The 59,484-nt window shown below is 44.6% G+C and overlaps 1 protein-coding gene and 1 long non-coding RNA gene across 2 annotated transcripts; one reads left to right on the top strand and one right to left on the bottom strand.

The window, feature by feature from the left end:
• Positions 1-261: 261 nt before the first annotated feature.
• On the bottom strand, positions 262-7,811 carry LOC120840289. Its single transcript, XR_005715511.1, has 3 exons — positions 7,384-7,811; positions 768-944; positions 262-403 (listed from the first exon to the last, which is right to left on the bottom strand). It is a non-coding gene; the product is annotated as an uncharacterized LOC120840289 (long non-coding RNA).
• A 2,666-nt stretch (positions 7,812-10,477) lies between these two features.
• Positions 10,478-58,260, top strand: LOC115308985. Its single transcript, XM_042286675.1, has 8 exons — positions 10,478-10,595; positions 48,984-49,136; positions 50,365-50,499; positions 50,610-50,750; positions 52,062-52,196; positions 53,031-53,098; positions 55,154-55,273; positions 58,128-58,260. The coding sequence occupies exons 1-8, from the start codon at positions 10,497-10,499 to the stop codon at positions 58,258-58,260; spliced, it is 984 nt and encodes a 327-aa protein (XP_042142609.1). The 5' UTR covers positions 10,478-10,496.
• The last annotated feature ends 1,224 nt before the right edge of the window (positions 58,261-59,484 follow it).

Below are 59,484 nucleotides of genomic sequence, written 5' to 3' on the forward strand. Positions count from 1 at the left end.
CGGGGAACACGATTCTGGGGAAACTAGCCCTTAACAACTCCGCTTGAAAAGAAACAAAAAAAAAACTATTATATAAGACATTGCGATTTGTTACAATTATTAGTGCTCACAGTGTGAGAGGCGTTTCGGCGCAACCCATTGCCTCCCGTTATCCCTTCTTCCGCCTCTGCCCCTGTCCGCGCCACCTGACGCCACGTGACCAACTTCCCAAGAAGGGTCGACCTCTTTCCCAGGTGTGACACAAAGGGAAGGTCTACTTGGCCCAGAAGGGCGCTGCAAATAAAGGAACCGTTAAGGGACCGAGGTAACAAAGGTGACCAATGGCCGGTGCTGGCTCTCTCTAGACAGGACTCTTAAGCGAGAAGAACCAGGCCGCTGGCCCGCATCCACTGAGATGGCCCACCTAAAATCGAGAGAAAGTTGGGTGTAAATAAGGAGTGGGCTAACTTTCGGTGTGCAGTCGAGAGAAGTCTTAAAAAATGTTATTTTAATATCAAGTCTCCCTGCCAAACTTGGTATTGAGGCGGGGCAATAAAGGAAACATGGATGCACTACTTACCAATCGGCAATGCTCGCTTATATCCGGCCATAGTTAACTGAACGCATTTACGCCGAGGTCATCATAGATCCCAATACTGCGGTTACTAAGAGCGGGCTATCCTTCGGTGTTTAAAAGAAACTAGCGAATCAAGCCAACAACAGGGGTGGGTTACCTTTAGGGGGTGGGGCTTGTGTTGGGATTTTACGGTGAGCCTTTAAAAGCTTACTTTTCATTAGGAGACCCCAAGGGCACAGGATGTGTCGGGCACCTGTGGGCACTTTTTCGGCCTTCGAAGGTCGATTCTTCTCACTCAAGAAGTTGGAGAGATGAAAGCGGGCTTTGCTGATCAGGTCGTCATCGGGCACCGTGGTCTTGCGCTTCTTCATATAGTGAGATAAGCCAACTGCGAAAATAAAAGAGACAATCTCATCAAACACAGGAAATGCTAAATCTTTTTGGAATTATACTTTTGAACAACTGTCTCAAGAGGGCAGAATGTTTTTTCACTGAATAAAATAAGGGCAACAAAAAACAAACATCATATCTAAAGATAGCAGGGTATCTAAGGAGGTTTGTCAAAATTATAGAGAGCTTCATTATTAGCCTAGTGATTATTTTCTGGACACAGTATTGTAGATTCTAAGCGACATGAAAAATCTGCATTATATTGAACGCGTTATGGGCAGGCCTTCATTTTCAGATACGCCCCGATATTTCCCAATTTTCGAAACTTGAATGGGTTTTATGGAACTCAGGTTAATCCCAACTTTTTTCTGTAAGCCCGCCTAGCTGGGAGGTGAAAACCACTTAAAGGAATGAAATTTATGGTACATTCCGGATCCATTTCAGAAGTGCCTTACGGTCCCCCGAAAAAAAGAAAAAAAAAAGAAGAAACAAGGAACCTAGTTATGGTCCTATTTGACTATTTTTTGAGCATCTGCTTTGCTTGCGTCAAGATTTGAGAGCAATAAAGTAAACAAACTGAGGTGTGAAAACTGGAAACAACGAGATCTGCACCTAGTTGACGCGCCCTTCGAGGAGTGGCACTACCGTCCCACCATTGGAGGGGCCGTATTATGTATAGAAAAATCCTTATTTTTGCTTTAATTTGTCATTTTATTTCGCTCATAACTTCTGAAACAATGTGAATTTTGCGGGAAAAAAATGGTTTCTTCGTGTTACCATTTTGCCCGAGGGAAGCCTCGGCGCAAGTTTCAGACCAATCAAAAAATCGTTGGGGACGCCGCGAAGGGATACTGAACCGAAATGTTAATTTTCCAAAAAGGCCGTAGGACCGTTCACTGGGAAGCTGCAAACCCCAAGACATCACTTTTGCAACAATATCCTGAAAGAATGGCTGTATTTTTGGAAAAGAAAGATGCAATTGAGCGAGGCTGGCAGGCTGTCTGATGTCACGTCACAGAGCTCCTCCGAAGCTTGCCTGGGGACAGAGGAAAAGGCCGAGGAGCCCAATAACGTGATGTCAGCTTCGCTTAAGTGCGTTTTTCTTTTTGCCAAGAATACAGCCATCCGTTCGACATATCGATCTATATTGTTATAAAAGTGGCGTCTTAGGGTTTGTAGCTTCCCACTGTCTTCTTAGCTGAAATTCAGATTTTGGTTCAGTATTCCTTTCAGCACACTATATAATGTGCTCTTTCATTATTGGGCACACAGTGCTATCCTCTTTTCCTCAATCACTCTCTTGGTGGCTCCAAGAAAGTAAACATGTCAGCAAATAGACAGAGCTGAAAGAGTTCAAAATCAGCTGAGATTGCGAGAATTCAAAAAAGGGTAATTTCTTTGGCAGCCCTGCTGCAAAGAATGAGGTATACTCTTCTGTAAACGACTTAACTTTCGCGAGGACCCAATTTTCGCGAATCACCTATAATTCGCGAAAAATAGGTCCCGCGAACAATTCCGGCCAAATGTAAACACATTGAAATCTATATTGAGATCCCACCGCGTCGCAAGAATGAGAACACGCGAATTATTCCAAAACTTCAGCTTTAACCTAGATCATAAAATATTGAGCCCGCGAAAAATAAGCCGTTTGCAGTATACCCTCAGACAGGACGACTGAAAATAATATTTGAATATTTTATTAGCGTTTCAATCACTGAAAACAAAACTTCTTAAATGAAGAAAATAGAGGCTGGAAAGTGTTTCTTTTTTTCATGCGAAAGCATTAACAGTCCCATGAAGCGGAGCCGGCGTTGTTTGTAACCGCGAGAAATGCCCAAGAAATTCGCTTTGCAGCCCTAACAATAGCACGTGATCCCCCATTGCAAGTGGAAGCTAGGACGAAGCCCCAAGCAGGTTACGCTACCCTATCTATATGAAAGAGAAAGCTGCAATGTCACCATTGCAACATTGTCTCTCATTTTTCACATTTCCTTGCAGTCATCTTTTGTCTCTTCATAACATGAAACTAATGAGCCAACTCAAATAGTAAAGCAATCCCTTCTCCCGATACCGCTAAAAACCAGACAGATACAGACCATACTTTGTGTCACCTTAGCCTGGACTATTGTTGGTCGTGCCTGCTAAAAAGCGCGAGCTAAATGCTTGGGATCACGTGTCGGCGGCTCTACAAGTGCTCGTGCAGCGGCTGCTGCACGAGCACTTGTAGAGCCGCAGGGAAGTTCAACACATATTCGAATGTGTCTGCGGCTGCGCCCGTAATATTGCACGACTCAATGGTACGTCGTCAGCCGACGTGAAAGTGACCCGCTCTTCCACCAATCGGAAACCCAGGACGGAGGTCAGACGTGGCCTTAATGTGCCGACCCAGACTTCGTACACCTGCGACTCGTTTCGAGCGCGCTGTTCCTCGGAGAGCTCGCACCTGTGCCGAGGCCGGTAATATCAGGTCGCAATCCACGAGGTTTCTATCTGGAGTATGCAAGACGGAACTTGAGGACTACAATCCATGCGTCGGTGGCGGAGGTTCGGTAGAAAGGACCTTCATAACAGGGATGCCACCATATCGTTTTATCAACCGTAACAGAAGACATGTGTTCCAGGATGCTTCAGGCGGTCCACTATTCTCGAAAATTCCAAATGACACTGCTTGCATGATCTTCAACGAGGTAACCTACAACGAAAGCACGTATTGTCCTTTCATACAAACGCGCGGTAAAGTTTCATGTTCAAGGCCACCACCTACAGACAAAAAATACCAGTTCATTACACCGTGACGTCATGTGATAAATGTTGACAGTGGCATCCTTATTGGACAGGCATATGGTGACAGTTTGATGGAATTTAGGATGACATAGCATTTATATAGAGGTCGAAGTATTTTCGCATCCCTCGTCAGACAGACAGGATGTCAGGGAAGGGACAGCGGTCAGTCTTTGATGGAACGTTTTTCTTGAGTATACTAAGTACTAGTCGTCGTTCGAAATCACTACCTTCAAGGCAAAGTGCCAAGCCTACACGAAAGTAATTTCAGAATAAAAAAACTTCCACTTCCAACTTCAAGCTTCATCTCATTTGGCGTCTCAAACAAATTTGAAAAATGTATTGCATGATCAGAATTTCTGTATTTGTATTTCTGCACTCTCTAAAAGATATCCTTGTATTTGTATTTGTAAATACATTTTTTCTCTATTTAAAATGTATTTCCAATACGTACCGCGATACACTTTTACAGATATATTTCAGTGTCAGTATTTTAGCTACTATTTTAGTGTATCCCGGTATTTGTATTTCCAGATACATTTTTGAGTACTTCTGCCCAACCCTGTTTTAGGCTATGAATTTTTGAGAGACCAGATGACTGGTCCACTTCTTACTTAGTGCAAAACACGTGTAAATTTAAGTGCACTAAAAAATTCTCAACATCCCTCTGAGTATGCTAGTATATATGCTAAATATTAATTACTTCTGCCTTGCTAGGCGTACAGAGGACTAACTCCTTCTGCAGTGGAATATTGAGCATGCCACCATGGTTTTCGATAGCGTCGAAGATGATCCGCTAAGAAACATATGAAATTTCTGCCAAGTTTTCAACAGCAATCTGCTTGTTGACACTTCTTAACACTAAAACCCCTTTCGACGAAAGCATGGCCATGACTGAGCAGAAGGAGCAGCTTTAGTGCGTCCCACAGTGTGGAAAAAGAAGTGTCATACTTCGTCAGGCGCACAAAAACTTATCAATGCGCTCTTGCCTTCTTTCGTAGCCTTGCAGTTCATGTCTAAACTCGGGACAAAAATTGACATACTGCCCCCGAACCAGGTTCCTCTTGTGCTCAGAAAGAAGGTTTGCATTGATAAGTCAATTGAAACAACTTTGAGCTTCCCAAGGCCTCTTTCTGTTTTCTACATTTCCCTGGGATCAAAACAGGACAGCCCTCGGACAATCAGGTACTTGAGAGTACTTTTTTCAAGAAGCTTCAATGTCATTTCAACTAGAAACTTGCGACACTCAAATGTAAACTCAAGAATGCATTTAGGGCTCGCCTTGCGTTTTTAATTATTTGCTCTGCTGTACATCTTCGACAGGGAGCTGCAGGAGTAGTGAGACGACACAGCCTTCAATGTCCACAGAATCTCGGCTTCAACAACCATTTTGTGCTTCCGACAATCCGTTTCAAGGGTCGCGGCCCGTGAGGTACTTGCACCTGCACGCTGGTGTTTGAGCGTATCCGGCGCCAAGTCCGATGCTAGTAGATAAGAGGTGATAGACGAGCTGGAAGCAGCTGACTCGGTTTCAGTTCGATGCTTTGCGCTATTCAAATGACTCTTAAAAGTGCTTTCACCCATTGTGGCGACATCAATCGACTTTCGACAAAATACACACTTCGCTCGGAGGGAGTCATTTGTATCTGGTCTCACCCACTGACGATAGTCTTTGTGTTCCAGCCAAAAAGGCTGGAACTTACACTTTCCACCCGGTATTTGGTTTGTTTGTTTATTTCTATTTTTGACTTTCAATCTCGATTGAAAGTGTCTCACGCTCACCAACACGATCCTCAAAACACTCAACAAAAAGCAAAAATGGTGATCAGGCGGGACGCCTTGGATTGGATTGGCTTTATGCTTGAGAACTGACGAAACGCCCCAGATGACGGGCCCCATTCACGCATTTGTTGTAGGAATTTCAAGGAACACAAGGATCGCTCCAATTTTCAAGGGTATTTAAGGGCCCTTAAAACGCTTTTAACAAAATCCATGGTCGCCCCTCTGGATGGCGGACTAACATTGTGCTGTATAAATATTCGAACAACCAATTTAATCAAATAAATGTAAGGGCGCAAACGAGCTGGTGTACATTAAAAGTGATTTTAAAAATCCCGAGACTGCAGGTAACGACACACACACAAAAGTCTGTAACACAGCCGAAATTTTATTTTCCAAAACCTGGTTAAAGGGCAACTCCGGTCTATACATTCGAATTTGGGTTTATGACTGTTTTTAGCGCGGCCAGAGTCCCTGAATTGCAAGGTGTAATTTCTTTTTCTCGTTATTGTGCGTAGTTTTAAAGATATTGACGCCTCAAAGTTGTGTTTGGGGCGCGGCAAACAAAACAGAAACTAGCCGCTAGAGGCCCCGGCAACACTGGAAATGAGCCGTTATGTGAACGTGACGTCAGGAACGTTCTCGTTCAACGAGTACGCAGGCCGAGCGGCACCTACCTCTGTTGCGCTAGGCGTCTAAAGATTGGAGGTAGGCTGATTTTGTTTTAATCCTGTATACATGGTAGATATCCAGCATACGTAACAAGAGTTAGTGCGTATACCCAATAGCTATCGACTGGAAAACCGGTGAACTCATTCGGTGCCGTACTTGGCGGCCGCCGCCGTGCGTGGGCTATGCCGTGCTCGTCGCTTGTATACCCCAAAGCTAGCGACTGGAAAACGAGTGAACTCGTTTGGTGCCGTACTCGGCGGCTGTCGCCGTGCGTGCGGTCTTCCGTACTCGTCGCTAGGCCTAAATTGTCATCGGGGCGTTGCTCTACGCCGCGCTGCCAGTGACGTGCAGTACTGGGGGCCCTCTCGCTTTCGCGCTGCGGGTCAGTCCCAGACACGAAGCTTTGAGGCTATCCGACGTGGGCCGCGGCGCCCGAACCCACGTGTTGTGGGCTGTACACGTCTGTTTTTTTTTTCTTGTTTTTTTTTTTCTTTTTTCCTCGGTCGCGTAAAAGCCGAAGTCTAAAGTTCACTCGTCGAACAGCGTTTGCCCACACCTTCTCCAATTTTCGGTTTGTTGGAAACTCGTGAAACAGCACCTCCAGGTTGCGGAGCGGGTTGTTTGAGCAGCCCACAGCGCTACAGGTTGTACTCGGCACCTTTCGAGGAACAGCTGGGCAGTTTTGGGCGCACCGAGTTGCTCGCTAAAACGAGTCTTGTAGTCCTCACAAGCAAATAAACGAAAGACCATACCGAAGCTACACGGGCTACAGATAAAAGCAACGGCGAAACACGCCAATCACAAGCCGAAGTAGCTGTGTTAGTGGCTCAGAGGAGCACACTCCGCGCAACGCCCGGGACCGGAAAAAAAAAAAGAGAACGATACTGACGTCACGGCCCTATGTTGCTTTAGTGATGAGCAACTTGCTGGCGGCCCGCTAAGGAGCAGCGGCTCGCGGCGGGTCGAATTTTTATTATCGGCATTAGTTGAGAATGCGGCGTCCCACGGACGTAATTTTTGGCGGGGGTAGTATTTTGTGTCACTACAGCGATATCAGTAATTTATTTCATTTTGATTTTTGGCCGAAAAAGGCCAAACGAAAAAGGGAAACTTGAGACTTGAGTGTTTGTGTCGTTACCTGTAGTCTCAGAGTTTTTTTAATCATGATAACCAATTTACTTTATAACGAACAGAAAGATGCTTACGATTTCACCATCCTGCATAAAGATGACAGGCACAGGCATCCGTTTCTTGGACACATACCGGCATATATCAGATTCTGTTTCTGCAAACTAGAACAGCATAAAATAAGCATACATAGAAGAAAAAATTCAGTCGCATCCAAAGAGTACTAAATTGGATCAGGGGTGTTAAAAGGTTGGTCAGCCATTCAAAGGATGTCACGAGTTTCTATGCAGTAGAGAAGAAATTATGTCAGTACAGTACCGCTAGCATGAAGTCCTTACCAACATACATTGCAAATTAATGATTACACCAGTGTTTACCAAACTTTGGATAGTGACACCCTAAACGAGGAAGGCGCTATGGTGCGGCACGGAAAGTTTGAAAGTCAACGAACGATATCCTTGAGTGTCTTTGAGTTAGTAATTCCTCGGCTCTGAAAGATACTGTCACGGGGCGTGACCAAAAGAACAATAAATAAGCAGGAAGAAATAAACGTTTAATGTGGCGAACTTGTGCCAAATATGAAAGGGTACAAAAGATAATAACGGAGCGTCGCGGGCGTCGAAGTCGGCGTAACCGCAGAGTCGAACGCTGGGGCGAGACTGACTCCGGTTCGCCACGCGGAGCGCCTTATGTACATGCTTAAGCTTGTGGAATAATCGGCGTAGAATGTTCGACGCGTAGAACATTCGGACCTCGACCACGCAACAGGATTCTCAAATTTACCAGAAAACTAAATTGCAGGAATAACAAAAGGTGCGTCGTTCGCAGGAATCGAACCCTGGCTTTTCACGTGGGCGGCAGACACGATAACCGTTAGACCACGCGCGCGCTGCCTCCTTGGCCAGCTGCGCGCGCGGCAATATTCCGCCAAAGCCAAGGCAGCAGATGTGACTGGACAAAAGACCCATTTAGCCAACAACTCCTAGATACGAAATACGTAGCATTGACAATTTTCCGGTCGAGGTGCACGACGTAATCATAGCTTTACTCAATTCGGAAAGTGGCGGATCCCTGACTTTGCAGCGCGAGCTAGGCCATTCCACAAGGGAGAACCTGCATGTCCCCTCTACATTTTTATTTGTTCTGGTATTTTTTTTATATGCAATGTGCACAAATGAATCGCACGAAACTGAACTTCGTTTCTCGAAAAGAAGTTTTCACTACGAGAAAAAAAGGCTTTAATATCAGGGGTTTCCCCAGGAACCAAAATATTTCATTTATTTCGGCTCAGGAGGGACGGGGGTGCGGCAGATAGGCGGAAGGCCCATACCAGAGAGCCTGCAACACTCAAACCTAAAGAAAAAAAAAAGAAAAAAAGAAACGTGGGAAGGGGGAAGGAAGGGCGGTAGATAAATAAAGTCTCGTCTAACCCATTTTTTTTTGGGGGGGGGGGGGGAGGGGGCGGGCGGTATTGAGAATAGTCGTTGCGAATTAAAAGGGGTCCCTTGAGAAAAAACAAGGGCAGGGGGGGGGGGTGCACACCCTCCCCCCTAGGGGATGTGTAGGCAAATCACTGTTTGATTGCGCGACGGCCCCGCTCCCACCGCAGACTGCAATGGTTGCTAACTTTGCGGTCCTTCACTTGAACCCACGCGGTACGAGCGCTCGTGCAGCCGCTGAGACGTGATCCAATGCAGTTAGCTCAAGCTTTTAGCATACATGCGCGGCTAACAATAGTCAACGCAATGGTGAGCCAAATTGAAAGCAATGCGCATTATGTGAACTTAAAAAAAAAGTTGTCTCAACTTACTTCCAAGATGCAGGAGATGGGCATCATAGAAGCCTTCTTCATCGCCGTCCGGTTTCACCCAGTACGCCTTAAACGTTTCAGGCGGGAGGTCATCGACGAGGACGTGGGGCTGCCCGCTTCATACAGCCTATCCAGAACATGCTTCGGTGGCGCCCTCTCGAGCTGTCGACACGGATTGCGACAGCTGTGACCGCTCGCTGAGCTCACTACCCCTCGTCTAGCTCACGGCCACTCAAGCAACCAAGGACGTCATGGAGGAGATTATTTTTTGCTTGCTTTTGTAATTTTAATTCGCCTATAAGTTCTAAAGTAAAGCGAAATTCGAGAGAAGAAAGGTTTCACTAAGTTACTACTTTCTGTGTGCTCAAATTCGGTGCAAATTACAAACCAGTAAAAAAGTCCTTGCAGGGCCCCTTTAACAGCGCCCCCCCCCCTCCCCCCCCCCCCCCCCCCGAAATAAAATCGTGGCTACGTCACTGCTCTAGGTGGTGTTGCTTTGGGTCGCGGCGGCATCGCAGTTGTGCCAAATACAGAGCAACCAAAACAGAAACAAAACTACCGCATTTACTCAAGTAATAGCGGCACTACTTATGAACAAGGCCCTTCCGTCTACTTTCCCGCAAAGCACATATACAGCCAATCATCGCGTTGCGCAAAAATAACATAGCGAATAACTAGATCGAGAACATGATTCTCCATACAAGTGCAATCTTCACAGATGGTATATCTTTGCACGAAGACGTTATCTCTGTCCTGTTATCAGTTGGAATCATGCTGTCGATCGCAGTGATTGGCAATCTGCGTGCTCCGCAAAAAAGCGAACCCTCAGGCTTTCTTTATAAACAGTGCAGCTATTACTCGAGTGAATACGATACTATAGTCTTCAAACTACCCACCAAAAGGCGCTGTGCGTCTGGAAGCACCGCGGAAGCTTTGAAATTAGTCTTCGTGCCCATTGATTACAGGTCACCGACGCTCTGTGGAAGCGGTCAGGAAAGTGTTAAACTCAAACATTGCTGCGGCAACTTTGTCACTAGAAAATATGCTTCAATTCTCTTACGCGAACCATGGAACAGGCAAATTGCAGTTAGTCATGATACGGAGATGAAGAAAGGTATTTGTCGCAAGCTATTAATTTTGCTGTCTCTGGAAAATGGCAACTGTATGGGAATGGCAACCCAGTCCTTTGTATTCACTTGATCATTATTAATCTTAATTTAAGTTTTGTTCGAATGCAAGTTCAGTGTCAATTATTTATTGTTATTTTAGTTTTATTTTCTTTGTTTGCGGTTAAAACTAGTTTTGAATCTTTTTCTACTTGTAGAAAAGCTGTTGAAGAACTTCGTGGCTGGAACGCAGCGGCTGTATGGGGGCACTGCAATGAGCTTCAACATCCACCAGTTATTGCACCTGCCGAGGTGGCTCGTCACTTCGGTCCACTCTGGGGCCACTCGTCATTTGTCTTCGAGGGAGGCCACGGTAGGCTTGTTAAGCTTGTGACTGGCGCCATTGGTGTCCCTCTGCAGATTTTCGGGACGGTCGTCATGCAACAGCAGTTAGAGTCTTTTCTTGCGTCTCCACTGGTGTCTGACAGCGTCACACGGCTCTGTCGAGACATGCTAGGATACGCAAAGCTTGAGAATGCTCTTCATGTGGACGATGTTTGCCTGCTTGGGTATCCATACCAGATAGCAACTCCTCATGAGGTGAAGTCTGCTCTTGTGGGACAGGTCTTCCCTGACATGTCAATGGAGTATAACAGACTAACCTACAAGGGGCACATTTTGCACACCACGTCGTACAAGAGAGCCACTAGGTCTGACTCCTCTGTTGTAGAGTGGGAGGACGGCAGGTACTTTGTCATTACAAAAATTATTTCGGGGAGCAACAGGGCGTTTTTACTCTCCAAGAAAGTTGTGCTTGCGAAAAGTGGTGACTTTCCTGTGCAAATCAAAAAGTGCTTTGTTTCGATGGTCCCGACAATTCATGTTGTGGAGCCATGCAAGGTGAAGGCACCGTGTCTTTTTATGAGGTTTGAAAATCCATCTGCCAGCTACATGTGTATGCTGCTAAATAAAATTGAGCGCCACTGAACTGAAGGGCAGCTCCCCCATCTATTTGGGCATCCCATATTTACTCAAATTTAATGCTTCGCTTTAAAGATGATCATAGTTTTATAGTATACTGATTAAAAATTGTTGGTAAATACATATACCGAATTCCAGATTACAAGTGCCTATTCATCTCGGGCAATAGGGTAGCATACTTAGAGAAGCACTGTTCTACGCAGTGTTTGATGATTTGCACTACAATCGCATGTCCACGCCAGCGAATGAGGTATTGCCTTGGAACATATATATTGCTTAAAAAAATGGTGTACTTAAAAATGCAGTTTTCTCAAGTTATTTGTAATTACAAAAATGTTTCCCTCTGGATTTTGCGTTAAAGTCACAAACAGCAAAGCGGCGAGACAGCACGTCTTTAACGCATGATTGTTTGTTTACAGGTTGCAGTGTTTGCAAAAATTTGCGGTGTGTTGTGGTAAATAACAAATCTGAAATGTTTATAATTTTTCCTGTGCAGTAGGACGTATATATTAATTGTTTCTAGAATAGTATCTTAGAATGAACCACATGTTTTGTATGCACTGTAATTCTTGCCGGTATGTGTGACTTGCTCCAGTTGAGAAAATTGTCTGAGAGTATCACCACATGATGTGTAAAGCAGAAAAAGTATAATCATAAAGTTCACATCCTGCGCTTTTACCTGAACACGCCATGTAAGCAGATGGTGTTTCAGTTGATGCTACTTCTGTGTATAAAACTTGCGCTAATTGATTCTTGAATTTGTGTACCATGACGAAGAATGCTAAGCTAGCTGTATATATGTTAATGCATGTTGATAATTTTTTGATTTTACCATTAAATATATCTATACCAAACAGAAATTTGTTTGGTTTTCCCCTTGAATCTGCTCTTTTTATAGTTGTATGCACAATATTTTTTTATTCAAGGTACAAAATAAAGCGTATGCAGATGTACCAACCACTTTTTCCAGATGGCTGGGACATTCCTTTTATATGCCATACTCGATAATAAATAAGTGTTATTTCCGGACATAAAACAGAAGAATTTGTGAATGAAATGGTTATACATTAAAGGTTGTAACCATTCTATTTTTGCAAGCAAATAATTTGCAAAGATTACAAATTTTGAAGTATGTATATTTTTGCTGCTAAATCTCGCCTGAGTTTTTAATTAAATTTTGTGAATGTCGTATAGTACCCAGTTTGGTAAATGTTCCTCTGGCATCCTTCTGTCCGCACAAACTGAAATTTTCATTCCTGGTACAGCTTCGAGATTCAGCCTGACTTACTCAAATTGTATAGAGTGTTTGTTTCACAGTTTGATCCGTGTTTGCATGCAATCTGGGTATTATACTCCGAGTAAGATTTCGAGTAAAAATGCAGCTTGTGCAGACATTTTCTTTTCTGTCCTGGTACATTTCCTGGTATAGACCCAGACTGTGAAACGTTTTTTGCAAGATCAGTATGTTTACTGGTTTATGCAAACCATATTTGTTTCTCTCCTAGTATATTTCCCGGTATAGACTCAAACTCCTCAACCGTTTTTTTTTTTAAATACGGTACGTTTTCTGGCATGATGAACAGAACAGCGCACACAAAGACAAGGACAGAGAAAAGGAACATGCACGACACACTAGCGCTTGGTGTGCGTGTCGTGCATGTTCCTTTTCTCTGTTCTCGTCTTTGTGTGCTCTGTTCTGTTCCTCATGTCATCATACCAATTCGCCCAACTTACAACACGTTTCCTGGTTTTTGCGAACCGTTTCTTTTCTGACCTGGTACATTTCCCGGTATAGGCCCAGTTTGTTAAGCCGTTTTTTTTAAATACTGTACGTCTACTGCTTTATGCCAAACCGTTTCTTTTCTCTCCTGGTATATTTCCAGGTATAGAGCCCGATTGTTAAATCGATTTCTTTTTTTTTTTTAAATACGGTACGTGTCCTGGTTTCAGCAAATCGTTTGTTTTCTTTCCCGGTATATTTCTCGGTATAGACACAGATTGTTAAATCGTTTTTCTTAAAAAAACGGTATGCTTCCTGTTTTCGGCAAATCGTTTCTTTTTTTTCCCACGGTATGTTTCCCGGTGTAGACCCAGAATGTTAAATCGTTTTTTTTTTGTTTTTTTTTTAAATATGGTGTGCTTCCTGGTATATTCAAACCGTTTTTCAGATTCCCGTTTTTTTTTTTCATACTCTAATCATACTGTTTTTTTTCGGTAGGACACCTTTTGTGACATTTAAAAACAAAAATTTAGAATCAAAATAGAAGAAAAAAACTCAAGTTGCGCGAGGAATCCAGGAAAATGTAATATACAGCCGAGTCCGTGCAACTGGCAGTCCCAAAATTCAGGGTTTTCAGGTCAATTAGAGTCCCCAAAGTCATTACTGGAGCGTGTTTTGCGGAGTTTATAGGATTTATCCAAAAACACTACAAGCAAAGGCAAAATGCGAATTAACCCAGAATGTGTTACAGGGTTAGCTCATGCAAAAAATTTTCAACGGTTGCTTGCAATGCTGGACCGTTAAACCTTGAACTGGGATGCAGTCTTCTCTCTCTTTCTCTCTCCCCCTCCCTCCCTCCCTTCCCACAATCTTTTGTGTCATCGTCGGGGCCATAACTCGCTCCTCTCCCCTCCTCCCCCTCCGCTCTCCTTTCCCAGGATCTTTCCTGTCGTTGTAAGCTGGCTTACATAATAAAGTGCAACCCACTCAGGACGATGATGAGAAAACCGAAAATTTCAATCGTCACACCTGAATATCGTATCTAAACGAGAAACTGATAATTCACAGCCTAGGAAATATAGGAACTGATAGTTATGAGTGGTAGATCGTTATATATGGTACAATTGTAGGTAGGTGGTACTGTAATAATAAACTGGCTTACATCTGAAATCTGTAGCCCCAACGCAATCTTAGCGCGCAAACATTGTGGACTTCAGCTTTGTCAGCATGATAAATACTTAGCCCCTTTTTTGGGGTTTTTTGAAATCATATCTAAAAACCCAAGGCAACTAACTAATCGAGTAATTAATAATTAAAGGGTGATGATTAAACATGTTGGAAGGTTCAATATATGTCCGACCCTAACATATATAATTTTTAGGACTACCAGAATACAATCCTAAATTTTATGTAATTCTAAGCAGTGAGCAATACATATACTTCAAGCTAGTAACTACTGACCTAATTTTCTTTCTGACGCCATGAGGTACTATGTCCACCAGCATCCTAATCCCCATGCTGCCAACCTGCAAGAGGACCACGCTGTTATCGTGCGGCAAATGAACAACACCATGACAAACGTCCCCTTGGATCTGGGCCGCAACGAACTGTGAATGTGTTTTTTTTTTCTTTTATTCACTTTTAGTGGAATTTTTTTTACCTTTACTGTTTTATGCTGTGCGAAACACTTCATGTTTGTTGCTGTCTAGTCCAACGTTTTTAATCTTTACAATGTAATGCTTCGGGCATATTTGACCAACAGGCGTTGCGCCACATTATGAATTTTTTTTTTTTTACTTTTTTTTCTACTTGGTTTGATGTTCCGTCCAAGTGCAGTGGACTCTAAAAGCCATCCCAGCCAATCCAGTTTTAAAGGGGGCCTGCAACAACAACTTTTTCACTGGTTTTTATTTTTGCACCGAACCTGAGCGCACTGAACGTAGTAACTTAAAGAAACTTTTTTTTCTCAAATTTCGCTTTATTTTAAAAGTTATAGGCAACCTAGACTTACAAAAACAAGCAAAAAATAACCTCCTTCATGACGTCGTAGGTCCTGGCTTGAGCGGCCGTGAACTAGAGGAGGAGTAGTGAGCTCATCGAGCGCTCACGACTGCCGCACTCCGTGTCGACGGCTCGAGAGGGCGCCACTAAAGCACGTGTTGGATAGTCTGTATGAAGCGGGCGGTCAGGGCGGCTCGCATTGCATTTTCTGCGCGATTAAAGACTAATTCGGCATAACACTTCATTGGCTACAAACGACAGCAGACATGGGGTAATGATCAGTTCAGAACGGGAGCCACTTGGCGCTGCCATACCGTAAATGGCCGAATCGCCAGCCAAGCCCACACCGAAAGCCTTCGGAACGCTCGGAACCGGTCGGATCTTCGAGCCGGTATACGACCGCAGCGCCGCCGCGTACACCCGGCACCTTTCTACGCTCGCCGTTCGTCGTAGCCTCATTTCACTAGCCCTTTTCTAGTATACGCGGTTTTTTCCGCCGCTTAGCGGCGGGTTTTTTGACGGGTTTTTTCTTGTTTCCGTACTTTATGAACTGCATTTGTGTCTTTTCTGATCTAAAATACTGAACGAAAACTACTTTCATACATAATTGAAATGGTTCGTCACACTTATATTTTGTATCTCGACTATAAAAAAAAAAAGCTTTAAGCGGCTGTGACCAGTAGTAAGCCCAGGACCAAAGACGTCACATATTGCGTGGTTTCGGCAACGCGGGTCGCCCACGTAGGTGGAGGAGGTTTCCGCGCCGTCCGGCTAAAATATGATTCACTGATATTTACCGTATTTACTCGCATATTGGTCGATACGTCGAATAGGTCGACCCCCTAACTTCGGGACCCCCGAAAAAAAAAAAAAAGTTGAAAAATATAATACCGGGATTCGCGTATTGGTCGACCCCCCAGTTTTGATGAGGCGATTTTTGAAAAACAGGTCGACCTATACGCGAGTAAATACTCTCTCCGTGCCTGCTGGCTTGCCCGAACCCCAAGGGACGTAGAAACCGCAAAAAAGGTAGACGCTTAAATACGATTGCAGGGCCCCTTTAAGAGAGTGTCACGTTTCCTTCAACTCTGCCCAACCGGAACACCACGAGTAGGGGTGTCACGAACTTTCGTCGAACCGTATTTTTATGTCGAACTTTCGGGGTTCAACTGGGTCGAACCGGTTCGACGAACCTTCGACCTTTTTACCAGATTCCACAAGTTCGACTTTGTGGACACTGTGGCCAGACCTTGATACAAGCATGTCTGGGTTTGGAGATTTTTTTTTGTATGCATTGGGTTATTTTATTTTATGAACAGTTGCAATTAAAAGAAATGAATTCTTATCACTGAAGAAGTTAATAACTTAATTTTTTTGTACTGAATTAACTGAAAGCACCAATTAGCGCTGCCCTTGATTCATCACTTAGCCATCACCATCCAATCCGAAGCCAACTGGTCAGCCTGTCGCGCATGCGCACACGAGTCGAACCTCAATGCAAGGTTCGCCGAACTTTCACTAAAAGTTCGAAAAAGTCTAACCTGGTCGAACTCGAACCGCGGCCGGTTCGCGACACCCCGAGTCACGAGATTCCCTCCCGGCATGGATTGGCTGAGGCGGCTCGTAACCTCAGCTGCGCTCGGACGGAATGTGAAAGGATGTGTTATCTTTAAAATTTTACGTTGCGCCAAATACAAAATGTTTGAATTGTCTAGTCAAACTTTCTTCTATCGTGGTTAGTATTTTAGGTATATTTTTAAGACACCACACAATGATCTTTTTTTTAGTTCTTGTCTAGTCGCCTGGCGGTCGCCTTGCCGGTCGCGTGAATGGATGGATGAATAGATTAATATTAGCTGTTCTCTTTATAACGGGTGGTAGTTCGCGCCTCTAGCCTTGAAACAATTATCATTTTTTTTCTTTTTTTTTTCTTCTTCTTTCTATCCCATGCTTTAAATTATTCTCCCCTTATCTCCCTGCAACTGTCACCGGACGGGTAGAGTATTTTACAAAAAGACCTTTGGGTGATCGGGAAAAAAATAAATAAATAAACACCGCCCCCGCCTCTTCTCCCGAGTAAAGGAGCCGCCATTTTTTTTTTTTTTTTTGAATGAAGCTTGTTGGTGTTTTTTCTTGAACCAGACCCACTGGAGGACAGGTGTGAGACTGGTTGAGTTGTATATTCATCATCATGACACAGGACGATGTTAAAAAAAAAAAGTAATCTTTAAGTCAAATGAAAGGTCAGAACATAATTTTCGTTTATAAATAACCTATAATTTTTATACGTGTCATAATCAGCTCTTCGCGAGCTCGCCATATGAAATCAACGAAAGGTTAGATGAAACCGAAACATACAAACCGTCATATATACGTAGTCAATCTAAGTCTCATTAACAATGGTTTCGATTATCGTCTCGACGGGTGGCACCGAGTTCTTTGTCTGTTACTAATAGCCTCGTCCCACTAGAGCGACAAACACCGATTTTTGTCCGACGACACCACAAAGTTCCGTGTCGCCGATGCTGTCCCACTACAACGACCAACGCCCGCGACAATCGCCGACACGCGCCGACAAACGATCGACGACGGACGAGTTCTTGTCTGTCGTTGGACTTGAAACGCAGCAAGCAGTCCCACTGAGGAACATGTCTCGGACACAAACGTATCCTCCTCGCCCGGTTGTGCCTTCTGTTGCCTCCCTTCCCACCCTTCTACCCTTCCTCCCGTTCCTCCCGTGGCTCGCTTCGCCGCTCGACCTTCAGAGAAGCCTTTGGCGGCCACTCCTCGTTCCCGCAGTTCCGGTCCCTCGACTGCTCGTAGTGGTCGCGGGCGCGGCTTGCTTGCTTGCGCCGGGCGGTCGGGTTGCGAAAGGGAATTTGCTGTGGTTGGTTTTGCTCGCGAAAACTTGGTGCGTGAGGTGGTGCTTCAAGACACCGAGGTCTACGGCGCTGCATCAGGATGGATACCACTCATGTTCGAGGACTAACCAAAGTAAGACCTCTGAACACGAAGTAGGACACCACGTTCCGTGGCAAGCCATTCCGGCAGACGAGAGACTTGTCATTACGTTCTGTCATAATCGGGATGCCTTATTGTCCTCCAAAAAAAAACGCCTGCCCTTGATCATTCGGATACAAGGTTATAAACATCCTCGAAATCGGTGTGAAGTTCCTTGGCGCTCACCTAGAATTCCTCGAACGACTCAAAAAAGGAACGATTCGGGTATTCGAGCTCGGAAAAAGCTTGGTGTCGATTGTCACGACTGTTTGCGGAAGGTCGCCAACGGCAAATGAAGACAAGTGAATGCTTTAATCAAGAAATAAAGTAATCGTCTCCTCTTACACCGTGTTTGTCGGCGCGTTTTATGCCCAAAGAGCAAAACACGAAAACCGCGTCGCCAGGCTCAGTTTGTCTGTGTATTTCGAAGTGTTTTGTTGACAACTCCAGTCCTACTAGGAAACAAATTTTCTTGTCCCTGTATTCTGCGTCGTGTCCGCCAAGTGGGACGGCCGACTGCGACAAGCAGGCTGTCTGTCGGTGTCGTCTGTCGCTCGCTGTCGTGTGTGGCTGTCGTTTGTCGCTGTCTGTCGCTCTAGTGGGACGCGGCTATTAAGATTCAGCTGCAGTGGAGAACTCCCCGGTTGTCAAGCGTCTAGCATGATGAACGAGTAGTTCCAACATATGAAATTACAGTTAGAAATACTTTATAATTTTGTCATGCTGCAGCTGAGCTCTGTTTAGTTACTCTCAGGACAAAAAGTGCAGGTTTTTTAGGTTATTTCACACGGTGGCAGGTTTGATCAGCCTGCCACCTTGTGGGTCTTTTAAAGTTCAAAGACTCCGTGTGAGCGTCGACTATGGGGAGGGGGCGAGCAGACGGCGTCGCCCCCGTCGCCTATTGTTTGCTGCCACATACGGTACCAATCGGCGCGGAATCGTCGCTGCTTCGCTGCGGCCAGAGCGCCTTAGCCGTTATCGCGCAACCTAATGCTGTTAAAAAGTTTTGAGCCTTTTTTTATGTCGCACAGTTGTCGAAAGACAAGCTGCATGCTCTACGACTACTTTGGAAAGCGGTTTTATTTCGATGAACGGGCGTAGATAACTATGCGGCCTTCTCCGCAGCGCCCACGCGCGGGTGCCACGAGTGGAACTTCAGACGCGGTTAATCCGCCGTTTACGCGAAAGTGTATAAAGAGCTCAGGTTTGTTTGTATCATTAGAATAACCTGTGATACAGTGAGTTTGTCTTGCGCACTAAATTACACGGACAGCGCAATACGATTGGTTCCGCCAAATGTGTAGCTAAATCAAAGTGCGCGGTGACATCCGCGTCTTTGCACGGTGCAACTGCATTAAGTGCCGATCGCTTCGAACTTCAAGTAAACGGATCAATCGCTTAGTTCAGGCTTGAAGAAAAAAAGGAATAACCTATTATTGTATGAACTCGCTTCGATTGTAGACGTTACTGCTTGACGGTCGGCGAGGATATAGTAATTTTGCATTGACAGGACGTGCATTATTGAGCCCTAAGATAAACTTGTTGTTAGTAATATAGACACTAACAATCCTAAATAGCGTCGTTTCAAAATCAATTACTTGTATTCTGCTTGTGATTTGGCATTCTATCATATGAATTAAAACCAGCAAAACAAATGCCCCCCAAAAATATTTTCAGAGCAAAAAACAAATGCTCTAGAATATTTTCAGAGCAAAAAAAAAAAAAAAAAAAAGGTACGCTCTTACATAAAAGCTATTCATTTCGGGTAGCTCAAAGGAAAGTAATTGTGAAATAAAATATATTACTTTTTAAAGGTAATCTCAATAGCTATGAATTGCCTTTTCTCCAGTAGTAGTTCTAATTGTAATTACCTTATTTCGGAGAAAGGTAGTTTGTTTGTTTGTTCCTTTATTTAAAACACAGGTCTGGGAGTCTAGAGCAAAAGGCGGCACACGTTGTAAATATAATTAAATTACATTTACGAAGCAATTGACCCAAGTTTACTGCTAGGAAGATTATATAACCCGTAGCCTTTATTCGGTATTTATACACCATTTTGAACACTACAACAGCCTGTTAGAGGAGTTCAATTATCAATTGGAACAGCTCGACCACTAGTTTGAGCAGTTTACTACCAGTTTGAATAGCTCCACCACAATTCGAAGCCCTGCTACAAGTTTGAAGAACAGTTTGAATGCCAGTAGGACCAGTTCTGCCCACTTTTACCTGTCTAGCACTCAGTTTAGCCTGCTTGGCAAGTTCAGCTGTCTGTTTCCCAAGTTCGGCTGCCTGCTTGGCAAGTTGTGCTGCCGATTTGGCAAGTTCGGGTGCTAGTATTTTTAAGTTTTGTTGCCTGTATGGCAAGTTCGGCTGCCTGTTTTACAGGTTTGGCTGCCTGTTTAGCAAGTTCAGTTGCCTGTATGGCAAGTTTAGCGACCTGTTTGGCAAGTTCGGCTGCCATTTTGGCAGGTGAAGGCGGCAGTTTCGCACGTTAATTTTCAAATTCGGCCAGTTCGTTTTCCTATATCGCCAGTTTATACCGTTCGATTTCGAATTTTGCGCAGTTCGAATTCGGGTATGCCGGGTTCAGAATCATACTGTATTTTTATTAGGAAATTATGAGGAGGTGTTGCGGCAAGCACAAAAGGACTTGAAGTTGTTCCAAGTTGAACTCTCGACCTTCTCCATTCAACGACTTTTGGCGTTATAGTGTCGGTAGGAAGTTTGTAAGCACAAAAAAGCGCAAAAGGTGTGACCTTTTAGACGAACTTGATTTTTTAGGTAACCATTCCATATCTTAGCCACGAAGATGACCTTGGAGAATCGGAAAGCGAGCAGGGCCTGAAGGAGGTTCGCGCCGAGTGAAGGACCCTTCTATAAAACGTCGTCGTTTTTCGGGTGCGTGAGAAGAGGCATCGAATAACTCGCGGAGTTTCGTAGTGATATTATCTTGGTGTATCACGGCATGATGACGCGAGTGGTACATCTTCTGTCCTCGCTGGTGTGACGACTCAATTATTTTTGCCTGAACTTCTTCAGAACAGGCGCTAAATCTGGTTATATTCCTCAAGCAATGCTGGATCGCCCTTCATTCATCAAAGTTGCGAAAAGATAGGTTTTTCTGCGATGCTGTGGTTGCTGCAGTCAGGTTCGAGACCTAAAGCGCATGTCATGAAAGGCTCTTTATACCGTTGACCTACCTTTTCTTAAAGCGTTCAAGTGCCGGGTGGTCAATGCGGTGAATGTTGGCACTATCCAAAATATTGATAGCATCTAGACGCCATATTTCAGAAAGGTCACAGAGATGGCTTCTATCATTGAATGACGCATATTATAGGAAGACGGAATTGATTGCGTTTTGGGAAGCACCAAGGTAACGTGTATAGCTGCCTTGAATCATCCACCCGAAAGTCATCTCAACTGCTATCGGTGGGCCGCTGAAATGTTTGATTTTTCTTGTGGCAATTTTCTATAAACATCTAACGGATGAGAATTTTCTTCTTTTTTTTTGGAAAAGGCAGGTTTTTTTTACTTAAGATCGGCTGACAGCATATACTCGTGGCGGAGTTGAGCCCGGACGTGGTCATCTATTGTGTTGCTGGTTACAGTGCATATTTCGGGGATTTCTAACGACTCCAGTGTGATGGCAGTTTTGTTTAACTGGCTTCGTAACTCGAGCCTAACTCGTCGACACATATAGCGCTATGGTTGTCGAGCATTCCTAATTGTTACCACAGTAAGCTGGGGGAGGTCATGAGGCACGAAGGTTCTATGGCTTCCGCTGTCAAGTACACTCTTAGAAAAAAGGGTATGGATAGTCCTCCCTTAGGGGAGGAACGGTCTTGTAACCTATGTTCCTTTAGAAAGAGCGAAACGTTCGTCCCTGAAGCAGGGGAGCAAAGTTCCTCCGTCGCCTGCATCTCATTATGGCGGCCCTGAATCGAGAAAATCGAGCCCAGTAAGGCTTAACGAGGACGCTACGTCTTGTCTACGGGACGAGAGGAGCAGCAAATAAAAGCGTAACACGAGCTTTCCGCGAACTGTGTTAATTTCCGAAGCCAGATTCCCCCCACAGGTACAGAAACTTGCGTTTCGAAAGCAGTTGCTCGGTCTTCTCGTCGACAGCACTGCGATGTCAAACGGAGACAACCGATACGCAGTTACTGCGCGCACTTTGCGTCTTACCTTTGGTGTTCCTCGAGTCACAATCTTTAGCCAACCGCACATCACGGAGAAATGGCAAACCAATCCGCGAAACCAAAAGCCGCTCTCAAAATAACACACTCGAAGCCGCTGTATATCGCGTAGCGTGAAAGGAGGTTAAATCGCTTGCCACCAGATGGCAGGGTCAAGCAGAGTAATTTCCAGTTGCTAGGCTAGGTGGCGCTAGGTACCGCCCAATTCATGTTTTACAAAAAAGTAATTTCATTTTCTCACGCCACTATTGCGCCATGGGGATCCTCTCCTATACACACACTAGGCATAGTACAAGCATCAGGTGAACATACGGTGAGCACATACACATACATGGCACATACAAACATCGATCAACGGCACACCACTAGCTTGAACACTACACCCGGTCAGCCAGTCAGAGTTTTGGGAGCAAAGAAATCAAAGGAGGTGTTGCTGAGCCCACTACACCTGGCTCTGCGTTTCCGTCTTTTATACGTTTTGAATGCACAGAATTTTTCGGTGACTGAATAAGCAATAAGAATACTACCAGCATGTTGATTTTTTTCCAGCAATGTCATACCTCTGAGAGTATTTGGAATGCCTCAGGGGATGAATCTCTTATTAAAAAGCAAACGCTCGATCACGCCGTAATTATTTGAAAGCAATAAATCAAGCCGCTCCAATGCGGTTCGAAGCCATGAGTTTGTTTCCCCGCACGGCACGCGGTAGCCTGTATTTCTATTGTAGGGTGATTCCACGTCAGTTCATGCAATGGTGGTCCGGGTCATAATTTTGATATTTTTGTTAAAAATATATATGAAAGCCATATTCTTGGGAGGAACATTCCGCTATATATGAACGCCGTAACGTTTTTTTTCGCTGAGATATAAAATAGAGAAGCTCGAGGCGTGGAAATTGAGAAGATTTCACCATGCTACTTTGCACAGTGGTCATTTTCTCATCGAAGCTTTCACGTTACCATAACTTTTTTAATAAATCTCACAAGAGATATACAACACATACCCCAAGAATTAAAAATATCAATAACATATTTATATGCAAACAAAAAAGTCAAACATGGCATAAAAGCACGTTTTAGAGACATATTCATAATTTTTTTACAAATAAACTATCTTCTATAATACTTTACAAAACATATCAAAATGCGCGCCTTTGAATGATCTTTACGAATGTATAAAGATAATATGCCCACCCTTAATTGCCTTCTTGTTATTAACGCGGAAATGCGGCTGATTTCACAAAATGTGTCAAGATTGGGCGTCGATATTTAAAAAACTCCATCTTTTATTTTCTTTAAATTCCCTTTGGCAGTTTGCAGTGACATGAACTAACCTGTGATGGCAAAACATTGAGTAACATATGACCCCCGAACGGGAAAAGCTGCGAAAAACCTTCACTCGGAGCGAGCCGACGTCTCGTTATAGCGGCTTTGCCGCATAACGTCCCCTTCATGGAAGCGTCAAAAGCTGGAAAGCGGAACTCTGTCGTAGAGAGCGGAAAGTCGTGCTGTTCCAAGCATTGCATTATCGTTGTGTGACTATACGCCCCCCCCCCCCCCCTTCCCCTGCCCTGCCCTCTTCTTCCCGCCCCTTAACACGAGCAAGAAACGCCTGCGAACGTCACTGCTTGTGGTAGTTAGTAATCGTAAGCACATCACATTGCCTTGAAACCCAAAGCTGTGAAGAGTCAGTTACGGCAAAATAAGGCGAGAGTAGTAGTAAGGAAAAATATGCATGTCAGTTGGTCAGGAAACATTTCAATCTAAACCCAGAGACGAGGAAAAACAAAAATAACGGACAGCGCGAAACGAACTTTCAAACGCAGCTGAACTTATTCACAAGAACGACAATAAATGCATGTCCACGCGGAAAGAAATAAAATAGGGAAGATCAAGACATGCGACCGCAAAGACTTGACCGAGCCTAACCAGACGAACTAAATCACTCCAAGGTTAAGGACAGCAACGGGAACGGGCACCTCTCCCAAGGACCTGAACAGATGTGTTGCACCACGCTATGCGAACCGACCGAGACCGAACCCCTAACCCCCTCTTCTATTTTACTGCCGTAACCCCCTTCCCCAACACACACACACACACAAACTACACTCCAACACCGAAAACCCCAAAAACATTACAATATAAAAAAGTTTGAGAAGGTAAAAAAAAAGAAAAAAAGACGGCTGACTATCGCTATGCTTACAGGAGACTCGGTGTCTTTGGTGCTCAATAACTGCTACTACAAAAAACAACACCCGCTTAACCATGTGCGACGCACCCATTATATCTACAATGGAAGACAGAAGTTGATAACCACAAGGACATTTTCTTTCCGAACTCTGACCGGATATTCGGAGCCGGGAGAGAGGAATTCAGAACCTCTCAAATAGGCGTTTGCGAGGACGTTTGAAGTTCTGTCATTTACGAAGCGAGTAAGAGTCTAGTGTCAAATCGAACAGCCATGGCCCAACGATTCAGCACCGTGCGATTGTTCTGTGTGGACTATCTACGGAGACACAAGAAGAAAGTGTATAGCGATAAGCACCTCGTATCGGTAGGGAGACTCAACAACGTGCGGTTGGAAAAGCTACTGGTACCAAGGACAGTGAACGAATCTGACCTTTTATGCCAACATTGCTACAAATACCTACAGAATGAGATTGCTTCTCCTCACAACGTGAGTACATTAGACTCTTCTTTCCGGGATTCTGATGAAGCTCTGGCTGAAGTGAGTCAAGAATTGTGTGCTGCTAGTCCGTCGGTAACTCCATTGAAACCACGTAAAACCATTAAAAAAAAAAAAAAAAAGGCGCGAAGCATATTTGAAGGAAAAACAAGCTCAAGTGAGTTCTTCGATTAGATGAAAGCTGTCAGGCGTTTATGGCATGAAAACCGGCGAAGACAGTTGTGAGCACTGCGCAGAGTGGTTTGACGCGTTCCGGGAAGCGCTGAAGGCATGCAGTTTCCACCAGGAACGCGAGCGTTTGTACACGCTTCTGCCACCAAGCATCTCGAAAAAAGAAATATTGCGTCTGGTGCCAGAAGCGACTGCCTACATGATTGATCAAACAAGAAAACTGAAGCGTAAAGGTGTTGTATCGGCAACCCCTGATCCCTACATGGGGAAAAAGGCGAATGCCGAAGACGTGAGAGTTGCACTTGAGTACTACACACGAGACGACCTCGCATGCTCTATTCAAAGCCCCAACAAAAAGGACGTCGTCAAAGCCATGATCAACGACAACAAGACCAAAGTCGTAAAAAGGTTTATGACCCGCTCTATTAAGGCAGCTTACCAGCTGTTTAGGAAGGACCATCCCCATCGAGAACTAGGCATCTCTAAGTTCTATTCCCTACGACCAAAATGGGTAAAAAAGACTCCCGAGCATGAGGTGTGCGCTTGCATATATTGCGTCAATTTTGAGTTGCTTTTAACGGCAATAACAAATGCCTCACAGGAGACATTTACTGAAGACGACTTCAAGCGCACCTACCTCTGCAGCGCTCCACAAAACGATTGCTTCCTGCGCCGTTGCGAAAAGTCCCCAAAAAATGCAGAGCATCTCGCTGCAGTCGCTCCATCTCGACGAAGACGAAGAGATCTGTTACGCGTTATGGGACGCCGGCGAACTCGTCAAAAAGGTTATGGACACTTCCGCTTTCCTAAAGGAACTCGAGTCATGGAGCGAAAAGTATATGAGGCATTCTTACATCCGTGACCTTCAACGAAGCCTGATACGTGACACAAGAACCGCCTTACCACCCAAGGCAGTGATGTTCCACTTCGATTTTGCGGAAAATTGGACAGTCATCTTCCCAACCGAAGTGCAGATTTTTCATTGGAAAAAAACTCAAGTGTCTCTCTTCACATGTGTGGTTACGTCCACGCAAGGCACGGAAAGCTTTGCCGTTGTCAGCGATGACATGACACAGCTCACGCTCTTCTAGCCACAAAAGCCATAGAAGAGTATGTTGATGAACATTACCCGCTCTTTCCTGAAATAATTTTTGTATCAGATGGAGCGGCGGCGCATTTCAAGAATCGTTTCCAATTGCACGAATTATCTCGGAAGCCGTACTCTTTGGCAAGATGGATCTTTTCAGCCACTGGACACGGAAAAAGCGCTTGTGATAGAGTAGGTGGTGTTCTTAAACGCCACGCAACGCTCACCAACTTGAGATCTTCGCTCAACTCAACGATTGTCACCGCTAAAGACTTTGTGGAAGTGCTGCGTGAAAAAGTAACAAATGTCTGCATGTTCCACCTGTCTGCGGAACGGGTTCGAGAGTTTCGTGCGGTGAAGCAAGTAGAGTGGGCCACCGTAAAACCTGTGAGAGGAATTTAGGCATCTCATCTGTGGAAGTCATCATATGCCGAGAGGCCGGATGTATACATGGCCACTTGCGCAACTGAGAGTTTTAAGCTTAGGTATGCATAGTTAGCGCATTTGCAGAGTGGGGCCGTTTTGTTTTTGCGAACTGTAAGCTAAGTAATCGTATTCCAGCCTAAAGTACATTTTCGTGTCAGTTATACTAACTCCTTCTGAAAAAAAGAATTTGAAAAATATAAAATACATGCCATAACTAACGCTCAAAATATTTGGTGCTGTGCGGCAAAGCCGCTATGACGAAGACGTCGGCTCGCTCCGAGTGAAGGTGTGTCGTAGCTTTTCCCGTTTAGAGGTCATATGTTACTCAATGTTTTGCCATCACAAGTTAGTTCAAGTCACTGCAAAGTGGCAAGGAAAGTTTAAAAAAAATAAAAGATGGAGATTTTGAAATATTGACGCCCAATCTTGCCACATTTCGAGAAATCAGCAGCATTTCCGCGTTAATAACAAGACAATTAAGGGTAGGCATATTATCTCTATACATTCGTAAAGAATATTTATAGGCGCGCATTTTGATATGTTTCGTGAAGTATTATGACAAATGGTTTATTTGCAAAAAAAAAATTGTGAATATGTCACTGAAACGCGTTTTATGCCATGTTTGATAGTTTTGTTTGCATAGGAATAATTTATTGATATTTTTACTTTTTTGTGTATGTGTTGTATATCTTTTGTAAAATTCATTAAAAAAGTTATGGTGCCGTGAAAGCTTTGATGAGAAAATGACGACTGCGCAAAGTAGCATAGTGAAATCTTCTCGATTTCCACGCCACGAGCTTCTCTATTTTAAATCTCGGCGAAAAAATTTGTTACGGCGTTCATATATACCTTAATGTTCATCCCAAGAACATGGCTTTCATATATATTTTTAACAAAAATTTCAAATATATTACCCGGACCATCATTGCATGAACTGACGTGGAATCACCTTGTAGTGTTTGTTTTTCTATTTGTGCTGTTCACACAAAGCTGCAATTGCCGTCTTGAATTATAATCTCTGTAGAGCGGATATTCACTCAGCTGGACGTGATGCTTCACGGCCTGAGAAATCGCTTTTCGATCAACCTGAATGCAGTAAAAGCCGCGACTTGCGGCAGGTATTAATTGTACGGAGCTACGCCGTGGCGAGCTCAAAAACTTCTAGCACTCATCCCAGCGCGCCGCTTGGAGGGCAGTTTCTCCAGGAACCGTAGTATATTTAAACAGCAAAATAAGGGGTAGCTTTTTTTTTTCGATTTTACCTACTATATTTTTTAATGCTGAAATTCCAGACTAAATATACGTACTTTCCGCCACGATTTCGTACTGTTGTCCTTGTCCCAAAGCGCAATCGCTCTCGGGGACGAGAGAATTCCGAGTCACATTGGCCACTGTACCGATAGGAGCTTATACTGTTCAGACCAGCGTTCCAACATGGCTATCCGCACGTTGATCGATTGCACGTAATCCCTCAAGTGGTATTAAACTTTTTAATGTAAAGCGGAATGTCAACCTGCGACACCTCGCCTCCTCCGATCACGGCCCGACCAGCGGCATCAATGCCCGACAGTTTACGTCATCTCATCTTGTTGTTACACCACTGATACGCGAACTCACGGTCACATCGGCGATAGTTCTAGTATTCTGTTCACAACCCACAACACTGCCATCACGATGTTGCAGCTATGTTGCTGACACGCACAAATACAGAACCACGTTGAACGCCGGTTGCACTCGGCATCGGAAAACTGAACCAAACTCAGCACGGAAGGCACCCAGGCGGCCGACAGCAAAACCTGCCTGTCTTGGACGCAGTTCCTGCGGTTTCCATAACGTCGAAAACGTCGACACAGTTCCGCGTGGTTTCGCTGCTGTAGTTCCGTCGGTTCCGTGCCGCGCGAGTCCCGCAATCCGGAGACGCCGGAGACGGCCATCCCCCAGTGTACGTGGCGCTGCTGGCACTGCTCCGGAACTTCGCTGTTTCTAGCGGCTTCGTCTGATCATTTGATAAAATTAGTGATAAAAACGTCAATGCAACCGAAATGTTCTGCACGTTTAGACTAGAAGACGGAACTACAGGTGGCCTTCGCTACCGCTGAAGCTCAATCAACTCTACAGCTATTGATTAAACAACGTGCGCGACCTGCTCGAAAAACGAAACCGAAAGAAGATGCGTCGGGAGGGCGAAAGCTTGCTCCCGTCTGCCTGGAGAAGGAGAAAAGCGTTTCGTTCCTCCCGATTTCTGGTGTCTGCTTGGGGGCGCGCCTGTAGAAGGGAGGAAGACGCGCCGTTGCTACTTTTTTCCTCCATTTTTTCTTAGAGTGTAGGACTTGTGTAAGGGGTGTTTGGTATGCTGCACGTGCTCACACTTTCCCTGTTTGAAGAACTGAACTTACTTACTGCCCGAGGAGGCATGCTGCGAACGCGCGTACATCGGGCAAAGTACACGGACACCGACGTGCGATGCACCCTGTGAACACAGGGGTCCGAAGAAACGCTACAGCACGTCACCCTGTAGTGCGCGGGCCTGCAGCCGGAAGTGCCGTGCGGTGGAGACATGGCGGTGGCTTTGGGCTTCCGGGAGATCAAGGAGGAGGCCAATGATAGAGGAAACGACGGCGCCGAAGGCATCTTGGGCAGGGCCCGCGACCTTGCCAGTGGTGGTGTGGACAAAAAGAAGACTGGACCACTGCTCGAGAGAAACCAAAGAGAAAAAAAAAAAATAGATAGATCCAGTAAGCTTGCCTCCCCCAATACAAACGAGTTAGCTGTATATCTATCCAAAATATTGATAGCATCTAGACGCCATATTTCAGAAAAGTCACAGAGATGGCTTCTATCATTGAATGACGCATATTATAGGAAGACGGAATTGATTGCGTTTTGGGAAGCACCAAGGTAGCGTGTATAGCTGCCTTGAATCAGGCACCCGAGAGTCATCTTAACTGCTATCGGTGGGCCGCTGAAATGTTTGATTTTTCTTGTGGCAATTTTCTATAAGCATCTAACGGATGAAATTTTTTTTTTCATTTTTTGGAAAAGGCAGTTTTTTTTTTTACTTAAGATCGGCTGACAGCATATACTCGTGGCGGAGTTGAGCCCGGACGTGGTCATCTATTGTGTTGCTGGTTACAGTGCATATTTCGGGGATTTCTAACGACTCCAGTGTGATAGCAGTTTTGTTTAACTGGCTTCGTAACTCGAGCCTAACTCGTCGACACATATAGCGCTATGGTTGTCGAGCATTCCTAATTGTTACCACAGTAAGCTGGGGGAGGTCATGAGGCACGAAGGTTCTATGGCTTCCGCTGTCAAGTACACTCTTAGAAAAAAGGGTATGGATAGTCCTCCCTTAGGGGAGGAACGGTCTTGTAACCTATGTTCCTTTAGAAAGAGCGAAACGTTCGTCCCTGAAGCAGGGGAGCAAAGTTCCTCCGTCGCCTGCATCTCATTATGGCGGCCCTGAATCGAGAAAATCGAGCCCAGTAAGGCTTAACGAGGACGCTACGTCTTGTCTACGGGACGAGAGGAGCAGCAAATAAAAGCGTAACACGAGCTTTCCGCGAACTGTGTTTATTTCCGAAGCCAGATTCCCCCCACAGGTACAGAAACTTGCGTTTCGAAAGCAGTTGCTCGGTCTTCTCGTCGACAGCACTGCGATGTCAAACGGAGACAACCGATACGCAGTTACTGCGCGCACTTTGCGTCTTACCTTTGGTGTTCCTCGAGTCACAATCTTTAGCCAACCGCACATCACGGAGAAATGGCAAACCAATCCGCGAAACCAAAAGCCGCTCTCAAAAGAACACACTCGAAGCCGCTGTATATCGCGTAGCGTGAAACAAGGTTAAATCGCTTGCCACCAGATGGCAGGGTCAAGCAGAGTAATTTCCAGTTGCTAGGCTAGGTGGCGCTAGGTACCGCCCAATTCATGTTCTGCAAAACAGTAATTTTATTTTCTCACGCCACTATTGCGCCATGGGGATCCACTCCTATACACACACTAGGCATAGTACAAGCATCAGGTGAACATACGTTGAGCACATACACATACATGGCACATACAAACATCGATCAACGGCACACCACACTAGCCCGAACAGTACACCCGGTCAGCCAGTCAGAGTTTTGGGAGCAAAGATATCAAAGTAGGTCTGCGTTTCCGTCTTTTATACTGGTCGTTTTGAACGCACAGAATTTTTCGGTGACTGAATAAGCAATAAGAATACTACCAGCATGTTGATTTTTTCCCAGCAATGTCATACCTCTGAGAATATTTGAAATGCCTCAGGGGATGAATCTCTTATTAAAAACCAAACGTTCGATCACGCCGTAATTATTTGAAAGCAATAAATCAAGCCGCTCCAATGCGGTTCGAAGCCATGAGTTTGTTTCCCCGCACGGCACGTGGTAGCCTGTATTTCTATTGTACTTATCAATATATCTGCATTTGTGGTAGCGCTCACAACGAGAGTGGAGCTCCCTCGCGTATCATCATCCGATCGAGTGTTGCTTTGTCTAGCTGAAGGGCGACGAGACACATCACAAAGAGCAGTTCGATAGTGTCGTTCAAACGTGGTGGATATCAAATTTCTTGCTGAACAACAAGCACGAGTAATGTGGTTGCGTTTGCCACATTTAAAGCAGCACCGTGCTTGTGTCCGCCTTGATCATTGTCTTTGGTTGATAGTTCGATTGTTCATTTTTAAGTCTTGTAATCGCCGGAGTCGCATAGGGGTCCGTTGAATGCTTGGCGGCCGGTGAACGGGCTCATTTGTCAGCGCCAATGTGGAGGGTTCGGCATTGATTTGCTTTAATTCCTAGGCTAAGGTGGTAGAAGATGCGATGTTCACCTGGACTGTTCATTGGATTCGTCTTCCCAGATTTCGCTTGAATTTAGAGAAAGTCCATGATGATCTAGACCTGATCGGCTAGGCGCAATTCGGTGTCGTTTGAAATGGCCGTTGTTTTTTCCCCGAGATCTTCGGGAAGCAATCGCATCAGCACACGATGAAGTACAACGGCATAATGTTGAGGTTGCGTTTCATACATTTTAGAGATGTTCTGCGCAATGGGATGGCATCAAGTACTTGACGGAGCTGATTCAAGTGACATGAGTTGCTTAACTTTGGTAGATTTATCAGCTGGTGGACATGTTCGTCGATCAATATTTCCCGTCGGCCGAACAGGTCATGTAGCGTTCGAAATGTTAATTCGCAGTTCTGTTTTGAAAGGCCAATTCCATTGACGGCTAATACATCAGGCTGCCCAAGAAATGTCGGCATCTGAAGTTTTGTTGGGGTTACTGTCCGATAAGTTTTTGGATCTTGAGTGGAAGACGGTTATTGGTGCTCCTAACTCTATTGATGTTCGAGGTTCGTTTAAGCGTTGCAAAAGTCCAGGGCATGTGGGAGGTCTGTGAGTCCCTGGCTGTTACCCAAACGGCAATCTTCGGTTATTCCGAGCTCGTCATCTAGTTTGTTGTTGGTGGTTGTAGCCAGTTTGTCTTCGTCTTTGTTGATGCGGCTGGATGGCTTTAATCAATTTGAATCTGATTCCAGCTCGGTTGAGTCCCGGTTTTGCAAGATAACATCGATTTGTGCGAGTGTCCAAGTCACGGCAGTGCGAACATTCTCACGGGTCATACGGTGTTCGTTCATTTTCTTTTAGGGGGTTCGCACACCTTACTTTTAAGGAAAGGTTCAGAGACGCGTCAGCCACCACCTAGAGTTCATCGGAGTCGCCAATACGGCTTTTTCATCACTGCCTTTAAACGAATCACCGAAAAAACTAGTCCAATTTTTCCTCTTCTACCAAGTTACAGGTGTACAGCGACCGTGCACGTCATAAAGGACAAGGAAAATGTATCTGAGTTTACTCTTCTGCTATGCACAAAACAGTCACTCATGGTCAAGAAAAGAGGTATCCCAGGAAATGACAAAGAAAAAAAAATAGATCCCAAAACAAAAACAAAAAGTGACGTGCGCAGGAATAATGGGCATATGCTATGCGTTTAGTTCGTTCATTATTGTCTTCTTTTCTATATCTAAACGTCTTCGGCGAGAGGGGAAGAGTTTTCCAGAGCTCCGTTGTGGTAGTCTCCCTCTCTTTACATCTCGGTTAAGGAAGGGCCACAGGGTGGTCGCAAACACCCTGGGAGGGTTGGCCCATTCTCTCCATCTTCGAGGGCGTTGGTGAGGACGGCTTCGCCATTCGTTGGTTCTGTTTTTTGGCCGTAGTTGGCTCTCTTTTTGTACGGCAATACCATAACCCAACAAAATTTTTTATAGTGCACTACGAATATAATTTCCACATAACTTGATCGCCAAGACGACAACGCTGTAAAACCTTAGGCAGCCAAGTCGACAGCCGTCTTGGAGCGCGTGGCGGCTCTTTATACGACTGTGCTTCGCTTGTGTGTTGTCACGTCCCTCGCTCGGACATTATTATTGGCCAACTTAGACTCGTGCGGGTCTTCATGGAGGTCGCTCTAATAACCACAGCCCGATCGATATGCATTTCTCTCGTCACCCAGGGAGTTACATAGCACAGTGAGAAGACTGCGTATGGGTACCTCCCGGTCGCCCGTCGTCAAGAGCCGGCAGTCCGGGCCCGCCGACCCTTGTTGTCGCCCGTCGATCAGAGCTCGCAGTCGGAGTCCGTGTCCGGGCCTGAGGATCGCCCTTCCCACGCCAGCGCTGCGTAGGCTAGCTGTCCAGGGCTATCACAGCCCGAGTCTCGCTGCAGAGCCACCCCGGGATCGACATAGCCCAGGTCGGTATGGCCACGGCTCGCCGTTTCCCCCGGTCCGTCCCCAAACCTTGCTGGTGGACCGCTCCGGGGTTCGCCATGGGCCAGGCCAAGCAGCCCGGCTCCATCGTTCCTGCCCATCTCCAGCCTCGCTCAGCACGCATTGTCTCGCGCCAGCTTGTGTCTTCACCACCGACAGCCTGTCACGTGCCCTCTGCCTCGTCTTTCACCCTCGGCTCCCACAGACTTCAGTCTGCTTTGTTTCCTTAATGACACTAAAATATAGCTAACGTGTTCATTTTTTATCCTTCGTATATCCTTGTGACGGCTGTATAGCCGTGGCGCGGTTATTCTGCCATAGCATTACTCTGTTTTAAATGCCTTGGGGTTGTGATAGCACATAAAATATTGCGAATATAGATTGTTCCATCGCCTTTCACCCGGGTGAAAAACGCTGAGTCACTAGGCAGTGGACGCATCCGCAGCGTCTGACATGCAGCACAAAAAAGAAACAGCGCATGCTCAGAAGGCTTTCCACAGCACAGCAGACAAATATGGCAGCGCGCTGGAGGTGATTTTTGCAAATGTCTTCATTGTAGTATATGATACGTATTATACGATACAGTAAACTCAGTTTCACATTGAGTCCGACCGTAGCCCACCATTACGACATAATCTAGCCAACCAAGCAGCGTCAAAATTGCATCGTCATGGCGCTCGTCTTTTTTGTTCGTTCACTATCACCGGCTTTAACAATAACGCGCAATGAATGCGCCGTTATCTTGCGTAGTTTTGTCCGTTATAAGTCTAGCCAGTGATAGAAACCCGCAAAGACGACGAACGCCTCGACGTGAAAATTTTGCCGCAACTTGATTGGCTTCTACAAATCGTAGCGTTAACTGCGGGAGGAGTTTGACTGGCATTAGGGTGACGCGCTTGAATTTTCAGAAGGGTCCGATTTTGCGCTATGTAACGAAAGAGACATATCGCGTCTGATAGGTTTATTTGTGCTTCGTGGCTTTTATCGGCTCAAAAATATTTCACCCGTGACTATCACGTCGTCAATCATCTAGCTGCAAGGTTGGATTCATCGTGTGTCATATGTCAGCGTTGTTTTTTGCAGGTGCACTTTCAAATTAGCAGCAACTCATACGAAGCGCATGTTCACGAAATCAGACACACAGTTCTGGATGGCCTCAAAACCAGAGCGGCTTAATGGGAAACCTATCTCACGTCTTCGCTCCGCTTGGCCTTATTCTTAAAGGGGCAGTGCAACGGTTTTAATGTTAAAAGAATTGCCAGTTTGCATTTTTCATATTGTTTATACAAGCCCAAGTGACCAAAAACGCGTCACCTTTCCCCGAAAAACTGCTATTTTGCTCCGTAATCGCAAGGCAAAAAACGAATTATTTGCCGATCTGCATCCGCCTGTGGCGGCTACGGGAACTAAAATGACGGTGTCTCTGGGGGTACGCGGAAGTCAACAAACCCTGTCCCCTCCGCTCCTACACTGGCCGTCAGCCCCGAGGCGAACCGTACTTTGTGTCCATCGCTCGCTGCGACCTTCGACGAGGCTAATCCTTTGAAAGTCGGCAATCGCGGAGGAAGCGGCTGGGGGTCTCTGAAGAGAGGGCCCAAGGGGAAACCACGTGAACCCCCAGAGTACGTCACTCGAAAGTCGGCGTGGAGAGTTGAGAGGCACTTCGACCTTCGATTTGTTTCATTTTTTTTTTTTAAATAAGAACTAGCTCTCGCATGAAAATGCGGTTTACGGTTTTTCGTTCATTAGGTGACGCAGATAAATTTCCGCAGTTAATTGACCAAAGTCTGAAAATCGTTGCACTGCCCCTTTAAAGGAAGCGTGGCGACGCGAAACCAATGCGTAGTGCAAGTTTGATAAATAGCCCTTGTTTCTGGAGTGAAAGTAGAGTTTCATAAATGTTCGCGGTTTCAAAAACTTGCTAACGCACACCCACCACTCGTCGGAAATACACATTTCGGCATAGACAAAAAGGTGTTCAACATGAGCATAATTGAGCTGCGTTGTGTACTAAGCAAAAACTTGGTATTTAACTGCCATGCATATAAGCATGAATGCGGCTTAGGGGGCAACTGTCCCAATGTACACGGCATGTATTGCTTGTTGCCTGTGACCACTCAGCACAGTTTTTTTACTTGTGTGTCCGTTTTGGTATAAAACACATGATCGAAACTGTACTCAGTTCGTGATAATGCATCCTAAGGTACAAAACTGGACGAAAAAAAAAAAATTCACTATATTGGATAACGCCAACTGCAATGTACTTGGGGAACACCTTCTGGAATAGCGAAATCCCGTGCAATTGAGCTTTCGCATCACCATAGTGAGATTGGTGGAAGACACGGAAATTGACGTTTGTCTACATTTCGCTATTGATTCGAGTTATTATTGATACAATTCAGATGATGTAATTGCAATCGAAGTGTGATTAATATTTTGATTACTTTGCGCTATTATTGACACATCCGACTTAATTTAAAGCTTACTGGATGCATGACTGGCAGCTAAAATTACTTTGATAAATTAATACCACAATTTATATAATAAATGTTCAACGTACATTGTTCATTACTTCTCTAAGTTATTACGACAATGGTATCTTGGTAGAACCTAATTTGACCTTCTGATTACTTTATGGTCATATAGGTATTACTGACACAAATAGCGTTATGCACGCAAAATATTCATTACTCAACCGATCACTTTCAATAATGATTGACAAACGCGACTACATAAAAGTTCAGTTAAGATTTAAATTACTCCATTTATTACTCTGTGTTACTATTTGTACAATTGATTTTAAATGAAGTGCCAATTGTAGTACGCTCTTGTTTATTAGAATCTACATTATCTCACCGGTTTCGGAATAACATCAACCTTGGAAAACGTGGTCCAGTCAAAAGGAGATTGTATAAATCCTGTGTCTCGGTTATGAATATCGGACATGTCCTTTTATTTCAGAAAAATTGCTTGCTTAATGCACAACAGTTAACAATGTTCATCCTCACAAAAAACATCTTGAATTATCTTAAAAGCTACAAGGAGTAATTCTTACCCAAATTTACAGGGATGATACACACTACAAAAATAAAATCTGTGGAATATGCCAAAGTTCAAATACATTCGAGCTAAGGTGAAACGACGTCGACACAGCAAATTTCCAAATTTCTAAAGATGCATCTTTAGACTCTTGATATGACCAAAATTTGACCTTTTTAATGTATGAATAAGTACATTAAAAGTTTAATAAAGGAAGTTTTGAGCATAAATAGTTTGTTGCTCAGAAATGTGTCAACAATATTAATTTTATCCTGTTACATAACGTTTTTCGATGCCACCCTAGAACAAATTGTCTAATAAAACCAAACGAAACCAAATAAAGCGGAACGAAGAAAGGTAAAAAAAAAGGCAAACTGGTGAATGACATCCATAGTTACCCTGAGAAATAGAAAAAAAAAACAAAAAAAAAAAAACAGGCAGAACAACGAAGTGTCTACCACAGCTTCTTTGCTGTGTTAGAGACTTAAGTGTTCTGTTCGTTTTTTTTGTTTATTGTTCCTGCGTCTCAGGGTTACTATGAAAAACGCAATGAGAATGTTTAAATTTAAACATGGTTTGCAGAGGCAGAGGAAGTGCTCATGACTTTCGCCTGCTTACCTTAGTGCGCATGTGGTTCATACAATGAAAATGTCAACAAAAAAAGCAAATACAGCAAAAGGACACAGAACAGGTGCGCACATGCCACGGATTGTCTTTTTGTGTTCGTCGAGCTCAGCACCGCGCACAGTTTTTGCAGTAGACTTTTCAGCAAGTCTACTGTTCCAGTTATACTCGACGTTGTGGTACTATGGTACACACATAAGGAATTTTAGTGACCTCGAGAAACTATTCCTAGGCGTTTTCATTCACTTATACTCAAATTCTTTCCTATAACGAGATCGTGCCAATTCAATCGGATTATTGGAACATCTATGCTATGGATATTTGCCATACGGTACGTACCTTCAGACTGTTGAAAATTTACTTTGATATTACACTGCACCATAATTGTTTTTGTTAACTGGGGCAATATAATACAATAAATGAACACGCAAGGCGTCATGAACAAAACACTCGGTAATTTAACCGTTTTATAGGCACGTCTTTGTGTCTTTGAATGTCCAATCCTGATCACAGTTAGCTATATTGATGTGACAAAAATAGAATGTTTATCTTCGAGGTTTCTGATTAACAGCAAAACAGACTGAGGCTTAAAGCACGTTCTGAAGTGCCACTAAGGTATTGATAGATCTAATGCCCACGCGTTGGAAGGTCTCACAGCTATAATGTAATTGTGCATGCACTCGAGTCATCTTCTTCTTGACAGTGCATCTAGCAGGCACTGCATTGTTGACTACCAGACGACTTATACATTTTGCGATAGTATATCCCCATATTAATGTATTTCTTCGTTATTCGACTATACAAAACGGAATTACAATTAACTCGGGACAAGGGACGATGAACTAATCTTGCGCTCGTACCTAACGCACAGAATTCTGGGGGATCAATAATTTGAAAATGTTTAATGTACTTTATGGTTTTACGGCATTCGTCATCCCTTGTCTCAAGATAGTTCGATTCTTTATGTGTGAGCTTTTCCAAAGAGCTCTATGGTTAATTTAACAATTAATAGTTGTTAACAGTGTTTTCGTAATCCCATTAGATATTGACATTCTAGTCTGCCAATCGCTCCTTGAACAAAAAAAGTCAACTAATAAAAATAAACACTGGCGTTAAACCGAATGAGAAAAAAAGTTATTTCACGTTCATCTTGATGAAAATTGATGCAGGCAAAGTGTGCCACTGCAACGTCCTGCATGAATACCAGGTGCAGTACTGAGAAAAAAAAAAGCATGGCCAAGCAGCGCATTTGATGATACCCAGAAGCCTGCTAGAGAAGTCCTGGACCAGCGTTCGGTTCTATGATCCCTGTCAGCTTAAATAAAATGCATGAAGGGTCGACTTTCGCGCATCTCATTGTCGCTACAAAGTCAACGGTACTACAGCAGAGGCCGAGCAGCAGAGCGCAGAATAACGAGCGGCAAAGCAGGGATTTTGAACAAAATAAGTTCACCTCCCCTCCGCTTCTTATTCAAAGCTGGCAGTGGCTATAGACCTTTCGAACGCTTATCACCAAGGCGGAAAAGGCCAAGTCACTGAGCCGTGGACCCATGCGCAGCGTCTTGTGTTTCGTCCAACAGAAGGCTGCTGAGCACCATGATAGTTTTGTTTCTAAGTCCCACCGACGAACAAGAGGTACAGTCGGGGACAAAAGTCTCCAGGACTCGCGAGCTGCGGCTGAAACGCATTGCTCTGCCATCTGCCGGCGGGTCGCCTGGTTTCGAGATCACACAAAAGCGCATGCGCGTCCTACTCTGCCTGCAAACATGTGTGTTTTCCCGCTCTTCTGCGGCACAGCGCCTAACTCGGAATCGGGCGCGTGGTACCGCCTCGGAGATAGCGCTGGCGGCTGATGAGCGTCTGCTACATATTCCGAAACTCGAGATACCGCCTGTGGCATTGCGCCGCATTTCGCCGCGTCAGCGCACCTTGTTTTATAACCAGTTGAGTTTATCGCTCAGTTGAGCTGCCGTGACTTCTTGCTTTATAGGTGCCATGTCAGTGAGCGCTATCTCCAAGGCGGTACCACGCGCCCGATTCCGAGTTAGGCGCTGCGCAGCAGAAGAGCGGGAAAGCGCACATGTTGGCAGGCACAGTAGGACGCACATGCGCTTTTCTGTGATCTCGAAACCAGGCGACCCACCGGCAGATGGCAGAGCAATGCGTTTCAGTCGTAGCTCGCGTGTCCTGGATACTTTTGTCCCCGACTGTACTTAACATGTTTTGTGGTCTTAAGAACAGCGAGAGTAGTGATAAAAAAGAGCTACAAATAAAACTAGTGGAATTTGGAATGGACGGCATCGCACCATGCCTCGTACATATATATATAATTTTTCTTTATCGTCCGGACATTTTCCAGCCAGCATGAAGTTGGCGAAACTCGCAGTTGTATGTAGGGGTGGTAACAAGCATATTATAAATAATTATAGGCCTATTTCTGTGCTGCCTGCTTATTCCCAGGTACTTGAAAAAAAAAGGTTTTACGCGCCTTGACAATTTTTTGCAAAACACTGTCTGGTTACAGACTGCCAGTTTGGTTTTCGTAATGGTAAATTTACAGAAGCAGCATTGTTGTTTCAAAAAGAAATTATTTTAGAAAACATAGAAAAAAGGCTCATTACTTTAGGCATCTTTAATGATTTTATGAAAGCGTTTGAGGTTCCTAACCACAAAATGTTACTTCAGAAGAGTAAATCGTTGCGGTGTCCGTGGCACGCAACTTGCTTTACTTGAATCCTACTTAAATAGTCGTAATCAGTGTGTTGTTATCGATGGTCCCCCCATTGCTCTTCTTTCCAAAATATTCGCACTGGTGTACTACAAGGAAGCATATTGGGACCCCTTTTATTTAATGCCTATATTATGACATTGTAAACTTCGATAACGAAGCACAGTTTAATATTTACGCGGATGACACCAGGTTGTTTCTCTCTGGGCATGAAGCTTAATTATTAGTGTGTGAAGCAAATTCTATTTTAAGCAAGTTTTTATGTTGTCTGAAACACATGGGCTCAAAGCAAACACAACAAAAACAAAATTATTCAGGTCAACAAATAATCTTGTCGCTATAAATAATACAATCAATCTTCGTACTTCCTCGATTGAAAATGTAAACCAGCATAAAACGTTGGGTGTAATTTTTTCCGAGCACATGACGTGGGATAATCATATAAGTTATCCACTTGTAGAACTTCCACTCCTGGTTGGTATTATGGCTCGCTGTCGTAATATTTTGTCACCCAACATTAAGCTAAATATCTATCATGCATTATTCCAGTCCCGCTTAAACAATTGCCATCTTGTGTGGGTAACTACGACCAAAACAAACTTAAATAACATATTATTGCTCCATTAGAAAATTTTACGTTATATTCGAGATGTTTCCTATTAAGACCACACAGGACCATTATTTTCCAGGTTTCACATACTGCATATAGATTCCATGTACGAGTACCGTTTGCTTTATACAGTTCGTTTTGCCTCCCCAGCTCTTTTAGAATTTGTGTAAGCAATTTCAGATCTTAGAAGGCATGAATATGTTGTTAGCAAGCGCCACACAGTTTCATGGGTCCTCCCTCGGTCTCGTACAAATTAAAATTTTTAGCCCTTACATTATAATGTACCGCTTCTCTTAAACAAGTGTATCACAAACAACATAAATATAAACACAAAAAGTAAGAGAGCCCTTCGTTTGTACTTTTATAGCATTGTAAAATTTTAATGTGTTCTTGAATTGTTGCTGCTGCCAATGCAAAAAGATCCCATACCTATTAAAGCGGGGTTTTACCAGGTTTTTGTATGGGCTTTTTCACCAGGGTTTCTGGAAATAAACTTGATTTGATCTCATTTGATCAAAACGCCGTTGACAGCCCAGTGGGCAAAGATGTCAGCTCCCGCTAGCCGAATATTTGAAAGGTTTGAAACAAAAACACCACTTGTCTAATTTCTCGCTGAATACTAGGGGCGCTGATCACCGCAAACTAGAGAGGGAACCCGGCTTACGACGAGGATGATGATGATGTGATTCGAATGAGCATCTAGTTCCGCGACGCCCTCAAAATAGTAGAGGGTGTCTACTTCCGCGGCAAGCACTTAGGAGAATGTACCGCTGCAGGCTATGAAGCGAGGGCGGTGAAGGACAATATTGAAAATATGTTTACACATAAAAAAAAGAAGCACGTGCTGTTTTACTGACTTTTTGTTTCTTAAACTTTATTTTTTTATGTTTTTGCGTACACTCCTACATGCATTCGCGCCGTTTGTGCTGACACCAAGGAGCAAACCGCACAGGATTCCAGACTCTAGTAAATAGCCTAAGTTCCTTGGCGTTATCGAGTCATACATTCGTCCGGGCTCCGTCTTACGTTGGACGTGTTCCACAGCAGCATTGATCTGCTCAATGCGTGCTACGATTAAGTCACAAGGCAAGCGTGCATTTGTTAGGGCGCGGGGAATGGTTATTGCGATCGATAGGTGAACGTGCTTCGGAACCTGTAGCATCATTGTGCAGGCATTCTATTAGCAGCAAACATTGGTTTTCACCCCCTGGCTTTTATCTCGCATGCGTCATTTTGGAAGGGAATTTCGTATAGTGACCGACAACTTAAAAAACGCAGTGTGTGGCGAGTCCAGAGCACTTTAGTATCTCTCCATTGTCAATGCAAAAGGCAAGCTCGTCTGTGTATTTTTTTTTCAGGAATTGTGGTGACGTTAGAACACCGAGTTTTGATCGGTTCCGAAGGAGGGATAAAAGGTAGGCCTCAAGGCAGCATGCTTTGACGTCTGCCCACTATCATTCCATCAGAGCCAGTCAGAGCTGCGCGTCTTCTTGACGTCACCGTCACATCTGCGCAAGACACAGACGACTTGCTCTCCACATGGGGTTGCGACATCAGCCGATAAAAACGCCGAGGAACGTATCACGCAGCAAGAAGCGTGGTATGCTAGCGCACACCTGCTCGGAGCACATGGAGCGAAAGCTCGCGCTTCAGAACCAAGAGACCCTGTGTTCAATCCCCGCCCGTTTTGATCTGGATGGGCATCGTACCGGCGTGCCGTCGTGTATCACTACTGCGTGATGCACGTTAAATACCTCAGGCTAGCGGTTGTACCGCACTGGCTAAATTTGTTATCTACAACGGGTGACTCGTCGCATCTTTGAAATGGCTGACCAACTACACGCTGTCTAAATACCTCGACAACCCCCTGCATTTTTGAAGCTGCCACTTACTATATAAATCCTTGACCGTCTGGTGTGCGTTCATTTTCTATATTAATTTAAAGTTTCTGTGTAAAAAAGAGCAGAAAAGATAGTCTGACAACTCCGACAATTTATTATCCACGTCGCTTAATATTTTTTGAATTTTGAATTGCCTCATGGAAAATATAGAAATATTTGTTTTGGTTTAAAACAAGTGTTTTTTATTTAACATTAATTGAAAAGCAATGCGAATCTCTCGGATATGGAAGATCAGGCTAGTGGTCCTTCAGAAGTTGTGTTATATGAAAACACGCTCTTAACATTCTAGATCTGCTGTGGGGCTTGGCTGATAGCGGACGCGGGATCCATGGGCACCGCGGAAAATCGTTCGTTCGTGGGAAAAAAATTTTTTTTTTTGTTCGTTGGAAAGCATTGAAGGGGACAGAGCTATAACTTTCCGGTTTCAGTGGATACCACTTTCAAGCTGGTGAACCGGAAGTTTCTCATTTTAAGGACATGTTCTCGTATCTGACACACGTAGGGCCTCGTTGGGCTTAGCGCGGCAAAGCACGTCCCACCGAACTCCACGGAACAGCCGCCCAGTTAGGCCTTATATCTTGGCCCTCGCTGTCTTGTCGCGGGCTGAAGGCTGGAGGATAGATACAAGGACCTGAGGGGCTCCAGGAACCGGTCGGGTCTCTCTTACGACCCAGAAAAGGGTTGTGCGTGGATTTTTCGACCTCGCCGAGTGGTCACTCACGGTCGACTGAAACCCTAAGGCCACCTTCGGGAACCAGGGGAATGGATGACTCGGCCACAGCTGGGTGCAGATATTCCGGCAGGCGAAGGCGAGCCCGAGAAAGAAACAATCCTTAAAAAAAAAAAAAAAAAAAAAAAAAAAACGAGATCGAGAGAAAGCCGGTGGAACAACTGCGGGCAAGAATTTCATGTCAAGGAAACCTCTGAGGCTTCCCCGCCCGAGGACATACAAGTGCAAGGACATTATCAAGCCTTATCAGGTCGCGGAGGACCTGAAGCAGCAGAGGCGCCTGATCGGGGAAACGGTCCAGAGGTCCCTGCCGAAAGGATTGGACGAGAAGACCGTCGTAAGGTTGCTGGAAGCACATAATACAATCCTGGTGTGTGCGGACGATTGGAGCAAGGCGTAACCCGTAACACGAATCAAGAAACTGATTTTCTGGTCTGACAGATAGACGCCGAAACGTGTCACGTTTCCCCGAGCGACGATTCGTGTCACGACGTTATACACAGAGTCCGGCCCGTACTGACTAACGAACATTTCGACAGAATACCAGAGCAGTGTGATACGAAGTTCTAGAAGCAAGGAGGCTAGGGAAGCCACACTATGCAGTAATTCTGTTCGCGGGGAAGAAGGTCCCGGGACGTTCATTGGCTTGTGACTCCATGCGTTATTTATAAGGAGACAAAGGCGGCATGTCTGAACTGTTGTGAAGTGGGCCATGTGACCGACGTATGCAGCAAGCCGGCGGGATTTGCGTGTTTGGAGTGCGGGGCAGGCCAGGTAAGCGAGGGCCATGATTGGCAGGCGAAGTGTGCCAATCAAGCATACAAGACCTACGACGGAGACTGTCCGGAGGAGTTCTAAAAGAAGGCTACCGCGAGCAAGGAGCCTCCGTGGAGCCGAGGAATACGTCGCGATGGCGAAGAGAAAATGCGGTGACGGAGTGCGTCAAGGTCGTGCACCCGCTCGAACAACATGTCCGCTAGCTTCAGAAGGCGCGCGTCTCAAGAAACGACTGCATCGAAGCTGCGCCGGCAAAAGAGCAATAGGACGAAGGACAAGCGAGGCATCTTTAAGGAAAGGGTTTTCAGTGATACAGGCAACAGTAAGAAGTGGCCGGAGCTTCTGATTGCCTGGGGTGAGGAGCCATAGATCACATCTCAGCCCAAAGGTGGAGGAGTACATGGCAACGGAAAGATACAAAACATGAGGAGGTACGTGACTCACTGCTGAAGGAACATGGAGGAACTCCGGAACGAAGGAGGAAAAGACGGGGGAGTCTCGGCAGAGCAAGTGCAAGCAATCGTGAAGGCGGCCGTTTAACGGACGATCCAGGGACTTCCAGAACTCTCAACTTGCCAACTGATGCCACTGGCATGCAGAGTCACCGCGCTGGAGAAGTCAGAAGAGACGCTTGAATAAAGGCAAGAAAGTTTCTTCAGGCAGTTCGACTCGAAGTAGAGAAAGACTGGCGGGGCCCAGTGGGGCGCGAAACGTTTGGACGCGGAATCATGCGCAACTCCCCAACTCCGAGAAGACAAATTCGAAAGTGTCGCAGTGGAGCTGCAGGGGGATGAATCGGAAATAGGTGAGCGTTAGCTTTAGGGCGTCGCTCGAACCCAATCCGCCGGCGGTGATACTGCTGCAGGAGTCAGGCAAGAAGGCAGTGAAGATCAAAGACTATACTACAATCCAGGGTAGCCAATATGTTGCGACGCTTCTGCAGAAGACGCACGCAGCCATGAGACTGGACTTGGCGGTGAAGTGTCGTGCTGTCACATTATGATCATCCCTGTGAAAAATTGAGATCGGGCTGTGCACATAGTGAATCTGTACGAAAATTCAAGCCTCCAAAAGCCGGACTTCAGGCCGCTCATCCCGGATGGGGTCAAGAGGTCGGGGCAGGGCCCGATTTAAATCCGGTAATTCCTTGCCCGGTTGGGGCTACAAGTGCGTTTTACCGCGAAGCAGAACGCTGGCAGAAAGTATCAAGCAGGAGCGCCTCTCGTTGCTTACCGAGGTTGATCAGCCGACTAGGACGGGGACGAGCTCATGCAGAGATAGGTGTCCGGATCTGACGCGGTTTAAGAGCGTGCTGAATGAAAAAACCTACTGGGGCAATTTGGTAGCAATCAATGCATACTCGGAATGACTATTCACGGGTAAGGATAGAGAACGACGGGAAAGGCAAGAAGCACGGATTGGGATCAATGGAGGGGACTGGAGGGGACAGGGGTAAAGGTGCAGCTAGCATCGAGAACATCGAGAAGTGGTCCACGGTGGTGATCGCCTTTGTCAAACCGCTCGTGACTTAAGTGGAACTTTCGGAGAAGACCCCACCTGTAGACACGCATGTGCTTCCTCTTTCGGCAGCCCGACGTGGGCTCACCAGGAGATAAAACACACAACGTTACAAGAAGCTGAAGAACAGGATTGAAACGCTCACAAAGATGGCTGATGACTATGCGCTGGACTTGGGCAGGAAGAACTGGCTTCCCAATACGGGGAAGCCTGGAAAAGGCTCAGGCGTGGACGCTGCTTAGGGCATTAATCGACCCGAGTAGGACAAAGGCTCTGACGAAAGGTCGTTTAGCGGAACTGATACGTAAGCTGCCGGGGAACCGCGAGCAGATCATGAATCGGTTGGTGGAAATGAATTTGTCTTTTGAATCAGCAGGAGATATCGTGGAATATGAAGGGCAGAAAAAACGTGAATTAGATTGGGCCGATTACGGTCGCGGAGTTGGAATAGGGGCAGGGTCCATGAGGAAGGGCGCAGCAATCGGACAACACTCACTGCAAAACTCCTCTGCAACTTGGGGGAAGGGGATCTGAAGGAGCTAATAAGCCATTTCAATTAACTTTTCTGTGAGCGCGGCATTACTCCGGATAGTTGGGAGGCGGTTGAGATTCGCTTCCTACCAAAACTCAAGAAAGCGCTAAAGCTAGTAAGTCTGCGGCCGATTTCGCTTACATCTTGCCTGGGCAAGGCCTTCGAATCAATCATAAACTCCAATGTTATGAGGTATCTAGACAAGGAGCAACTCCTTTAGAATACAAATTCGGTTTCAGACCTCACATGTTGAAGCAGGGCATTAACTTGTGGCTATTTAAGGACGTGTTGGAGAATCCGAAGAAGGGACACACGGGAGGCATTTAAGCGTTAGACTTAAAATTCTTGTTTGATGCTTCGCACGAAAGTATACTTAGGTGTCTCAGCAGAGTTAACTGCGGGATAAGAACCTCAGAGTGCGTTCCCAGCTTTCTGACGGACAGAATAGCTACGCTGGCGTGGAGAAGAATAAAATCTGGGACATATTGACAGGGCTCAAGAGGTACGCCGCATGGGGCAGTACTCTCCCCGTAACTGCTCCACTTGGCGCTGCAGGGTCTGCCGGAAGTGTTGAGGGAAGGTCAGAACTTAGAGCATGTCATCTACCGTATGACATCACTTTTTTATTTATTTATTTATTTATTTTTTTTTGGGGGGGGGGGGGGGGGGGCAGCGACGCGGAAATATAGGAGAAGTTTCTGGCGGCGGTAAAGGCCGTCCAGGAATATGTTAAAGCATGCTGGCTTACGTGTGCCCAGGAGAAATATAAGCCTGTTTTCCTGAACCCTCGCGACAAGGTGGTCGATTACATTGACGTGGTGATAGACGGAGCCCAGGTCCCTAAATCAGCGGAGGTTTGATTTCTGGGCTTGCTTATACAACATGGCGAGAGGAATAAGTGGATTATCAACGGACTTGACGTAATGACCACGCAGGTGTGCGGTATCATGAGGCGGATCGGGAACCGTAGACACAGCATAAAGGAGAAGGAGGCAATGCAGTTGGTCCAGGCTTAAACTCCGTACTTACACTCGAGCAAGGCGCAAAGTAAAAAACCTTGAAGGTGCTGATAAGCAGGGCGTACAGAAACGCGCTAGGGATACCGGAGCGTACAGCGACTGAGAAACTCCTTAAATGTGGGCTGCATAACAAAATAGAAGAACTTCATAAAGCTAATCCAGTGTCACTGCTGAAACAACACTTCTTGATTGTGATCGAAGCTTGGCTCGCTGAATAAACTGGAAATGGCAGTGCACGGTTGCCCTCACTGTCCTGGAGACGGGGTGGAAGTGCTGCTGGATGAGGTCAGTGAGAGATTCAGGGTCAGTAATATCCCGCGAAACATGCACCCGGATAGGGATGCTAAACGAGGCCAAGCGGGAGCAGTCGCCCTGGTTCGTTTCTGAGTCCACATATATTGAATTGTGTACGTTGATAGGTCCTGTCCGATGCTCGAGGTGGCCACAATAGCGGTGACCACTGCGCAAGGGCAGATCTGGCAAGTGGCTTAAATACGGGCGCAAACGGTTGAACAAATAGAAGAAGCGGCCGTTGCATTTGCGGTGGTTTGCAATCCTCGCGCGGCAATCATTCCGGATTGAAAAAGAGCGTGTAGGAACTTTGCGCTAAGGGTGGTGGGCCAACCAACTTCCAAATTCTTAAGCAAGACCGAAGTAAAGCGGGTACATTCGATCTTGACACGCGGGCATATGGGGCAGGTCGGAAACGAGGCGGCGAATGATGCAGCCCCAGGTGCATTATTCCGGGACTCGGTTCCGCCCCACAGGGGCCATGACAATGAGCACTCTTACAGTGAGGTCTTAAAGGCTGGAAGTTCGGATAGGGTGAAATATCTATGGCCGGGCAAGTGAGTTGGGCAAGGAAGAAAGATTCACCTGGAGAAGATTGCAGACTGACAGTTTTGTCACACTGGCAAAGCTACATTTGTGATACACTTAGCGTTACGCCACGGCAGACTGTCTCTTTTTTGGTGCGCGCTGGGTGGACGTTCATTACGTAGTCTGAATGTATAGGAATATTCCAGGACTGGATTCAGCGGAGGAGCCCAAAATCGAGGACTGGGAAGGGGGACTCAAGTGCCCGAGGGCTACCGAGCAGAGGCTGCTCGTGGCCAGGGCACTTCAAGTTCACGCCGCGCTTGGAGCCCCTGAATAGGGGCACACAGTAGCAAACTCATCTGTCCTATCATCGCTCTCCTTTCCTTTTCCAACTCTTACCTGTAAAAAATGTTGTTAACTAAAACATCTCAACATTCTCGGAAAGCCGCCTTGGTACACTGAGGACATATTCGCAAATTCATATGACATCTATTTAAGACACAATGCCACATTCAAGCGTCTTCTACGACGTCCACGCGGTTTGAAAACGTTGCGACTGATTTCTAAGACGTTCTTATAAAACGTAAAACTAACGCAACAATTCTTCAAACGAGACCCAGGGCCATATTGGAGACCGAGAGGAAACAACTCGGTTGAATGTTGACGTTGTGTAAAACCATATTTCTACATTGCGCTTTACAGAAGTAACCACTTACGTGCATTTAGTTTCCTTTTCGGTCCCATAATACCGACTTAATTATTGTTCAATTAAAAAGAACAATTAACTTATTTTTGTTACCGAACCATTTTCTCAACATATTTACTTTTGCGGTGCGAAGGCAAACAAAATGACAGTATCACCAAAGTTATCGCTCAACATGTCTTTAGTACTCGATAATTGTTTATGGTCTCTGCTTCCGAATAAGCATTCACGGAACAAAGACAACGAGGTCCTTTTGGTTAAACCCCTTATTATATATTGTCTTCGCCCACTTTAGCTTTTTTTTCTGCCAAAACTTTATGAAACTGAATTCGATCAAAATTAAGCCAACATTAAGGTGCGGGGAAACTCGTGTAGTGCGCAAGAGTTTAACCGAGAATGCTCGCTACAATGGAAACAACAACAAACCGAAAGCTTCATCTTGTGATTCCTGCATCTTTGCCCACGCCTCGAGGGTCGAATCCGCACTTTGAGCAGGCCATTCGCAAATAAAATAGTTATATGAATCAGACATTATCCTCGCACAGCGTTAGCACGCGGAAAAGATAAGCGAAACTCAATAACCACACTGAAACATCTTTCTCTCCGGTCACTTGACTTCAAATAAGTGAGCGGATTTTGGGTAACAGCGATTTGAACAAGGAAAGACTTTTAATTCGATTAATTTCTTATTCGCCTCAACTCAGGGCTTTCACGAGGGGGTGGCCTCAATAGCCTCTGAACTGCTCAAGTGGGGAGTCGTCGGCTCATTCCTGATTTGCTGGCTGGAAGCTTCGCAAAAGAACGAGACCCGCTTCAAGCGGCCAGCACCGTGGACACTCAGAGACATTGCCTGCCTGGTAAGCATTCACCTACAAACAAAAAGCGTTTCAACGATAAATCAACTGGTATCATTGAAAACCAAGTGGGATGCGTTAAAGGGATACTACAACGAGAGTTTGGCTCTCTTTTCTTGGTCTATATATGTATTCGAGAGAGCAGTAATACACCAACCTATTTTTGAAAAACACACAAAAAGGAATTTTTAAACGAATTAAACGATTAGCATTGGGAACCTGCTGGATGTCACTAAAGCCTCGTTCGCATTGCCCGTCCAGGGATCTCGAAAGTAGTGACGATGCCTGTCTTGCCTAGATCTATACATGTCTTGAACCTGACGTCATCACGCCAGTTCTCCGGCCACCAGGAGAGAAGAGGACAAAAAGGAACTCCCCTCTCACCGGAGTTCTCTTTTGTGTGCCCCAGACGCCGCTATTGTCCCTGCGCAAGATTAAAAAATGTCACTCAAAATTCGTAGAAAACCAGCTTTAGCGTTAATTGCGGTGGCCTGTTCGCTGGCGTTAGTCGGCCGATTCGGTGGCTGCAACGGCTAAGACATCCTGTCGACGACAGCCTCGCCACAGCTTTCCTCGTCCCGAGACAGACTACGTCACAATTGAGCTAGATGTCATGTGCGCTTCGCTGGCTGCTGTCCTAGCGCTTGCCAGGGTGGGCCGTTCATAACAAAAAAATTCAGCCACCAGGCTCAAAATACCAACATGCAATTGTCATTTATGGATTTAGTGGATCAGATTCAGCATATTTCTGAAAGCGTCGGGTATATATCAGATTTTGTTGAAGTCTCCCTTTAATAATATTTACTACCGGTTTTTAAAAATTTTCACATTAGAAGAAATCAAATAGATAAAAAACGCGAAGAATAACCAAGCATGAAAGAAGCTTGTTTGCGTGCTGGTGTTGTAAGATTTTTATCAATAAAATAGGACGTGGGGCAAGCTCTTTATCAATACTTAGGAACCTAACATCTACAAAACCTTATAAAAAGGCGAGTAAAACGCACTGTGCGCGTAGACGTGTGTCATGCTTGTAGATGATGTCCCATCATGGCCTTCATGAACGTCTTTTTATATGTAAGCACTGAAAAGTGCTGGAAAAGTAAAAACGAACGTCTCGTATTGCCGGCCCTTTCGAAGGCCTCACAGCCCAAAAAATATACTTTTTGTAAGAAGCATAACACGCTTTTTGTTCGAAGAACAAACTACATGATGAATGGTGTCCATGTTTCAGCTCCTCAGCATTGCTTCGTCAGCCTCCGCCATTCGAAAGGGCGTCTATGTGCTCCACGACCAAATCCTTTTCATAGGACACTGCCCCTCAATGCTGAGAGAAGCCTCGGCACACATTGCAACCGGCATTGGTCTTGTAAGCATTGTCAAAACTTATACACACGCATGCAGGTTGTTTTGTGCAGCCTGAGTGTTTCTTGTCGTGTTATTGTTTTTTTAACTAACGAATAAATATTCTGTTTTCAGGCGGGCCTCAGCCTCATCTCATCGCTGAGACGGAGACGGGGACTTGGCGTCTCAGGCCTGACCTGTTTTGTGATGGGCATGATATTCACGGCGACCGTGGTGGACCTACTGACACTTCAGCAGAGCCTCATAATGAACCAAGTGAAACTTCAACTTTGCAACTTCAATTTTAGAACTGAACCTTAATAGTACAATAACCCGGCTGTTCTATATTCTGGTGTAAAGTACTAAGACTTGTGAGCCTAGTACTAAAGTACTAGGCTCTTGTGAGCGACAGTCTGAGAAAGGCAAGGCGTGGCCCGTTATACCCATCGCTGCTGTACATCGTGCTCCACCACGCGACCAATAAAATGTTGCAGTATTATATAAAAAATAAATAGCAAAAACGAAACTGAATGGTCCACTTAATTCGCCCAGCACGCTTGGGAGTCGATTCCATAAGCCCTCCCTGTTTGCAGAATTCGGAACTTTGTAGCCTCCTAATGTAAGATGAAGCGAGGTGCAAAATGATATAAACCACTTCATTACAAGAAAAAGCCAATAATGACAATTAAAAAGATATATTTTTGTTTTATATAACTATAAATAACGCGGAAATGACAAAAACAATTTTCATCGCATTTCGCCCTTCGCGTAGTTTACCAGCATACGAAGCTTATTTTTCGTCTACGTTTTTTTCAACACTGCTTTCTTGACGTTCGTTTTTAGAAGTGGGCAGCACACCAGGCTAAAATAATCGTATTTACCAATGCTGAGTTCATTGATATTATTTATTTATTTGTTTCTCGTTCACTTTTTTGAGTTTCACATTCTGGGATATTTTATGCGACCTATTCTCCGCGGAGAAAGAATGGCGCTCTGTGCAGTAAGTAAAAATATTGTGAGCCAATGGTTGAGCTAAAGGCAAGCCCTACAAAAGCTCCGTTTTTCTGTTCTCTCCCGCTCAGTGGCTATTGCAGTATCAGGTTTCTGACGAAGAATAATTATATATCGTATCGAAAAGGGTATGAAAATTTAATCGTGTACTACTGCAATGGGACCATACCAAAGATGTAAACAAAATCAAGATTTGTTTGGCACGAACTCAGCAGAGCGGGTCTGAAAAGCCCTAGGAGGATTACGGATTCACTTAAACCTTTTAAAGACGTTCTGACGTGAAACAAAAATCGCGGTTACACGGCGCCTTTTCCGAAATAGGGTTTCGTCATATTGCGGTACACCGCGACCGAGATTCGAACCAGCCATCTGGGTAATCTCAGGTCGGTGCTTTGCCTTGGAGCCACCTAAGCGGCTTGAAGAAAACTTCGAAGTCGGTTGCTCTTAACATACTGAATTCCTAATAAGCGCCGATAATATAATATTAAATGTGCGACCCACAACAAAATTATGTAGCACTTTAAGTTTGATTCTGGTAAGCTCATAACTGCTATTGCCTTTTTTTTTTCTTTACAGGAAATCGCTCTTTCAGACTTACATTATCAAAAACCCATCGTGCTCCTAACTGGGTTATTGGCCTGTTTTACGTTGGGATGCTTCATATTCTCTGGACTTCGTGACGTCGTGGTTTACGACAGACGTACATTAAAGGTGACATCTAAGTTCATGTTCCTCATTGAAGCCGATTCCCCTCGTCTACCTGAGGAGTCCAACTGGTAAATTAACGGTCGCTAAAGTCCCGTTACTTACTGGTAGCCAAGAAGCTGAGCGTTGAAAAAACTTTGTTCATTTGTTCAACAGGATGACGCATCCAACTTACAAACAAATTTGCATTCAAGGTCTCTTTTCATGTTTTATTTGTGTCATTCTCGTCACAAATTATGCTTATTTGTACCTTCATTGAAAGCAATATCTTTGTTTTAGCGCGCCTAAAAGCAAAAAATTACAGATTAAACTTCCGTTAGCACTTCTGTGTGTCTCCGCGTTCTAAAGTATTTTTTTCTAGAACTTGTTAACTTCGAGCTCTATGTGCTTCGCCAAACCAAGTTAAAGTTATTTCTAATGCTTGGAAATCGTATTGACTTCAACTTTCTTTTCGTGGACTGTGAAAGCAAGAGCTAGTTCGAGAAGGTATATTAGGGATACAGACAAATGCTATATTAATCACATTCGAACTGCTTTTTTTTGTAAAGAATACAATATCTGTAGAAAGAACTTGACGAATTTCCTCTTTCCTTCTACATTTTATCATTTGTATTTGCATGAATATTACCTCTGGTTACAAAATATACTTTGAAATTTATAAAATGTTTAGAAATTTTTGTTTAGACCATAATATTGAGCAAAGGTATAATGTTGTAAAGAGTTCACTAGCTTTGCTACAATTGAAAGCAAACAATTGGGCTAATTAATACATGCGTATCCTATTATGCTCTACATAGCTATCGCTCCTACAAATGAAAAGCTATTTAAATAATTTTTCAGATACGGAAATCCACGGATGAAGATACCCACTCACCCTTCTGTATACTGATGGTGTTCGCCATCTACAAGTGAGGTTTGCGTGCCTGCTAATGTTTAACTCAATTATACTTGTTACCAGAGTTGTTCTTCTTGCAATATATGTTACTATCATGCCATATAGCGTGTTTTGTTTAGGCCTAACACGATGTGATGTTTTGTATCCTAACCAATAACATTTTTTCATCGCGGTTATAGAGTGCAATTTAGTTAATGCAATTCTGAAAATGAACATGCACTTATTTTACTAAAATTGGAAATTATTGCCTAAGCGTTTTAGGGACAATCACTGCGAGTGAAAAGACCAGAGTTAGCAGTACGCAAACAAGAGGCACAACATACAGCATTTAAGGACTGATCACTACTCCAAAATGTGTTAGTGATAACAAGACATAAATGCAAACCCTTTTTAGGAGAGAAATCAATGGCTAAGAATAGTAAGGTACGTTGTTGGGCTAGTTGGTTCATCTTAGTAAAACATATAAAATAGTGCAACAGAAAACAAGGACAAGAAGTATACAGGACAGGCGACAGCGCCTGTCCTGTATACTTCTTGTCCTTGTTTTCTGTTGCGCTATTTTATATGTTTTACTAAAGCTAAGAATAGCTTAGCATTAATTGCTTAACTTGAAATATTGCAGCATAAACGTAATAGAAAAAAAAGCATTAAAACAAATTAAAGTGATACAAATAACGTCTATTTGCCATATTACGGCCAAAATCATACAATGCTGTCAAACTTTCAAGAAATACAACAAAAATGCTCAGGCGAACGCATGACGTGTTTCGAATAGACATAGTCCGCTGATGCGACATTCTACATGGAACTAGTCTGTAGCTGATCTGTTTGCAGAGTCCTTATTTCTGAGTACCACAACTTCTGCCTGATGACGTCGGAACCATTCGTGGCATGCTGTTGCTTTGCCGGATGCAGGTGGTGGCACAGGATTATATCTCTGTACGAAACACGACGGTTTTTTCGTATTGCGCTCTCCAGCCCGACAGTTGGGGCACAGTCGCAACAACGGCGATCGCGCTCACTGGTACTTTTTGCCGCGGCTTTTATGACTAACCGACAGGATAGCGACATTCCACCGCATGACACACAGGCTCTTGTAACTTCATCTGTCCCCCACGCCCACATACTCACGCCGAGACCCCTTCATAGTCCTCCACGTGTAGGGGCAGTACAGGACTAGTGCTGAAGATGGTGAAGTATGTCGTGCCAAAAACGTTCAAAGCCCGGGATGAATTCCGGCGGAAAAAACGGAGCACATTTTATTTTTAAAAATATGATTCTTCATGCTTGCTTGTTGTAGGGATTTGCCAGCGAAGATGCAGCTATTAATACACTAGATGATTAAGACGCAGCGAAGATCACCTTACCAGACTGGACAGAACATGGCACCCAGCCACTCTGTATCCAGTTTACTTCTTAATTCGAAGATCATGCACAAAAAGTCACTTGTACTTCTAGAGCACTCTCAGAAATACTATGCGGTCTGTGTGAGAGAAATCGAAACCCAATTTTTTCGGGCCGCATAAATCAACTGCGCAATGCACAAAGTTATCTCCGTCAAAATATTTCTCTAGCAGTCGGAATAGGATGTCAACATTCGAGAATATGCTGCTCTTTGGATCAAAAGGCAAAGCATAAAGAAAAATCGTCTCCATGAGCCCAGGTTCCCATACTCCTAATATTTGTCAAACAAAACCAAAAAATGCCAATATGGGCACCCGCGAAGTTTATTTTAGTAGAAAAAGCTCCAGAGCAAGAAAAAAAGCCAACATTGTTTCTCTTGCTGAGACGTGTTTTCACTAAAATATTTGCACGGTCTGTCACAGTTATTTCTTGGTTTGTCAGAATTCGTAGTTTATGTAGACCTGGACTCAAAGAGCAAAACAAAAAATAGATATTTTAATTGTAATCCAATGTTCTCAAACTTTGTTCAGGTATTCCCCCCAAAAAAACCTGAAGGAGTTCCAGCGTTCTGCATTTTGTAGAAAATTATGCAGACTGAAAAACCTCGCTTCCTTTTTTCTCACCGGCCTGTAACTTTTTCTTGCTCGTCAAACCTACGTTTCAGACATTTGAAGAACGTTTTTCTGCTCTCAAAGACGGTCGTCAGTGACCTACCTGCAATTAGGAAGCGCCTGGCAAGCTCGTTATTGGCGGCTAAATTACACTCTCGGCTGGTTGGCGCAAGGTAAGACCTTTGAAAACTTCTGTATGCTTTCTTGATCACAATAACTTCCTGGTGAAACATTTGCTCAAGAAATATTCATGACACCGTCGCATGATTGATGTTGCAGAGCCGCAAATAAAAATTACCAATTATTGGTGGCCACCCTTGCTTGTAATAAAATGTTACTCACAAAGCAAAGATCCAGCGTATTTCAGAAAAAATAAATACTACGACACCAAAGGTGTATTGATATAAATCGCTCGGTTGAAAATAGGTATCCACCCTGTAAAACAAAACAAAAAAATTACCGTAAAACCTTTTTTTGCCGTAAAAACCTAGCCATATATACCACTTAAAAGATACTGCCGTGATGTGTCTATGCTTATAGAGTGGGAAGTCAGTCAACTTCGATGGGCCTCTAGTGTGTCCGCTGTAGATGTGAAATTTAGCCATTCCAGCACCACCGCTTGCCTGGGGCTCTTAACGTGCATCACGCAGTAGGGATACACGACCCCACGCCTGTCGATGCTCAACCAGAATGGAACTGGCGGGGGAACAAAATATGTTCCTAAACTTCGAAGATACCTTATAAAATTCCGTAATGATAGTAACCACCCATTTCAAGGTATCATAATGGTAGTCTCATCTTGTACGAACTTAACAGTGGCCCTCCCTCAAACCTTACATTGGTAACCGAGCATTGTGTTCCTAAAGAGCCGGGTTTTCGTGGCATGAAAATTACTTCTTTTCGTGCCGCTTTCTATTACCAAAATATCAATCGAAACCTTATACCTGAAGCTGCCAAGTTAAAAACATTTTTTTTTTCAAGTTTTTTACACTAAAAATAAAAATAGGTAAACCTGACGCGGTCAATAACGTAATGGTTGTTCGTTCTTTATATATATTTCAGAGATGTAAACTAAAATACGTGTCAGAAATTTCTTCTTCTAAAGCTTGTGTTAATTATTTTAATAAATTTTTAAACCACTCGTTTAATTGTACCTCAAACTTCAAGACTTTTCCTTTTAAGTTGGGTATTGTGTTTTCGGTAAATATCGATAAACCCCCCAAAAGAATTCATTAGCTTGTTTCATGAAAACGTTGAAAAAAAATTAAAACCGTTCACAACTCCCTGTAACGCCGAATTAGGGCGCAGCTCTTGAGGAGGAGGGGAAGGGTACTGAAAGGGGAGGAAGGATCACCTCCTCATCCTCTCTGCTACTCCTCCCTCCGAGCGGCGTCGGCGTCGCCTCACGAGGGTCACGTCACCTCACAAGGGTCACGTGACGTCACCGAGGTCACGTGACCTCACGGGTTCACGTGACCCCTACGTGGTCACGTGACGAAGACGATGACGTCATCTATGACGTTACTGATGACGTCATCAGGGACGATGTCGATGACGATGACGTCATCAGTGACGATGCCAATGACGTCACGCGTTTCATGCACCGCGCGGTTGCGCCGACGGCGACAGCGGCGCCGCTCAAGCCGGAAACGGGCGCCTAAGAGCTGCGCTCTAAAAAACAAAAAAAAACCTTAATTCGTTAAAAAAAAAAGAAACCAAGCTTCACAAAACAAAAACAGACATGTATCTGCTTTCTTTTTTCTTGTTTTGCACAGGAACACAGCAGCTGCTGTGTTCCTGTGAAACCTATTGAGCACTGAACTCCCCGACAGGGTGCTTCTGCTTAGATAACCGCACCCATTACCTCGTTTCTTCGTGCTATGGGTTTTTCGGTGTTCGAAAATTGACACCGAAAAACATTGAATATGGGAGAGAAAAACAACACCAATGGAATCCGGGACAAAGGCCCACCGACCAAAAGCTCACCGGACAGAACCCCACTGCACAAAAGCTCACCGGACAAACGCTCACCAGGAGAAAATTTCATGTTGGTCTTATTTAACTCGAGCGCGGACAACATAGGTGCATGCGTGCGACACTAAAATGCAACGATAAATAAAATATGACGCGCACATGGCTTGTTGATTGGAGTGTAAACAGTTTTTTTTATTGACTGGTCAGGAGCAAAGGGAGTCCCCTACTTCCTCCAGCAGTCTTGGTAGATCTAAGTGTTTTCAGGAATACCTTGAGTGAAAGGGGGGGGGGGGGGGGGGGGGGCAAACGCCGAAAAAATAGTGAGGGACAAGAAGCTGACGTGAACTTCTTTCCCTGACTATTTTTTCGCGCTTGTCTATGATCGCGAAACAACTGGCACAAATTGCCACATTAATAACTTGAGTCTACCAGCTCCACTCAATTCCGGTGACCTACATTTTGGTCCCAAATCGACGCTTCTGGGCCTCTTACGGCTTATCTGTCGACTCCGTTTTATGGGATTGGGTACCAGTTCTCCTAAAAATGGTGCAATGTTCATCGCGTCTGCACTTTTAGCGCATTCCGTGTTTTGGTTGGGCTGCAAGAAAAAAAAAAGAAAAGAAAAAAAGAGATGAGCTTTTGTGCGGGTTTGTGAAGAAAACAGGTGAGCTTTTGTGCGAAAAGCATTTGTCCCGTGAGCTTTTGTCCCGTGAAATTTTTTCGTGTTTCCCCCAATAAAACCCAATAACCAAAAAAAAAACAAAAAAACACGGAACTCTATTTGTAAGGTTGCACAAGCGAGACGTCAGTTATCTCTTGAAGTCGATCGTGACGCTGGTTCAGCTTTGTAAAGGAGCAATCAAGCCATATTGAGAAGGGTTGCTAACCTGGGGTCTTTAACCATCATCACGGATTAGTAGTCCCACACTCAGAAGCCCGTGCGAAGCCCATTAATTTCCAAATGGGGCAGTGTGAGCGCCTTTGGTTCCTGATAGCTATTGATGCATTTCTTGTCAGCTGCAGTGCGCTAACAAGCTGTTTCTGTTTCTTTAGCCAAGGAACTTCAAACCGGACCCCTTTCGTCATGGCCGTACTTCGCGTTCTCGGGATAGACATTTTCTGGGTGATGGTGGTGACCTTCGCCTACTACGGCTGCCTCATTGCCAGGATACCCATTTTGGAGTAAGTTGCCAAAATTGTGGATCACACTTGACGTAGTGCTGCGGTGTTCGTACCAAACTTGCGCTGATATAAGAGAAAAACAACTTATAATTTCGGTTTGGGTTTTGATTATTTGGTTTGAAAGAGTACTTCTGACGTAAACTTTTATTTATATAAATTTTTATTTTATCAGAGCATCGCCTTACATAGCAGTATAGGAAATGAGCGGACATAACTCAAGCCCCGAACGCGGGGCCCCCAGACCCAAACAAATCATTTTCATTCGAACGTTCTTTTTAGCCGCTGCATCCAGATGACGTTCCCTTAAGTTTCGCGCCATGCCAAAAAACACCGAGCTGGTAAGAACCTTAATTCCCGTCGTAATATTGACGTGCACACCCTGTCCGCGCTACTTGTCACAATTGCTTCCCGACGAGTAGGCAGCGACAACCGCAAGGTTGTCAAGAGCAATCGCAGAGGCTGCATCAAGGCCCTGTTACACGGAGGCAACACGAAGGCAACAGCAACACAACAGGTTGTCCAACAGTCGGACAACTTGTTGCTCGTTCCACATGTAGTCCGACAAGCCTGTCACATCGCGGCAGCAGCAGGGCATGGACGACAACTAAAATGTTGCCTCACTATGATCGCTGGCTGAGCGAATTTCGGGCCGGCAACTGGAAAACGTAGATAACTTTGATAGTACAGCTAGTTCCCTATCAATAATGTCTTACTCAAATAAAAGCTTGGAAAACGTTATTTAACAATAATTAGGGCTGGCGCGCAGCTAAAATATTTTTGATTGATGTTTCTACTGCGTAGTTACGGAAAGCGATTGTCGAAATGGTCACAGCTACGGTCGTGAACGTTCAGACTGGTTTTGAAATTAGAATTGCCGACAGACAAAATCACATTACTGATAGTGAAATAAAATGGCATGCCTATACTTAACCGCTCATAAAGTACAATAAAAATAATCGAGAAAAGCAAAGATTAGAAAATCGAAGCATAAAACGACCACTCTGATCATGATTCTTGATGCTTGAAACTCGGAAACAGCTGCTCCCAGACACCTGATTTGTTCTATAAAATACCAAGGACGTTTTGGCGAATGAAGCGATCACATAGCAGGCGGTAGGCAAATAGACAGCGTTGAAAAATATTCATTCCACGGATTTTATGAAGGCCGATCGTGTTGGTGTCGCAGTTTTGAAGGACTGTCAGTTAAGCTCAACACCACGCTAAAAAA

Source organism: Ixodes scapularis, unplaced genomic scaffold, assembly GCF_016920785.2.
Source record: "Ixodes scapularis isolate PalLabHiFi unplaced genomic scaffold, ASM1692078v2 PGA_scaffold8__174_contigs__length_109621045, whole genome shotgun sequence".
Classification (NCBI taxonomy): Eukaryota; Metazoa; Arthropoda; class Arachnida; order Ixodida; family Ixodidae; genus Ixodes; species Ixodes scapularis.

Bases quoted from the DNA above. Each gene is read 5' to 3' on its own strand.
- LOC115308985 (XM_042286675.1), top strand. From the start codon at position 10,497: ATGAGCTTCAACATCCACCAGTTATTGCACCTGCCGAGGTGGCTCGTC. The intron at 53,099-55,153 runs GTGAGGTTTGCG...CCTACGTTTCAG, and splicing joins ATGGTGTTCGCCATCTACAA to ACATTTGAAGAACGTTTTTC. The intron at 55,274-58,127 runs GTAAGACCTTTG...CTGTTTCTTTAG, and splicing joins TCTCGGCTGGTTGGCGCAAG to CCAAGGAACTTCAAACCGGA.